This window comes from Beta vulgaris, chromosome 2 (genome assembly GCF_026745355.1).
Source record: "Beta vulgaris subsp. vulgaris cultivar EL10 chromosome 2, EL10.2, whole genome shotgun sequence".
NCBI lineage: Eukaryota > Viridiplantae > Streptophyta > Magnoliopsida > Caryophyllales > Amaranthaceae > Beta > Beta vulgaris.
Genome location: NC_079203.1, coordinates 9,338,281 through 9,410,369, shown reverse-complemented (window position 1 = coordinate 9,410,369; position 72,089 = coordinate 9,338,281). Strand labels below are relative to the sequence as shown.

The 72,089-nt window shown below is 36.0% G+C and overlaps 3 protein-coding genes and 2 long non-coding RNA genes across 11 annotated transcripts; 1 reads left to right on the top strand and 4 right to left on the bottom strand.

Moving 5' to 3' along the window:
• Positions 1-23,092: 23,092 nt before the first annotated feature.
• On the bottom strand, positions 23,093-25,621 carry LOC125494644 (uncharacterized). Its single transcript, XR_007270953.1, has 2 exons — positions 25,344-25,621; positions 23,093-23,534 (listed from the first exon to the last, which is right to left on the bottom strand). It is a non-coding gene; the product is annotated as an uncharacterized LOC125494644 (long non-coding RNA).
• A 6,344-nt stretch (positions 25,622-31,965) lies between these two features.
• On the bottom strand, positions 31,966-32,862 carry LOC130590560 (uncharacterized). Its single transcript, XM_057393072.1, has 5 exons — positions 32,810-32,862; positions 32,540-32,719; positions 32,342-32,452; positions 32,190-32,256; positions 31,966-32,102 (listed from the first exon to the last, which is right to left on the bottom strand). The coding sequence occupies exons 1-5, from the start codon at positions 32,827-32,829 to the stop codon at positions 31,989-31,991; spliced, it is 492 nt and encodes a 163-aa protein (XP_057249055.1). The 5' UTR covers positions 32,830-32,862; the 3' UTR covers positions 31,966-31,988.
• A 10,761-nt stretch (positions 32,863-43,623) lies between these two features.
• On the bottom strand, positions 43,624-49,211 carry LOC104887422 (uncharacterized). Of its 7 annotated transcripts, none has more exons than XR_008967932.1 (4): positions 44,472-49,105; positions 44,211-44,314; positions 43,993-44,114; positions 43,624-43,864 (listed from the first exon to the last, which is right to left on the bottom strand). It is a non-coding gene; the product is annotated as an uncharacterized LOC104887422 (long non-coding RNA). The 7 variants fall into 7 exon arrangements; XR_008967931.1 differs by having other exon boundaries at positions 44,020-44,114; positions 44,472-49,104; XR_008967930.1 differs by having other exon boundaries at positions 43,993-44,314; positions 44,472-49,110.
• Positions 49,212-60,511: 11,300 nt separating this feature from the next.
• LOC104887423 (AAA-ATPase ASD, mitochondrial) lies at positions 60,512-62,529 on the bottom strand. Its single transcript, XM_010672046.4, is given in 3 exon segments — positions 60,512-61,955; positions 61,958-61,978; positions 61,981-62,529. Coding segments are annotated over 3 exon segments (1,395 nt in total). The 5' UTR covers positions 62,165-62,529; the 3' UTR covers positions 60,512-60,765.
• Positions 62,530-69,503: 6,974 nt separating this feature from the next.
• LOC104887461 (uncharacterized) lies at positions 69,504-69,986 on the top strand. Its single transcript, XM_010672091.1, has one exon. The coding sequence runs from the start codon at positions 69,504-69,506 to the stop codon at positions 69,984-69,986; it is 483 nt and encodes a 160-aa protein (XP_010670393.1).
• Positions 69,987-72,089: the final 2,103 nt, after the last annotated feature.

Here is a 72,089-nt window from a genome sequence, read left to right as displayed (position 1 = left end):
AATAAAGACTATTTGGTTGCGCCAAAAAAAAAAATAAAGACTATTTGGTTTCTCTTGGTAGTGCAAATAATAAAGACTAAATAGTAGTACTACATGTAAATGATAAATCTATATAGCACCTTTATGTAATAGTTATGAAATATATGGGACCCTCATTCATCTTATTGTAATGCACTAAAAGAGAGAGCCTATTATTGTCAATAATGTCTATACGAGCTCAGCATCTGATAACAGCACACCATCAATAAACAATTTTTGTTGATAAGCTTACAAGCTAAGGTCGGAAACTCGGAATTTCACTAGGTAATGGTTCTTGGGCTGGGAAATGGGATCTTTTACGTTATTCTATTACCCCATTAGGGTTCGGGACTGACTCATAAAAGCAAGACTAAGGCTATATTCAGTTCACTTTATTTTTACTTATTTCAGATCAGATCAGATCATATCAGATCAGATTAAATCAAATCAGACCAGAAAAAATAAGTTCAGATCATATCATATCAGATCAGATCAGATAAGTTCAGATCAGATCATGCTTATATTTAAAAACTCATTATTACTATTAATACTATTATTTGCTTGTACATTTGTTCAAAAGGATTATTATTGTTGTTGTTGTACTTATTAATTATTAATATTGGTAATTATTAAATTTCGTTATTATCATTATAAATGTCATTGTTATCATTATTTTAAGTTATTTTGTTGTTATTAAATAATAGAAAATTAAAAGCCACATGTTAAGAACATAAGATTGGCGCAAAAATAAGAAATATATAAAATATGATAGCTCAAATTCATGACAACGAAACTACTAAGTTCATTTTACATTTCAAAATAAGCTAGTGCGAGATACAAATTATAAATTTAGATCCAGTATACCTCTTCCTACTGAATTCCAAATCTCTCTAGCTACTTGGAGAGAGAGAATTTTTGCTGAAAGAACTTTAAAAAATAAATGAAAATATCAATATTCACGGAGCAAATGAGGGGGCTAGGGGAGGCTGCGTGGTGTGCAATGTAAAAGAGAAATTAGTAGTAGTACTTAGGTAAAGTTTCATAGTTGTTTGTATATCTTGTTTTATTTTATATGAAAAAAATGAGTTGTGTCTGCCGACTTCTCAAGTGTGAAGCATTTTTTTCAAGGAAAAGTGTTAAATATTTTAGAAGTGCTCTTATAAATTAATGACTTGGATTATAGAATTATTTTTAGTATTAATAATTATTATTATGATTATAATTATTGTTGTTGTTATTATAATAATGATAATAATATTTATTATTATTAATAATAAAAGTTGTGTAAAGGTGTGATAGAAATAAAATGATAATAATAGTAATACTAATAAGATCTTATAATGTATTGCATGATAATGAATTACAAAGTAATAATATAATAGTAAGAACATATTTTATAAAAAATAAGATCTGTAAATCAGATCAGAGCAGATAAAAAAAAATAAGTTCAGATCAGAAAAAATAAGTTCAGTTCAGATCATCATAAAAAAATAAGTTCAGATCAGAAAATTTCAAGTGAACTAAACATAGCCTAAGTGGTGGTTTGGTTGATATAAAAAACATAGTAAATAGAAATTCTTATGAATTGAAAATTTGGTGATTTGTTTGGTTGGCAACAAAATAGCAAACTGAAGGAATTAGAAATTCTTACGAATTTTGAGTTCCTACAAAATGGAGTAAGTTACTTACCTAGGTCCCCCTAGGTAAGTAGAAATTCCCATGAAAATTTAATTTCTCATTGTCAACCAAACAATTTAACCAATTTTCCATGAATCTGATTAAGTAATTTATTTCCTATGAATTGCAATTTCATGAGAATTTTGATTAACTATATAAACCAAACGACCGCTTATATTGCTCCCATCTTGATCTCTTTTCATGATGGGGTTGTATGGTCTTCTTTTATTTTAATGTTTGGGTGGTGCCTCATACGTACTAGAGAGAAAAGATCGGAAGTGTGGTAGTTCAGTGTAGTATCTTTTTAAATTCTAGGATTTTGTCCAAATCCGTATTTCAACAATAAGTTGGAGAATTTCATTTCTTGTTATGGCAGTGGACCTTAAGGCAGGGGCAAAATCCAGAAATTTATGGTTGCGAGAGCCAGAGAGCATTTACTTTTGTATAAAATAAAAAGAGGAAACGGAAAATAAAAAAAAAGATGAGTAGAATTTTTATTGTCAAGAGGACTCAACCTCCTAACCACACAAACTTTTCACACAAGCTAAGCCAACAATCTTCTTCACTTCTATCAATGCCTCATTTGATATATAAACTAGTATTTCGGCCCACGCGGTGCCCCGGGTTGGTGTTGTTTTCCGATATGCATTTTTTCCATTCCCATTAAAATATATTAAGGAAAACTCAATATTTAAAAGGTACAAATAGAATAATGTGGACACTTAAAGCATGAATAAAAGTTGGTTGAGATGGTAATTGTGCCTGATATAATATCATCAGGAGGTCACAAGTTCAAATCTTGTGTCAAGTAAATTTTACTTTTGTTAATTGACATGACAATTTTAATAGAGTAACAAAAGTGCCACGCGTGTATACATTATCACGCACGCCTTTTAATATATTTGTATAGCCCTAATCAAAATAATATTTTCTCTAAAATATGAGAATCTTTATAGTAGACCTGGGTGTACCATGAGCATGGTACACCCAGGGACATTTTCGTAATTTATTGCAACTTAAGTACACACAGCCCAAACTTTTGAGCCCCAAACTTTTGAGGCCAGGTAGATATTAAATTTCTCTGATTTCTCTCTCCTCTTTTTCTTTACGTTTCTCTCTCCTCTTTTTCTTTACATTTCTCTCTCCTCTGTCACTATGTCTCTTGAGCAAGTAAAACAAGCCTAATGAGCAGGAAATTTTGTGAAAAGTTTAGCACAATGAGAAAACAACTATACTTGAGCAAAACATACTTGAACAATATATTTCTGCATATTTTTGAAATGATAAAACAATGTATAGTTTTTAAATGAGTAGTTGTTATGTTTTTCATGAACAATTCAATGTTCATGATCAATATTCATTATGTTATTAATGATCAAATAATGATATAACAAAGAATGATAATGAACATGCTTATTCTACATTCAAAGAGTATAAGCAATTGGTATGAGCAGTAAATTTTTGCTCATTGTTGTATGAAATGAACAAAAAATTTCGGTTTTTGGATTAATGAGCATTAAATTTATGCTCATTGTGGTTTAAAATTGTAGTAAATAATCAACTGCTATTAAATGAACAATCAATTTTTTGCTGCAATTAATAAGCAGTAACCTGGGAATAGGTATTATATGAACAACAAAATTTCTCTCTCCTCAACAACTATCATTATAATAACATGCAAATCAAATTATCAATATAGGACGAAAAGAGAGAAAATTACAATCTCATATTCATCAAATCCTATAACTTGCAACCTGTGAAACAATTTCGAATCATTTTGATTTCCAAATTTCAGATTTGGAAGTTTTAATTTCATGATTCCGGCGAGAAAGAAGAGCGAGAAATAAACGCCATAGTTTTCGCCGGAAGAAGACGACGCCTTATCGACGGAAATGAGCAGCAACAAAAGTAGCGACAGCATCGCCGGAAAAAATGGCAACGAAGCACACAGAAGAAGAGAATACGCAGAAGAGGAAGAGGAGAGAGAGGTTGGGTTGTTTCCTCTGTAGTTTTTTCTGTTTCTAAGCATTGGAAGGAAGAAGGAGAAAGAACAAATATTACTCAAAATTACCAGCGTGTCCTTAGAGTTCCAATAAATTACGAAAATACCTGGGTGTACCATGAGCATGGTACACCCGGGTGCAATGTTATCAGGATCGGGATCCTACTTTGGATCGTAGGGGTTGGTAGAATCGAATCGGTGGGATCGGATCGTAGGATCGTAAGATCCTATAATTCGATAAAATAGAGATAATTATACTAAAATATGGTGGGAACCTCATGTTAAAAATTTACACATATTAATAATAAATTTTTTATTTAGCAAATGATGATAGTTTTTCAATACTATAAGATTGAAGTAACATGCGACCAAAATCTAATAGGAGAAATATAATATGTGAAATTACTTTATGATTTTTATACGGTAGAATCGGATCGTAGAGTCGTAGGATCGTAGAATCGTGTTAAGATCCTACCATGTGATTTTTTTGTTGGGCAGGATCGAAAGATCCTACAAAATTAAGATCCTACGTAGGATCGGGATCGGTGAGGTCCTCCAGGATCGTAAAATCGTAGAATCGTAAGGTCCGGATCGGGATTTTAACAACAATGCCCGGGTGTACCATGAGTGGACTCCTAAAATATTTCAAGAGTTAAATACATGAAAATCCATTTTTGTAACTTTTAGTATTTATTGTTTTAATCTTAATGTGACAAATTTTATTTCATATTTTAGAGAGTTTTGTTTAACTGAAAATTTATTTAGAAAAATCGGCTCACTTTTGCTTGAATTATAAAGGATAAAAATCGCTTTTCAAAATGTAAAATGTGTTTGCGAAAAACCATTTTTTTCGAGGTGAAAAAACATAGCAAATTGCAGATGTAACTAATAAAATATTTTCCTTATTCTTCCTCCTTTGTTCCTTGCATCCATTCTATTCCTTCTATTTCATTATTACTTTTTTTCTCAAACTTTTCGTACAAGATACTAAACAAAGAAAAACTAATTTAAAATTATGTCTCTCCTTAAAATCAAACATGTTTTGTCATGAAAACAATTATCCATTGTAAATATTTTAAATAACACTTTAATGATTTTACCCTTTCTCTTTTACCATATTCATGCAGCCCTTGAAAGGAACCCCAACTTGGCTTCTTTTGCATACATCATTGATCTACGTCTACAAAAAAAAAAAAAAAAAAAAAAAAAAAGTTACATCCCATCTCGTGTCTCATCTTGTATATCCAATTTCCCCCCTTCTAAAACATCATCAAATTTGCTAATATATGAAAAAAAAAAAAAGAAGAAGGGAGGACTAGTACACAAAATGAAACACAAGATGGGATGTAAGATTTCAACTTCAATCCAAGGAGCCTAAAAAAAAAAAGTTAGAAAAAGGAGGAAATGACAAATAATTAGAGACGAAAGGAAATATCAACTTTACCATAAAAAATGTATACAACCTTTGGGAGAACGCATGAAAGCGATAAAGAAGCAGATACATGTCTTCAATCACAGGAGAATGACACTAGTCGCAGGTTGCGGAACACATGTATAGCAATGTGCGTCAACCTGTAGCGAGTGTCATCTCTCCTGCGATTGGAGACCTCAGCTTCTCTCATAGTTTTTTGAGATGCATTTTTTCTTGCAACATAATGACCTCCTCAGCGCAATATTTATACAGCAAACCTAGTACTTATATAATTATATTACTTGTTTGTTTTCATCATGTAATTCTAGAAAGTATACAAGTGAATAGTGATGCTATACGACAATTAGTGTGAGAACGGTCTAAGTGACTTTTATGTCAAACTACTTGGAAGAAAGAAAAGTCTAAGTTCCACACTTGGAATTCTTCTTTGAATATTTGTTGGGGGATTAATTTATAAGTTTGGGGAGCATGTGGGAGAATTGGTCCATGTGCACTCCTTGATTTGACGAGAGGAATTGAAAAGATGACTCGTTTCGGATTAAATATCTTTGTTTTGGTACGATTCTGAGAGAATAATTTGTACTAGGGGATGATTAAAGCCAAAAGTAACCAAAAAAAAAAAAATAAGGGAGGAAGTTTTATGCATCTTAATCTCGCCATTTGTTTACTGCTATATTATTTGGAAATTTGACAATCATGTCTCTAGTATGTGAACCTTAAATAAGCGTGTCAAATTTAGACATGATGTACGAAAATTTCATGACAAGCGCTTGTTCCGTATCACTAGATGGGAGAGACTGAGTTGACTGAGGGTCATTGATGGAACAAGGTAGCGGAAGGAAAACTTTTAACTGGCTCAAATTTGCCTCGTTATTTTGTAAAAAGTGAGTCTTTTCTACCCTCCTACCATAGCTCGTTCTGAATACAACGATATATAATATCTAGGATTTTATGTCAAAAACGATTTTATAAACGTGAAATTAATGAGAAACCTCCTTATATAATTTTTTTTGCGAGAACATACCTCAAACAAAGAAAATTTTGCGAGAATAAACCATATACCTTATTCCGATTATTGATCCAAGGTTCCGGCATTCACCGTTAACATTTACGTGTTTCAAAAATCTCAAAGGAAAATTCTTCATATGCAAATATTATGATAAAAACCTGTTTCGTACGTGTTTCGTGGTTGTTCCATATTCATTTAACGATATCGTATGATATAAAACTGTTCTTTATATAGGTTCGATTTATATGTACATCACTTGTCACCTGATACACCTATCAGTCAGACGACATATAATTTATTGGTGGAACTACTTTAAGCTAAGATACATAATTGCTAGAATTGCCTTGATTCACTCAACGCAAACAATCTGTTGGACTGGAATTATGCATGACATTCTAGTTTTCTATCATTATTTTAAGCCTTGCATGTTAAACCAACCATGTCATAATGCACCAACCACCCAGTTTAGGGAAACAAAAATGAACTACTATGTATACTATGATATTTCTTAGCTTAGTGGGTTTATCATTTATGTTACTCGGACTTGTTATGTTACATTATATGTCCTTTTTTTCGGTTAAAGGAAGCAATATATTAAACTACCAAAATATACAATCATCCCAACCATGCCTTTTAATCTAGGAAAGTGCCTTTGTGATGGTTGTGAGTTCTGCCTTGTTAGCATCATTACTCGTCACGGTCCCACATATACATTCGATCCAGTGCCCTGTAATACTTTTACAAACAGCGCCCAATCCTGCACAACAAGTATTTTGGCAAAACGATGCATCTGCAACAATGGTGAATTGGTGGTTTTGATAGGATTCAAACACTATTAGAATAAAAGTTAATTGTAGCGGTCATTAAGTGGCCTATTGTTGCAGTTTTAGTTGCGCCGCAATTAAGGGCGCAACAATAGGTAATTACCTATTACTGTGTTTTTAACCGCAGCAATAGAACAACCTATTTCTGCGATTCCTACCCAAAACTGTAGCAACATGTCAGTTTTTAATATAAAAAATGAAGCCTATTGTTGCAGTTTTGGGTAGGACCCGCAACAATGGGTAGGTAAAAAGGATTTTTTTTTTAAAAAAAAATTATGGCAATTATAAATCAACTCCAACCATACAACGATTGACTTTAACAAGGTTTCCCTCTAATTTATCAGCTTGATTCCTAATTTCATTAAAGTCACCAATTACCAACCAAGGTAGATTAATATTGACAAACATATCTCTTAATTCACTCCAAGCACTAGTGGAAAAAATGTTATATGTCACAGCATAATCGTTGCGGTCCCTAAGAGAACCGAATTGGTAAATGCTCAAAAATTTTGGTCGGAAATTGGACAACACAAACCGCTGCGGTTCTTAGTGAACCGGATTAGTTAACTAAAACTGATTCGGTTTTCTGTTAACTGATCCCGTTCACAAGACCGGAACAGTAAATGTTTGGCCAATGTAATAGCCCTGTTTTTAAGAGCATTTATCTAAAGGCTAATTATAATTATTAAGTTAATTATGTTTTGAAAATCTTATTTTATTTGAGTTATGGGGTATGAAATTTATTTGTCGTATTGTAAAAATAATTATTTACTTAATTTTACGAAATTATTATTAGTAATTCATATATTGAGTTTTATGTGAACCAATTTAGTTGTATTTCGCCCAAAATAGAAATCCAAAGTCCAACCCCACCCTTACCCTTGTCGGTTTAGTTTGGCTTATCCCAAACTCAAACCCCTTAAAACTGATTTCTTCTCTCACCCGTGAAAAACCCCAAACCCCAAAAGAAAATCAAACTTTTTCTCTCCTCTCTCGGTGGAACCCGACCCCCTTTCACCCTCGCTTGTCGTCGATGCGGTGCGCGCGGTGCTGCTCGCGAGCCACCGCGGCCCTGTGTTTCTCTCTCTTCCCTTGAAACTCTCTCTCTCCTCGTCGCTCCTCTGTTCTCTTTGTATTCGCTGAAGCTACCGTGGTGTTCGTGTTTTCTCTCTCCTCTGTTCTCTTCGTCTTTGCTACTGCTGTTGTTGTGAGTTGTTGTTCGACGAATAGTCGTCGCCTCGTCGGAATCTTGTCGCGCTGCTATGGTTCGTGGTCGGTGGTGTTGCCCTTGTTCGTTTTTGTTGTGTTGTTGATTTCTCTCTTCCCTCTGCCGTCTGTTCTTCTTCGCTGCTCTTGTGAGCAGAGGTACTAACTCTTTCAACCTCTTCGTGAATTGAGATTATCCTAATTACAGTGATATATGATTAGTGTATTATGTATGGATTAATGGTTGATTGTGGTATTGTTGGATGTTTCCAATTGTTGGTAAAAACCCAAATTGTTGTCACCCTTTGGGTAAAGAGATAATTTTGATTGAAAGTTTGTAGCTTTGAAACTTAATTCTAGTTATGAGTAATTGACTCGGTTTAATAAATTGTTAGTTTAATGTGATTATTGGTTAAAGTATGACTAATAAGTTAATTGGTAAGTGATTGGTTAGTGGGTTTGTTAATTGAGTTAGCTTGGGGAAGATTGTTGTTGTGAAGTCTTAAATTCATTGAAACTGTAAGTATAATTATTTGGAGTTCTCTTTGTCATTATATCGTTAAGGGTTGATGGAATTCAATTGACAATTTGGAATAGTGATCTTGCTAGTGCCTTGTAAAGAATACTTAGGTTAATTGGAAATTGTTACCCTGCAATTACGTATGAAAGGAGTAAGAGTAGCCTAATCCCTTGTATTCTCTATAGAAGATAGATCTCATTTAACGCATCAAAATAAGATTTCTAAATAAGGTATATAGTGAAGTATAATTAGCGGTTTATACTTATTAAGATACGTTAATATGTGAATTTCGATCACAAGTCGAATGTAACTTTATGATGTCTTTAAAGTGGTCTCAATTACATTACTAGATGTTAATTAGATTGGAAATAGTTAGACTTGTTGTATATAATCTAAATACAGAATTACAATGGAAGAATGTAGTAGTATAGCTAGTATGAAGTATGATTATGTTCCTTGTTTCTAGGATTAAAATACTACAAACTAAATATTGAGATAATAATGATTTCAGTGTATGAAGGTCAAGGTGTGTTAAATTGTTTGTTAAACATTTAAGTTGGAATCTTGTTTCTTTTTAGTTCTAAGTGAACATTGCTATTATTTACAAGTGACGCAGATATCGGACAAATCACTGTAGTATTATGTTATAATAAGTGGATTAATTTGGTAAGTTGTAATTACGTTCTAATTATAACTTGGATGTTTCCTAGAATTGTTGGAGTATTGTTTTAAGAATAGTTTAATGAGACAAATGTCTATTGTAAGGTTTATTTTGAATAATTAGTTTCTAAGAAGAGTTTATATTGTAAGCGGTAGTGTTTACTGAGGCTATGTGGAATAATAGTTTGAATAGATTGTTTAAAGGGTTACTTTAATAACCTCACATGAAGTCAAAGAAAGGATTAACTAATACTATAATGATGTGAAGAGTAGGAAAGTTAGATCATATTGGATGATTAGTAAGATGTGTTTGATAAAGTATTTCATTAGTGATAAATAATAATAAAGTGATGTTGAGTGGTTAGAACTGAGAGGACTAAGTTGGTTTATGAGATTACTTAAGTAAGTGCAAGTTTGTGCATTACTTTAAAGTAGTTTGAGTTACAGAATTAAATGACTTCTAATTAGAAGGGAGGTTGACTCGCCATACTAAGTAAGAATATGATCCACTAATGGTTGTTATTGGAATCGAACTTACGAGAATACTATTAGGTCTAATCGACCTTTATTTCATGAATCTCGAGTTGTGGAATCTATGCTAACTCTCCTTTGTTAATACTAAGAGAGAGGTTTATTGTAATTGTTAATGGTGTTTGATAACGGTTATTATCATTATTGAGATGAGTCTACATAGATGTCGGTGAAGTGAAAAAGAATATGAACTATCTATATGCAAAAGTATGTGATGTGTGGAATCTGGTTAGTAACTCTCGCTAGTTATTCTAGCTGAGAGACCTATTGTCACTCTGGTTGGGTATTTCACAGAATATGATTGGTTACTTGTGTGGTAAGTATGTTTTGTAATTGTAATTGAGTTGAATCGAAATGCATTATATTGGCCTCGAAATACTTAAGCGATTATAACTCTCTAAGAAGAAGCCTTAGCTTGTTGTTCAATGATTGTCAAGGATTATTATAACTATGTAATAGTTCTAAGAATGGCGATTGAGTCATGAACGATAATAAAAAGGAATCTGAAAAGGGGAAAGTAGCCTCGTCTGAGTCGACGGATGAGGTGACATGAACAGTGCCCCATGGACTGTGAACCTTGGGGGGGCCCCACAGGGAAACTTGCCCATTGCTCTGTGGGGCGATAATCGGGCGATATATCAGGTAATGTGAAACCTGTGGATGACTGATGAAATCAGCGGAAAAATGTACTCCGGACTAGTCGCGGTTATTGGCCAAAAGTAAAGCGATATGGTGTGACGACCCACTGTCGGAGTGTAAGCTTTGTCTCCTCCGCCGCGTTCTCTTTCCCCTAGTTAAAAGGAATGTTATCTCATAGTATGAAAGTTATATCGATAATGGATTCCCGATAAGGAATCGTATCGTGGTAAGTTGTTTCGATATTGGATTCCCGATAAGGAATCATATCTTGTTATGTGGATTCCTGATAAGGATATGATTCCGATAAGGAATCGTTATGATAGGGAAAGTTATTATGTTATTTGTTGCCTCATAAAGGTTGTGTAGGACAGTTTAAGGATTGATTAATAGAGTATGAAAGCACAAGTTTGGATTCAGATAAGAAATCGATTAAAGGAAATAAAGTATATAGTTTATATCAAAGTTGGTGACCTCAAACTCCTATTGTGGAATCATGGTAAGTTGAAAAGTCGACTAGATAAGAATATAGAAACATGTCAGTGTTGAGATTCACCTTATCGTGTTTGTTACCATGTGATTGATGATATAATATGAAACGTGGAATTGGAAATGTAATATGTATGTTCAATAAGAATATTGCTGCTAAGCACGCTATGATTGGTATGATTGTTGAACTTATGTGGATTGCGTGAAAGTTGTTTTCAAGTAAAAGCCACCAAAGCATGTGTTAAGCTTATTTACGGGTTTAGTACTCAGCTTTGCTGATGTGTATATGTTGTTTTGTCATTTCTGTGGCCTGTCACTTGGTGGGTGGCAGTATCTTAAATGTTTCAGGTTGAAGCCGTGAGTTATTCTTTTGCAAGCTGAAGCGGATACGAGATGGTGCAGTATTATATTTGTTATTGAAGTGAGGACGCTCCACTTGTAATAGTTAAATCGTTTATTTTCTATAATGTATTTTCTTTATTTAAGAACCGATAGCTAGTGCTCCTGATTCTCTGTTTGTTGTTGCTCCGCGAAAGCGTTGAGGTTGTTGAGCTTTGGGATTTGGAAATATTTTATAAATTGAAATTGTTACAGGTTCATAATATTTCTCGCTTTAGCGTTATCCTATTTTCAAAGGAAACTCTGCCGGATTTTCTGTAGAAATTTATGAGAATAAAGTCTGAGAATCAGAGCATAGTTGCAATAGTTAATCAATTTGAATAGAATTGGAAATTGAGCTCCACACTCTCCGATGTAGTTCGGTGAGTGTGATGGTAATAGTTCGGGTTATCTCGACCAGAGTCTCTTTCGCTGTGCTTAATCCTCTCTAAGCTGGTCGGGAGAATTCGGGCTGTTACAGCCAAGCTCTCTAATTGCTCGGCCCAGCACGCTAATTCCTCAGCCCAGCATGTTTGGTGGATAGAACGCTCAAACTCTCCTCTCCTCTCCTTTCTCATCTCCCTAATCCCCCAAACCCTAAACACTCCAATCCCCCTCTCCTCCTGCGCTCCAATACACCCCCCAAACCCTAAACACTCTAGCCCCTTCTCTTCTCTTTTCTCCCTAATCCCTTCTCCTTTCTCCTTGTTCCAACAACGGACCACCACTGTCCTTTCTTCATTGTATCAACATTCCAACCCTAAACTACCGCCGTCCTTTCTTTGCCGCGTTAACATTCAACGAACCACCCCTGTCGCCTCAATATTCAGCGAACCACCACCGCTTTCACTACCTTCGCACGGCGATGCGAAGAGATAACGACGAATGAGGAAGAGACGAAGATGATGAATGACGAAGCCAAGATGATGAAGACGAATGACGAAGCCATGATGATTGAATTTCGCATGTAATTTAGGGTTTAGATTTGTTATTTTGTTCGATTTATTTTGGTTTTTTTTAATTTTTCAATTTCAATTTTAATGGAAACATAGATATAGGGTTCATTTTTCGTTATTGTTCAAGATTTTTTTAATTTTATGTATAGTTGAGTAATTTAATTTTCATTTTAATTTCGTTATTATGTATAGCTCTAGTGTTGGTTTCATATTTTCGCTTGAGTGTTAGTTTTTAGTTTAATTAGTTTGTATAATCATTTCATATAATATTTTGCTTCCAATTTTTTCGTCTTCAATCAATTTATATAATATTAGCTATTCTTTAATTTAGTTTGCCTGAAATTTTTGTAATTTAGTTTGTATAATCAGTTCGTATGGTTGAGTGTTGGTTTTGATTCATCCCCTTCTTGTGGCTCTGTGGGCTTTTTATTTATTTCAGGAGTCCCAAAAATGATGCAGTTTTGCAAGAAAACTGCATCAGTTAGTGACAACTGATCCGTTTCGGACTGGATCGGTTGATCCTTCCTAACCTCTGCTAGGCCATCCGATGCGGACCAAAATCGCAGCGGTAAGGCCGATTTTGAACGAATCGGATTGGCTTTTTTCCACTAGTGAAGTTACTTTCCTACATCTAAACTTTGTACTTGCATATATGCCTGACATAATAAAGGAGAAACTAGGAGACAATACTTGAATGACACCATGCAAGGTATGGATATCCTTTTCAATGGGTGTGAAGTTCATCTTGGAAGAATCCCATAACAACAAAAGTGCACCCGAAAAACCACATGGCTCCGAGTAATTCCACTCGTCATAGGGCAAGGAAGAGACTATGGATTGTGTATTCAAATTAGAGGTTGTAGTTTCTGTGAGGAGGAGTAGAGCGGGTTTATGTTAATAACTGATGCTAAGAATGTTGCTTTTGAAACTTGGACGCGAGATGCCCCTAGTGTTCCACATTATAATGTTCATCATACCAGGAATGGCTTGGCCTTGATGTAGATGCCCTCCAATCTCCTTTTTTTCCAGTGATTTCACCTTTCTTTAACTTGCTCTTGTTTAAGGTATTTAGGGTCCATCACCATGGAGTCAACGTTATTTCTGACATTTGGTACCCTCCCTCCTCTTGTTTGTTCGCCTTCATCTTGATCTTCAGTTCAGTAGTCTGTCCTTTCACCCTGAGTAGGAAGAAGGAGTTCGACAAAATGTTGGAGACAATCTTTGTAGGAGGTCAATGAATATATTTGCCGAAATCGAGATAATACCGGTTGATGATTCATGAAGTACATAATATCGTCCTACGTGTGAATTTGAAGTTGTTGTTTCGTAGACATCGAAAACAAGACTCAAATGCTTTTGTTGTGACTGGAAAGGATCCTCACACAATATACAATTGACATAGGTATTTATGAACGACAATTATACAATGACTTTAAACTAGAGGTAATCAAGTCTAGCTTGGCCCGCAAACAAAACCTGATCTGGCCTGTTAAAAACTAGGGTTTGGGAAAAAAAACTCCCTTCCAAATTTAGAGTTAATCCGGACACAAATTTTGGAAAGAAAAATCCGCCAAGGCTTTGTGCATATTTTTAGGCCAGAAAATTACTTTTAGTCTAAATTAGCATTAGGCCCCAAAAAATTTCGTCCCGAATCTTTGCATCCAACAAAAACTGATATATAATTAATTAAGTGTAATGTTTTTGTGCAATTAAAATAATTGACGTAAGAAAAAATCAATATTGACTTATAGTTATGTAATTGAACATAATACCCTAGGGCTGGCAATCAGGTCGGGTTGGGTCGATTTCAGGTTGACCTGATTTATATTTTAGGTCACTTACCCCTAGCCTAAATCCGACCTAATTCTAATTTCAGGTCGAAAATCATAACCCAAACCTGATCTTACTGATTTCCGATTGACCCAAAATCAACCCAAAATGACCTGAAATGAAATTCAACGATACACGCTAAGTTATGAAAGTATGGATTATTAACCTGAAATGAAATTTAGGTGATCCAAGAAATGTACTTTGCCCAATACTGAATAAGAAAAGATAAGTGAAATAAGTTATGAAAGTTTAGGTTATTGACCTGCATGGGCCGGGTTGGGCTTGTTCACGGGCTCGGCTTGCGGGCTTGGGAAATGGCGGGCCAAGCAGGGCCCGAGCCCGTGAGTGGCGGGCCGAGACGGGCTTGAAATTTCCAAATTTTGTCCACGGGTCCGCCGGCCTGACCTGTGATTTATGTTTTTTTTTTTTACAGTTTTAGTCCAAAAAACAAAGGAAAGGAACGTTCGGCCCCTGAGTCGGCCCACGTAGGCTCGTGCCGGTGCGGGCCTAAAATAAAATCGTCCTACGGGTCAATTTGAAGTTGTTGTTCCGCAGACTTTGAAACCAAGACTCGAATGGTTTTGTTGTGATAGGAAAGGATCCTCACACAATTATACAATTGACATAGGTATATACTCCCTCCGTTTCCTAAAGATCTTCCCTCTTTCCGTTTAAGGATGTTTCCAAAAGATCTTCCCTCTTTTGCTTTATTCCTTATTTGGCAAAACAAATTTCCCTATTTACCCTCTCATGTCACTATCATATGGTCCACCATTACATTATTAATTCAATTTTACTCCCTTTCTCTCTCCTACTCTAACCCCCTTTTATTTGTTTATTTATCTTAACCTCTTTCTCTCTCCTACTTTACTCACACCATGCACCACACAACTTGATTTTTCTTGGTATTTGTAGGAACAGTAAGTGGGAAGATCTTTAGAAAACGGAGGGAGTATGAACGATAATTATACAATAAATTTAAACTAGAGGTAATCATGTCTAGCTTGGCCCGCGAACAAAACCTGATCTGGCCTGTTAAAAACTAGGGTTTGGAACAAAATTTCCCTTCCAAATTTGGAGTTAGGCCCAACAAAAATTTTGGAAAGAAAAATCCGCCAAGCCTTTGTGTATGTTTTTAGGCCAGAAAATTACTTTTAGGGCCTGTTCTCCCCAACTTATTTTCAGTTCAGTTCAGCTCCAATCAGTTCAGTTCAGTTCAACTCCAATCAGTTCAGTTCAGCTCCATTATTTTATAAACATTTTGTTAAATATTATTATTATGTTGGTATACTTTATTTTATGAATTACTCTTATTATTATTATTATTATTATTATTATTATTATTATTATTATTATTATTATTATTATTATTATTATTTATTTATTTATTTATTTATTTTTATATCATTACTATTAAGTATTTATTATTATTATTATTATTATAGTTGTTGTTGTTCATGTTTCTATATATTATTTTATTTATTATAGCTTTACTCATTATTATTACTATTATTATTAGGAGGAACATGGTTTACGTCAAATCACACATGAACCCACGTTTTTAGCCCATAAACCAATCAAATCGCGTCAAGACGGTTTATGATGTAATTTTCGCGATCCAACCCAATCATTATTTTTATTACTAAATATTATTATATTATTAAATCTAATTATTAAAATAGTAATATTAATTTACGTCTTAGATATTATTGTTATTATATATCAACATCAAGTATTAATATATTAATACAAATACTATAAAATAATTATTATTAACTATCATTATTATAATTAATTATTATTATTAATTATTATTAGAATATTATTTATTTATAACTATCATTTAAAAATATCCAAAATACTATTATTATTCATTATTATTACTTATCATTATAATTATTATTTGATATTCATATTATTATTGTTTAAATATTATTTATATATTTATTACATTCAATTTAATTCAATTCAATTCAGTTCAGTGCAGTTCAGTTCAGCTCCAATCGGTTCAGTTCAGCTGTTTTATGCCGAAGAGAACATACCCTTAGTCTAAATTAGGATTAGGCCCCAAAAAATTTCGTCCCGAATCTTTGCATCCCAACAAAAACTTTTATATAATTAATTAAGCGTAATGTTTTTGTGCAATTACAATAATTGACGTAAGAAAAAATCAATATTGACTTACAGTTATGTAATTGAACATAACACCTTAAGCTGGCAATCAGGCCGGGTTGGGTCAATTTCAGGTTCACCTGATTTATATTTCAGGTCACTGACCCCTAACCCAAAACCGGACCTGATTCTAATTTCAGGTCGAAAATCATAACCCAATCCTGATCTTACCGATTTCGGGTTGACCCGAAATCAACCCAAAATGACCTGAAATGAAATTCAACCATACATGCTAAGTTATGAAAGTATGGGTTATTGACCTGAAATGAAATTTAGGTGATCCAAGAAATGGGCTTGGCCCAATACAAATAAGAATAACAAAAGATAAGTGATATAAGTTGTGAAAGTCTGAGTTAATTTCAAGTTGACCCGACTAGAAAGTAATTCGACTTCAAATCAACTTATTCAGGATATTTTCAGGTTCAAAAAGTCAACCCAAACCTAACCCATTATATTTTCAGGTCGGGTTGGGTCGATCCATTTTCTATTTCAGGTTAAAATCTCAACCCAAATCCAAAATTTTCAAATCGAATTATCGAGTTGGCTCAACTATTGTCAGTCCTATAACACCAAAAAAAAAAAAAAAGTTTTGGCTCAAGATGATATGTATTCTTTCGGATATTAGGTGATAATGATGCGATGAGGTATTAGGGATGATGATGCGATGAGGTATTAGGGATGATGATGCGATGATGTATTAGGTGATGATGATTGATAGTATAAGTATAAAAATGAATTTTTTCCTTAAATAATGCAAAAGTGGGTTTTAATTCCCAAAATATGCCCAAAAAAACTAAAATTCCCTGCATACCGTCCACGTAGGACGGCACGCGCGAATTTTTTTTTTTAGTAAAACCGCTACTTGCAGTAGCGGTTTATAAGTGCCGAGAAATTTTTTTTTTTCAACTTAGGTAAAACCGCTACTCGGAGTAGCGGTTTACAAAAAAAAAAAAAAAAAAAAAAAAAAAAAATTTTCTCGCGTGCCGTCCTACGTGGACGGTACGCAGGGAATTTTAATTTTTTTGGGCATATTTTGGGAATTAAAACCCACTTTTGCATTATTTAAGGAAAAAATTCGTATAAAAATAGATGATACTGCTTTGACTTCTAATTCATAAAAGTAAGAGGCTTATATCCATGACATAAAGGAAATTTATATCAATAAAATTAATACTACCAAAAAAGTGTAAAGTTATAAATCATTCACTTATAGGTGAGTGATTGTCAATTTCTTTTCAGAGTGGCCTAGCAAATTATATTATTATAGTTGGACAATCTAGCCAGCAAGATAAAAGTTATTTAATTTAAATGGCCTACCAATACTATTTTAACATTTAGGTGACCTAACAAAATTTTAGTGCAATCAAATTTGCTAGAGTACAATGGTTTTGTTTGTATTAAACACAAAAAAAATTTCAGCAAAGCAACAAAGATGTATGTAATTGATTCAAGTTCTAAGTTTTCCTAACGAAAATAGAAAAAAAGAACATGTTTAGAAAATCTAGGAGCACGGAAAATTGTTATTCGAACAAAATAGAAATATGAACTTATTGATTTTCCAAACATGATACTTGGATCAAAGTGGTGCAACAAGCTTTTTCTCTCATTTGGGTGGTCTATACTCAAGCAAGAGAAAAATCACTTGAATGACCTAATAAAACAATTTATGTCACTTAGATATCCTAAAAATCTTGGTTATAAAGTGAACGTGGAAAAAGAAAACACAGGACTTATATGAAACATGGGAGTAATTAACATGAGCCGTTTCAAGCAAATTTAATCGTTTGATGTTGATAATTTATATTTTTAGTACATAATTAAATTAAAGGAATATCGAAAAAAGACTCAATCTTTTAGTTTCCTGGTTGGCAAACTTTGAACCAGATGTTCAATATTCCTTTCAATAGGTGTTTGTTTATTGTGTCACAAAACGGCGGATCTTCCTATCCCTGCTCATGTACAAAGGAATGAATTAATTAAGGACCATTAAGAAAATCTAGCTAGGAACATAGTATATCAAAAGACAAACTGAGCCAGCTATAATCTACCTAGGATCAATACAAAGAAAGTCACATTGTGAGTGTGTAGTAAGAAAAGTTGTACACTACACCTTATACACACAAGTGAATTTCTAGTTCTAACATGGAAGGGACGAATAACATTTATACGTGGCAAATATCTAAAAAAACGAAGAAAGTTGTTTTCATGGAAAAAAGAAAGGGAAAATTTAAGCTTAGTGTTGTGTAGTGACATACTAATATTTTAGGATAAATGATAAATGTTCTATACTTCTATTGTACAAAATTACTGAAATTATACAACAAACCGCTGTGAAAGACAAGTTAAGTAAAATTATACACACAACTATTACACCATGCATGTCATAATGATGAAACTGATATTCATATTTCTTAATCGATCCTTGTGTAAAGTGCACGAAGTGATCGAGGTACATATAATTTTTTTACAGTTATTTCACCAAATACCTCCGACAAATCAATAAATTCACAATATACCCTCAATGTTTCAACAATTCACTATATACCCCTGACTTTTCATTTTTGTGCATCAAATACCTTTTTTTAACTGTCGTTACCATTTTTGCCACAATTAACTCCTAACCCTAAAATCTAAACCTAATCCCTAACCCTAATCTAATTACTAACCCTAAAATCTAAACCCTAACCCTTAATCTTAAGCCCAACCCAGCCCAACCCAGCCCCCTCCCCCTCCACCATCCCTCCACCATCCCCCCACCCACCCTCCCTCTGCCGCAACCTCCAGCCTTCCCCCCGCTGCAGCCCCCAACCCCTCCCTCTCCCTCCGTCGCAACTCCCATCCCCTCCCCCTCCTCCCTTCGCAACCTCCCACTCCCTCCCCCTCCCTCTGCCGCAACCCCACCCTCCCCCTCCCTCTCCCGCAACCCGCGAAGTATTTTCGAACACCAAACCCCCACCCCTCCCCTCCCTCTCCCCCTCCCTCTGTCCTCTGTTTTCGAACACTAAACGCGACGAATTTCCAACGAAGTTTTCTCTCTCCTCTGCTTGCCGGAGCTGGCGTCACAGTCACATTTTTCTTTCCCTCCTTCGTCGCGTTTTTCTCTTTGTCTCTCCGGTGTTCGAAGGGGAGGGTGGGGGTTTGGTGTTCGAAAGGAAGGGTGAGGGGTGGGCGCTGTTCGAAGAGGAAGGGTGGGGATTGGTGTTCGAAAGGGAAGGTGAGGGGTGGTCGGCGAACAGACAAGCAAGGGGTGGGGAGGCCGGCGGTGACGGAGGCGCATGGAGTGGGGAAGGCCGGCAGTGGGGGAGGCCGGCGGTGGAGGGGGGGGAAGGGTAAGGGCTGGGGAAGGCCGGCGGTGGGGGAGGGGGAAGGGTAGGGGCTGGGGTGGGGCTGCCGAAGAGTTAGGGTTAGGGTTAGGGTATGGGCTTTGGGGAAGGATTAGAGTAAGGATTAGGGTTGAATTAGGATTAGGGTTAGGTTAGATTAGGGTTAGGGTTTAATGATGGCAAAATCGTAAATAAAGCTAATTGTGACTTAACGGAAGTTAGGAAAAGGGTATCTGGTGCACGTTTTCGAAAACTCAAAGGTATACGGTGCATTTCTGAAACATTGAGGGTATATGGTGAATTTCTTAATTTGTCGGGGGTATTTGGTGAAAAAACCGATTTTTTTATCCATTTTTTATGTACTTCATTTGTCTCTTTCAGATGCAACATGGAGGAGACACGTAGTGGTGTCAGAAACAGATCTGATCGCTGGGTCAACCTGATTCTGACCTGACTTGAACCTGGTTCGACCTGTGAGGGTCAGTCTCCAGACCTGACCAAAACCTGACCTGGGATTACCCAGACCTGACCGGCACCTGACAAAATTATATCCTGACCTGTTCAGACAGACCTGCTTTCAAACCCGAACCCGACCGTAATCAACAAGATATTATTAAAATTCAATTATTTTTTATATCTACAAAATCATTTAAATATGTTAATTTATAAATTTGCCTACATTTAATAATTAATTAAATAAAAAATTAAATTACATTTAATTTGACTATTTGAGGGTTACGCTTTCAATATCATATATTGGTTTATATTTTTATTTTCATTTATTTTTGAATTATTTATGTACATTACTCTCTTGTTTTAATTTGACATTTAAATTATGACAAAAGCTAATCTAACAGACAACATTACTTAATATCTGGAGAATGGTGGGAGCAATATGGGCATTCTAATACTAGTATTGCAAAAAGTAGCCATAAGAATCTTAAGCTAAGTTTGCAATTCTTCAGCATTCGAGAAACAATGGAATACGTTACATTAAATACATTCTGAGAAGAGGAATGAAGTTGACAAAGAATCAGGAACATCTCCCATGCTTCAAATTCAACAGCAACCATTAACAAAAACATTACTCACAACAAAAAAAAAAAAAAATTGATGTCTCTATTATACCAAATTGATTCATCATAAAACTATAACAATCTGAATCAAGTGAATGTAGTTAAAAGTAAGGAACAAAAAAATGTTCATAAATTGAAATAAATTAAGAATATATAAACTAATTCATCAAAGAGAAACATGACTGAAATGAGTAATTACAAAAATAATTCAAGGAAAAATTCACAGCATTATACATTTGATAGATCTAACAAAAACAACTACAAAAATAAAAATCGAAAATCATTCAAGAATTATAATGAAATTAGAGATCCAAAACCCTAACTTGACCGGAGCTTCGACTTCGAAAAATCGTAGCTTAACGACGGCGAAGACGAGAGGGTGTTGGTGCGACTGACGACAACGAACTACGAACGAAGATCGACGACCGACGACAACGAACAACGACGACAACGAACGACGACGACGAGCGAAGAGCGTCGATTCAGCGAGGATGATGAGAGAGATGAGAGAGAAAGAGCATCGAAAAAGGGAGGAAGGGTGGTGCCGTGGTGGTGGCGTCCGAATTCCGGCAAGGACAGAGAAAGGAAGGAAGGAGCAGCGACTTTTTTTTTTTTTTTTTGAGGAGATGAAAGAGCAGCGGCTGAACATAGAGAAATAGGATTTTTAGGTTTGGAGGAGAGATGGGAGAAGGTAATAGGGTAGGAGACGATCTAACGATTCATTTTGTTTTATGACATGTATCCAACGGTTAATATTCATGATCCGTGTGCTTTGTGTTATTTTCTTGAGTGCCCTTGATTATGATGATCTAACGGTTTAGATTTTGCCCATTAGATGATTTTGGATTTTGCCTTAAGAAAACAAATAATCCTACTAAATTATTATTTATAACAACTAATCTCCATATTTCACATTCCTAAACCTCAAATCTCATACCTTATAACCCCATTTTTCAAATAATAATATAATACTTATTATTATTATTGTTAGTTATGCTATTAGAACATATTAAGAGTCTATACTCATTAATAATCAATCGCGTATTAGTTAGAATGATTCCTATATTATTATATCGTACTAGAGTATTTAAGTCTACTGATAAAATAGTTTGTTTATAGTCACTATATACAAAGTTAAGACATATAGCTCAAGTAAATGTTTTTTATTTCAAAATGCATTTCTTATAAAGACGATTAACTCAAATATTGTATTGTTATCTTAATTAGCCTATCAACTACCATTGACACATTCGTTTAGTATAATATGTAATTTGAATCATTCAAGTAGATTTCTTTGTTTATGAAACACATTACACTCGAGGACGATTATCATAATGATTACCCACTTACATTGACTAATCTATACACTAATCCATTTGTATTACTTTGTATTTATACTAATGTATACTAGCTAGAAATGTAATACATTGATCTATACACTATCTATACATTGGCATATAGTCGAAATGCAATACATTAATCTATGTACTAATTTAGTTTAGCCTAGTGATTACCCCCTACATTAGCTTCCGTCACGTTATACTCGTATTAGCTTGTGTTGATCGACTTTTCATCATTATCACCAATTATGATCACATTATACTCGTATTGTTTTTTGGTCAATGATATGAGATTTAAGAAATGATAATGCTTATGGACAAGGGAATAACCGAGTAACTGTCTAAGTGTTAAATTACTATATGGTTGTGCAACTTATGAATCCGGCCTCGTTGTAATCACTTAGGCCTCACATAACCGTCATTGTAAACACATGAATGTATGATTGTCATTTGTTATAGTATTATAACATATTAAGAGTCGTTATACTAATTTATAATCAATGTAGTATTAGATTGGTTATACAATTATTTTGACATCAATCTTATATTAAAATGATTCAACATATTAGTATTTATATTGTTATTTTTAGTAATTCTGTTCTTATTTGTATTCCTATTGCTATTGTTAGCCTTGTTACTATTACTGTTATTATTTGTATTTTTATCTATTATCATTGTCCCTTTATGTTTATTAGTATTATTATTCTCATTACCATCATAGCTATTTACAAACTTATATATCAATCATAATGCTTATAGTAATAGATCATTAATATAAAGTTTGAAATTAATCGTCTACTCGTTATTATTATCGTTGGTTATAGTATATAATATTAAAACATATGAAGAGTCGTTCTAGTCCTTTACTCATTAAAGTGGTTTTACGCAGTTGATTATTCGAAATAAGAGTTGACTAAGATAATACACTAAACATCACGGTAATCAATATAATGTTTTTATTGGTTTTTCGTTGTCATCCATATATTTATCGCACACACACGTATGTATATATATGTCGATCTTAAATTATTACTTTTATTAATATGATTCGTTTACAAAATACATAACAAAATCAAGATGGCGCGATTAGGAGTTATCCGAAGTTGAATGGACGTTCAATAGCGAATGGACCCGATGTTTCACAATGATCGAACTAAGGTCACTACTAATTCAACCCGAGTATATTTGACTTAACACAACCGTACATGAAACTTAAATACGACCGACGCAAACCGGGAAAAAACATATAAACGGGTGATCATATCCAGGATTGGATCGGTTCGTAAATGGAACGCTCAGACCTGTTCGGCACCCGGGAATCCAATGATTCAAATGTGTTCGACCCAGTTGAACAAAACCTGACCAATCATGACCTGGAACACTGACAATCAGAATCCTGACCTATCCGGGTATGACCTAGTTCGCCATGGGTATACCCAGAACCTGTTTGACAACCTGTTTTGACACCACTAGAGACACGTGAGTTGATGTAAGAAGAGAGATACAATTATACAAAGAGTTGAAAAAGGAGATTCATGTATGTAATAAGGCGAGAGATAGAGAAATAATGAAAGTCTTAAGTCTTGCATTTGATAGAGAATAGATAAAATATATACTATTATACTTCAATTAATTTTCGTGAGTAAATGAGTAGATCTAATCTACACTATCTATACAAATATACTAAAAGACATGCGTGACAATATATATATATGCCACGTGGTACCTCTGCTATTCCACCAGAATTGTCTAATATGTACATATGTCATGTCAATTAACAAAAGTAAAATTAGCTTGCAACAAGACTTGAACTCGAGACCTCTTGATATTATATATGACACAAATACCATCTCAACAACCTTTTAATCATGCTTTACGTATCCACATTATTATAATTTTACGTTTTAAATGTTGAGTTTTCCTTATTATATTTTAATGGAAATGAAAAAAAAAAATACATATCATGTTCGGAAAATGGTATCAATTCGGGGCAATGTTCGAGCCTAAATACTAGTATAAAATTAGAAGCTGGAAGGTTTATTTCCCTCGCGAAATTTCCAACTACATGAGTTCATTTTCCTAATATTTATCCAAATCTAATAAATGATTGCAGTGCACATATTACTTATTAGACATTGATTAACTAGTAGTTAGATTTTATACAATTTAATTAGAAGTTAGATATATTTTTATTAACAAACTAAATCAAGCATTACTCTAATATTGTCTAGTTATTAACTGAAAAAATGTAAAAAGTACACAATTCAAACTCAACAAACCGATAGTTGAAAACAAAATACAACCAACAAACAATTCCCATAGATTAGTCAAAACCATACTTCTAATTGGAGCATTTGGGTAAAAGGAGAGATCAACTAAGCCAAACTTCTAATAGGAGAGTATGGCTTAGAGAGAACTAAAAGAGAGGATCGAGCACAAAAGACTATATTTCGAAAAAGCTAGAAATAGGAGGTTTTTGGAAGAGATGTTCAAGAATTTAGTGATGAAACGATTGTATTGAGCTTAAATTGATCAAATTTACCACCATTTACCAAGCTTTGAAAAAATAACCAATAAATTATTCGAATATACACATTCTTATTTGTCACTTTGATTTAACATACAAATTATCATCAAAAGAAAAAACAAATCATCTAACACTTTTAGACAAATAGCTAATATAACCAGTTTGCTAGCTTGTTCAACCCATTAATCCAAAAAATTAGATCACGGAATACCTAACAACTAATTTCTAATATTATCTTATTATAATGTTAGGTTAGCGCCTCACAAAAGATAAAATCTCCTTAAAAATATATTAAAAACTTTATGGTTTTCTACTCGTCCTATTTGTTATTTTTTCTTGAATTTACGTAAAAATTGACGCAAGTAATTTCAATTTTTACCCATTTTCTCAAAATAATCTTAAGATATGCGTAATATCATAGACCCAAAATATATTCTTAAAAGGGGAGATAAGCAACTGTTTAATTATTTTGGAATATTTTGAAATAGATTTCATTCTTTTTTTTCACAAACTTTATTCCTTCTTGTAACTCCTTTTGTTTGGGTAGGATCCTGTAACCCTTTTACCATCTCCATTCCGAAAAGTAACACCAATTTTGGCTTGTTTTGCATAATACATTACGGATGTGCATGTGCGCCCATATACATAACTGAATAGTGAATGCATACTCTATATTAAAAGAGGAGGGTGTAACAAAGAATAATTGGAGTCAAAATAAGGGAATATATCAACTTTACCTCAAACGATATGCACAACCTTGACTCCTTGAGTAAACGAAGGAAAGCGATAAAGAAGCAATAAACACAGGTCTCCACTCACAGGAGAATGACACTAGTTGCAGGTTGCGGCATACGTAAACTGCAATGCACATCAACCTGTCGCCAGTGCCATCTCTCCTGCGAGTGCAGGCATCAGCTTCTCTTACATCGTATTCGTAGTTCTTTTTAAGGTGCATCGTATTGTTTTCATGCACTGATGAACTCAATATATATAACAACTGCAATCAAATGAAACCTATTTTATTCATCATTTGCACGTTAAAAGTACTAGAAAATGATGGTATATAATGATGGTCTCACTGTGAAAGTATTCAAATGACAGCTCATATGTTCAAATTATTTGGACCAAAGAAAAGTCTAAGTTTCACACTTGGCTTTATTTTCTTGGATATTAGACTATTAGTCGAAGCATATGGGATGGGATAATGGGATAGTGAGAGACTTTGTCTACCTATAGTCATTGATTTGACTTGGCCGAGGATAAAATTTATGACCAGTGGCAATTTAATAGTAGCTGTCGCTTTTGCGGCTGCTGCTTAACAATATACTCATAAATTTCAAAGGATGGAACTCATGGAAGCCAAAAGTAACTGACTATCTTATTATAAATTATAATGATATTATGGGAATTAGAGGGTAACATAAAGGTTGTAATTCGTAAATATTGAGATTATCTTATTTGGTTAATGATGAGATTATGAGAATAAATTCAGCATAGATAACAAAATTACTTAAATGCGCTGAATAATCCTCCTTTTGTAATTGTTGGAAGCATAGATAACAAAATTGCTCAAATGCACACGTAAGTTCTCATGTTGGAAAAAGATGAGAGAAAGTAGCAAATTATAAGATGGAGAAGCCACTCCTATTAATAATGTCAATTGATTTTAGGATGGAACCTCATATCATCATATGGGCTTATGTGTGATGTCTCTCTCTTCCGTCATGGGCCTATTTGTGCAGGCCTTATGATGTATATATCATGTATAGCCGATGAAATACCACGTACCCGTTGATCGGACCCGAAATACCCAACCCGAGACCCGTGTGTTCACCAGAATATGACAACCCAAAATAATTCGAACAAAATATACTCGACAAAAGTGACCCAACTCGACCCAAAAGTAATAATAAAACATTTTTCACAAACATTAATTTACATGTTCTATTTATTTGCTAGAAAAGAACGCCGACTATACCCGAATTAATCGGACCCAAACCAACTCGAACCGACACGTTCTTGGCCCGAATCATCAAACCCGCACGACCCAAATTTCATGGACCCACGATGGACCTATATGTACCCGAACGGACTTGTCGTGAATACATGTTGATCTGAATATGACCCGACTTGAAATGACTCGACCTGCGTTACCCGTTTGCCACCGCTATTATCATGGTATTAGAGGTCCGATTGTTGGTCCATTTAGGGTATTTGTCAAGCAACTGTATAAGGGGTCTCCATTGGACGTTCATTTCCAATGAGGACTATATTGTGTACCTCACCAATGTGCTCTAATTCTAAGGACACTCACATGTGAGAGGGAGTGTTGAACCCCCCTATTATACACATGTGTATTGTCCTACGTTAGCTACTTCTACCATGACCAATTTATTTTAGAATGAAACCTCCTTTCGACTTTTAAGTAGATCGAATTACCTCCTTATTAGGTTGTCAGACCCAATTTCAATACTATCAAATTTTTAATATTTGGAGAAGTGTTTTACCTTTGTTGTTCTTATTTTGTAATGAATGAGGTAACATGCAGGAAAAGAGAATTAGATGGAAATTGCAAAGAAAGAAAAGGAGAGTCGTTTGACAGAACTTTGACATAGATCTTTATCTGTTAATGATTTTGTATGGGGGCTGACTAAGTTCTATACCGGTCCTCAAGAACTGGTAAAGACCGTCATGGTCGATGTATTTGCTAAAGGACCGTTGACTACGTCATACCGATTTTATCAAGCTATACCTTGATGGTACTCCTAACCTGGGCTATTCTCATATGGGCGTGGGCCTGATCCAGTTACTATCTACTGTGCCTATGGACCCGAGGATAAGTATTTGAATAGGATACAATTGTATCCAACCAATAAGAGCAGAGTCCTAACTTAACAAGAACATTTTTGGCTCCTATAAATACCCCATTGATCTGAGTCATAAGGCGCGTACACATATATTATTATACTCTACTTGAGATATACCGGTTATTACCCAAAACTGACTTAGGCATCGGAGGGGCGTTCCTCGGATCAACCCTTGAGGTTAGCTAACGTGCTCTATTTTTTGCATGACTCTAAACCGACTTATACATCTGAAGGATATTGGTTCACTCCCCAATATTTATCCCATACCGAAACAATTGGCGCTAGAAGGAGGGGCGACCAATACCTTTAAGTCTTAAGCCATAATTTACCACTCTCATGGATCCTAAGCAGACTTTTGGAAGCCGGAAATAGATGATAACTATGTCCCACTGGGAAAAGCACTGCCGGATTTCTCAACTCCGCAATCGGTGGTGGGATCTTCCAAGCCGCTTGCTGAGAAGGGGAAGAATGTTAATGAGGCCCCTCAACCAAGTATCTTTGAAGCGCTCCAGCACATGTTTACTCATGAACAACTTAGGAGTGCAGCGGAGGTCTTCTAAGCCATGGCGAGCCAGACAACACTAACCGGTCATGCCGGCAAGCGTCCCCTGAGTAGGCCCCATAGCCCAGTGAGAAAGATGCGTTCTCTGGCAACGAGCCGCTAGGGTGACCAAGGCCGGAATGACCAGAATCAGGTGAAAATTCCTGAACCCCTACGGAGCAACTGGAGGAAGAGATGAAGAGGAGGATCACTTCACAGAGATCCATCAATTGACTCAGCCCAGAAGAGAGAGCGACTATCGCGAAGGACACCGGTGTCTCTTCGTAATTCTCTTTTCTCAATGGCTATACTCCAAGAGCCTTTGGAGAAAATCAAGATGCCGACATGTAAGTATGACGGTACGACGGATCCTAAAGATCATATCTCGGCTTACGAAGGACAAATGTTGTTGTACACTAATACCGACTTGGTATGGTGTAAAGTATTTCCTTCTACATTGTCTGGACTAGCTCAGACATGGTTTGAAAGCATACCGCCGACAACTTTTTTTGACTTTCGCCAGCTCAATTCCATGTTTGTGACACACTTCGTCAGCAAGAAGCGCAGGGAGAAAACTACCGGTGAGCTGATGTCCATCAAGCAGGGAGAATCAGAGATCTTGATGGATCACATAGGACGCTTCAATTCAGAAGTCGTCACTATTCCTAGCCTGCAACAAAAGGTAGCAGTCTTAGCTCTGATGATGGGGTTAAGAGAGAATGGCTTTAGAAGTTACCTAGGCTGTAAAAAGCTGACTAGCCTGATAGAAATCCTGGGGAAGGTGAATGACTTCATCTACGGAGAAGAATTTAACATGGTAACAGCCGCAAAACGAACGGAAGGAGACGGAAAGGAGAAAGATAAACCGGAAGGATAAGAAGCTGGACAATTTCGGAAGAAAAGAGGAAAGTAATTCGGTAAAGAAGGGTCAGGATGGGCAATCTGACCTTTATTGCAATTGTACACCTTTGACAATGTTCCGGGGGGAGGTCTACGAGATCCACAAGAAAGATGACAAGTGGCAGAGGCCCACGAAGATGTTTTACAAGGGCCGAGATAAGTCGAAGTGGTGTGACTTTCACAGGGATTACGGTCACGTCACAGACGACTATAAAGATTTAAGAGACGGCATCGAAGACTTGGTACGCAGAGGCTACTTCAAGCAGTACCAAGCAAGAATAGATCGAAAGTCCCCTCAATAGAAGGTGATGACTATAGAGGAAAGTCGATAAAAGAGCGGATCAATGAGATTCATGTCATCTCAGGAGGATCGGCGCATGGAGGAAGTATACACAATGCCAAGGCTAGCCTGAAATAGGTTAGGCACCATGTAAACTACAATAATATCGGACAATGGCCGGCACCCCCAAGCATGCCGCCGGTGGAATTTACGTCAAGGGATGCTAAGAGAATCATTTATACTCATGATGATCCCTTGGCAGTATCTCAACAGATTTCAACAACGATGGTTCATCGCATACTGGTGGATAGCGGCAGCACGCCTACATCCTCTACATGGACAAATTTGAGAAAATGGATCTAGGGACATCATGCCTGAAACCGATCTCGTACCCTGCAAACGGGTTTACTAGGGCATCAGTTGTCCTGGAGGGTATCATTAAGTTACCGGTCAAAATCGGTGAGGGGTCCCAGTCCAGGGACCTGATGGTTAAGTTTCTGGTAGTCGACGTCCCGGTCGCGTAATGACGACCATTAATCCACAACGCATAGGCGGTGGTGTCAAAAATGAATGGGAGAAGCTGTGCAAAACCAAGATAGCTGGTGGTCTGGATTTGAGGGAAACTTTAAAATGGAATATTGCTGCTATATGTAAATTAGCTTGGTGTGTTACTTAGAAAAAAGATAACTTAGGGGTGAAATGGGTTAGTGGCATTTATATTGGCTCAGCACAGTGGGAGTCCTATAATGCACCTAATAAGCTAGTTGGGGGTGGAAGTATGTGTGCTTGGCTAAGAATGAAATGAATGCTACCATTCTTAACATACAATGGATGCATGACAGGAAGTATAACAGTAAAAAATAATATAAGGCACTGCAAGGTGTAGAGGCTCATAGCCATTGGAGTAAGTATGTATGGTGCAGATACTCACAACCAAAGCACAAAATGATTCTATGGCTTGCTCTTCAGGAAAGACTGAAAACAAGACAAAGGCTTAAGAATATGAATATATGTACAGATGACACTTGCACTCTATGCCAGCAACATATTGAAACTATACAACACCTGATGTTTGAGTGTGAGTTTAGTGCTCAATGTATCACTAGAGTGATGAATTGGCTCAATGTCAGCTGGGGTGGAAGAAGCTTACTGCAGCTGTGCAGGTGGCTCAACACTAGTGGAAAAAAGCAGTAGGGCTGCGCTGAAAATGGTATGTAGGGCTGCGCTTTTAGAGGGCAGCCCTTTCCATCGCAGCCCTTCATTATTCAAGTAGGGCTGCGCTAGAAAAGCGCAGCCCTTCAGACGAAGGGCTGCGCTTTTTTCAAAAAGGCGCAGCCCTTCTAGCAAGAAGGGCTGCCCTTTTTGAAAAAAGCGCAGCCCTTCTAGAAGAAGGGCTGCGCCTCCTTCACAAGGCACCCTTCTTGCTTTAGAAGGCAGCCCTTCTAGCAAGAAGGGCTGCGCTAGTGAAGGCTAGCGCAGCCCTTCTTGCTGAAGAGGCTGCGCTATTTAAACTAGCGCACCCTTCACTTATATATTTTTTTTTATTGCTTGCACACAGCCTGCACATACCAGCAGCACAGCCTGCACCCACACACCAGCCCCACCCCACCCATAACCTCTCTTGGACAAGAAAAAAATGCAAATTGCAATACGATAATATATGACAAGTGGAGAAAGGTAATAATTAACTTCAAATATATTAAATAATGTAAAAAGTGTACATAGGTGATAGAAACTAGCTAGTACATTGTTGGAGCGAAAATCTCATCCTATGCAATCATCGGTAATGTGGACGCCAACTTATCCCAACTTCGTCAATTTCTTCTTTGGTGAAGTTCCTCAAACGTGGTATGGAACTAGCATAAACCTTGCAAAACAACCAAGGAATAAACATATACAAAAAGTCAATCATTTTACCGTAGTTAGTACTTCTAAAAATGACATATATCTTCCCGAAATGGAATCAAAATCAAATGCAAGCCTAAAAGTCTACACACAGTTATAATATATCTCATATAATCATGTTCAAAGAGAATTTGGGTTAAATCACTTCATAATACATTTTGGGAGCGAAAAGGCCAAAATAGCCAAAATAGGCCGGAAATGGCCTTTTCGTTCCCGAAATGCACCAACAAGAAATTAAAGCCTAAGAATATCTAATACTAGTTATAATATGCCTCATATAATCATGTTCAAAGAGAATTTGGGTTAAATCACTTCATAATACATTTTGGGAGCGAAAAGCCAAAATAGGCCAAAATAGGCCGGAAATGGCCTTTTCGTTCCCGAAATGCAACCAACAAGAAATTAAAGCCTAAGAATCTACATACTAGTTATATATATGCCTCATATAATCATGTTCAAAGAGAATTTGAGGTTAAATCACTTCATAAATACATTTTGGGAGCGAAAAGGCCAAAATAGGCCAAAATAGGCCGGAAATGGCCTTTTCGTTCCCGAAATGCAACCAACAAGAAATTAAAGCCTAAGAATCTACATACTAGTTATAATATGCCTCATATAATCATGTTCAAAGAGAATTTGAGGTTAAATCACTTCATAACTACATTTTGGGAGCGAAAAGGCCAAAATAGCCAAAATAGGCCGGAATTGGCCTTTTCGTTCCCGAAATGCAACCAACAACAAATTAAAGCCTAAGAATCTACATACTAGTTATAATATGCCTCATATAATCATGTTCAAAGAGAATTTGAGGTTAAATCACATCATAACTACATTTTGGGAGCAAAAAGGCTAAAATAGGCCGGAAATACAACAAACAACAATTGGAAACCTAAAAGTTACATACCTTTCGAAGATCAACAACATCTTTGCAATAGTTGACGATATCGAGCATGAACCTCATGACGTAATACCCACACGCAAGTCCACCTTCTTGTACCGGACACTAAAATTCACCAAAGATGCAATAAATGACATGTTATATGTGTATTATGTGTTTGTATAAAAGGATGCAAAAAATATTACATGTTACCTCGACTAAATACCAAACAGGAGCTTTTCCTTGTCGAAGTCCAGATGAAGTAATCTTCTTCATCACACTACATCAATACACATTATTATAAGATTAGATGTACATTTAATATTTAATAAGCTAAGTGTGCATATATAGTTTCATTAGGCTACCTATTTAACAATGATTTGACTAGTAAGGACCGTATTGTTCCTTTACGCAAAGAATCAAAGTGGTAGACTTCGTTACTTGACACACATATTGCAATGAGTGTCCAATGGTTCCTACAACAATAAAAATAATGTTATTGTTATCGTAGAACAACTAATAGGTCAATTTAATTAATTAAAAAGTCAGTTTAAGAAGCATACGATTCAATGTAAGGAAGAAGAACGATCTTATATCCAAGACGAGAACATGCGTTCAAAGAATCCTTGAGATATACTTTCACCTCTTTTTCGTTTTGTACGCAACTGTCATCTCGTACAAAGCTTGGACATAACCAACCAAAGATTGGCTGACTAGATCGCCTCACATCATTGTATAATAGCCTGAGAATTCATATTGATAAAAATAAAACTTACTTATTATGGAAGTTATTATTAGTTGGATTGAATACTACTTAATTAATAAAGTATTACCTCATGAATGTTTGTATCATGGAAACATTCAACTCTTCCCCAAGTAAGAATTCTTTAATATCATCCTTAAAATGAAGGTCGATGTTTCCTCATCAATGTAGTGGAATTGGTGGTGCGACAACTTAATCTCAATCATTGCTCATCGGCTGCATCCTAATGCACTCATGTAGCCAGAAGCACGGTTTAGTAAGGCGTTGCACCACCTCCATATCCGTAATGAGTGGATACTTTGCTGAAGAATTCGTTCCCACTTGGGCACGTCGGCCTCCCTGAGGTGAAGCTACCTTCTTTCCCTTCCTGTCGGCCTTCCCCGAACCCTAGTAATTAGTTAAATTAAAAGATATTACTGACAATCATATATAGGAACTATAAAAGAAAACTATGTATATAACTTATGTTAGAGATTGTACCTGATATGCTAACCGCACCAATGCACGCGGCCATAGAATATAACTGCCAATGGAATCAGACAATAACTGTAGACCAACTGCTGCATTCGGCAGCGGAAGAGGAAATGCTTCGAAACCGGCACAATGTCTTCAACGCTGACCACATAGTGAATATCAGCTACTGGCTGGTTGTGCAATAGTGGCCGGTCCCTAGGGGGCTGTACAGATCCATAAGCCACGATAATGAATCTACCATGACCATCTCCTTGATTACATAGCTCACATGGTGTCTCTTCCTTTAAAAAAAAACTCTATTCAAGGTTAGTCTATGAAACAACATATTTAAGAACAATAGTGTTGTGATATTAAACAATTACCGTTAACTCCGGTTGTGGACGAGGCTGCGTAGGAACAGGCTGCGTAGGAACAGGCTGCATAGGAACATTGCCCTGCGTGAAAGCACCAAAAGTCGGTAAGCCCATCTGCGCCAAAATGGCGTTGAAATTCTGAGTCATCTCCGCTCTGAGCTCCTCCCGAAGTTCGGCTTTCATAGCCTCCACATCTATGGAAGGTGATGAATTGACACTGGAGGTAGTGGATCTGGACGTAGAGGTGTATTGATCACCATACACCTTTCTCACCCCGAGGCGGACACCTCCTACGCCCCTCACACGTCCATACTGGTCCCGTCCTAGAGTCTCGTGTAAGGCATCAACTTGTCCTCTAGGAGTGAACTCACCAGCTGCCTCCTTTTCCTTCAAGCCAATCTGCATAAATGATAAGAGAGAAATACTCGTGAGCGCAGAAGTTATATTATTATGTAAACCTTATCAATAACTTATAATATGTACTTACAATGGCATTAGCTATCTGTTTTGTTCCGGGATCAGGTATGATCTCTGTCCCTTTGCATCAACCCCATGCATGGAACACCACCAATCGAGCACTCTATCTGGTTGCCGCTGTGCAACTGTCGTCGTAGAGCTAGTGCCCGATTGCGTCGTGGTCGACGCAATCGTGGGGTAATGGTCATACATCCACGATTCTCTCGCCTGACCATACGAATGAGCACCCAGATGGTGGTAGTGCTTCCTAGATTTTGCATTCGCGCTATTTTCTCACGAATTGCCTGAAACACACAAATATAAACAAAGGTTAGATATGGTGTTATATAATATTGGATCTGAAGTATTAAATCTTAGCTAGTAAAAAATTCTTACAACAACTTCTGGGGTAGTTGTTTTTTGTGCAACAAATGCATGCCACTGCTCAGCTGTGATATGCCTCCATATCTGATATGGAAGCTTGGAGGGATCCTCGAATGATGTGTCATGTGAAGCCTCAGAAGAAGGTGTTGCTTCCCCGTCGTAGATTTTCTTCTTCTTTGTTCCCCCGACTTTTCTCCGCTTCGTGATCCACCCCGACACTAGCTTGGCCTTGAAGTCTCGGAACCTTTGGGCAACTGCGGATAGAAACAATTCTTCTTCGCTTCATCGTTTGGAATATGGAATTGATTCTACAAAGAACGCATTTCACAAATTAGTCAATATTACATAGTATATTTAACCAAAGTGTTAAAATTCTAAATAATTATACGCGAATCTTACCATAGTATCTTCCCAAATCATCTTCTTCAAAGACTCGGGGACCTCTTTCCATGAGTGGAGAATGGAGAGCTTATGCATGCAAATCCCAATTTGCATGGCATACTTTTGACGCCATTTTCCACAAGGTTGCCCCAATGATCGTACTCCAAAGTCATTAGGGTGGGTTTCCCTAGTGACTTTGTAGGTCCCCTTCCTTTCCTCTTTTTCGTCTGCAAGTTCTTACTTGCAATTGACTTTTCTTCACGGCGAGCCATAACCATTTGCCGTTGTTCCTTTTTGTGATCGAAACACTCATCCTCGGTAGTGTGTTCCGCACTCGTATCCGTATGCACATCCTCCATGTCCCTGAAATGGTAAAAAAACATACGAATTAATTAAAAAAAAATTGCAAATTAAAAATGTAACTAGTAGTGGGGTAAGTGGGCGGTGGGGGGGGGGGGAAGGGGGCTGCAGGGGGGGAAGGGGGGGCAGGGGGGTGGGGGGTGCAGGGGGGAGAGGGGGGGGGAAGGGGGGGAGGGGGGGGAGGGGGAGAGGGGGGGCGCAGGGGGAAGGGGGCAGGGGGTGTAGGGGGGTCTGCGGGGGGAAAGGGGGGCAGGGGGTGGGGGGCAGCAGGGGGAAGGGGGGGCAGGGGGGTGTGGGGGGTCTGCAGGGGGGAAGAGGGGGCAGGGGGTGGGGGGGTCTGCAGGGGGGGAAGGGGGGCAGGGGGGGTGGGGGGTCTGCAGAGGGGGGAAAGGGGGCAGGGGGGGGGGCACAGGGGGGGGGGGGCAGGGGGTGTGGGGGCTGCAGGGGGAAGGGGGGCGGGGGGTGTGGGGGTCTGCAGGGGCAAGGGGGGGGGCAGGGGGGTGGTGGGGGGTCTGCAGGGGGGAAGGGGGGGCAGGGGGGTGGGGGGGGGTCTGCAGGGGGGAAAGGGGGGCTGGGGGGTGTGGGGGGCAGGGGGGGGGGGGGCAGGGGGTGTGGGGGGGTCTGCAGGGGGAAAGGGGGCAGGGGGTGGGGGGGTCTGCAGGGGGAAGAGGGGTGCAGCAGGTGGGGGAGGGGGGTGCAGCAGGGTGGGGGAAGGGGGGGCAGCATGGTGGGGAGGAGGGTGGGCAAGGGGGGGGGGGTGGGCATGGGGGGGGTGGGGGCGGCATGGGTAGCGAAAAGGCCAAAATAGGCCGAAATAGGCCGGAAATGGCCTTTTCGTTCCCGAAATGCAACCAACAAGAAATTAAAGCCTAAAAATCTACATACTAGTTACATTATACACATATAATCATGTTCAAAAAGAATTTGAGGTGAAATCACTTCATAAGTACATTTTGGGAGCGAAAAGACCAAAATAGGCCAAAATAGGCCGGAAATGGCCTTTTCGTTCCCGAAATGCAACGAACAAGAAATTAAAGCTTAAAAATCTACATACTAGTTACATTATACATCATATAATCATGTTCAAAAAGAATTTGAGGTTAAATCACTTCATAAGTACATTTTGGGAGCGAAAAAGGCCAAAATAGGCCGGAAATGGCCTTTTCGTTCCCAAAATGCAACCAACAAGAAATTAAAGCCTAAAACTCTACATACTAGTTACATTATACATCATATAATCATGTTCAAAAAGAATTTGAGGTTAAATCACTTCATAAGTACATTTTGGGAGCGAAAAGGCCAAAATAGGCCGAAATAGGCCGGAAATGGCCTTTTCGTTCCCAAAATGCAACCAACAAGAAATTAAAGCCTAAAAATCTACATACTAGTTTCATTATACATCATATAATCATGTTTAAAAAGAATTTGAGGTTAAATCACTTCATAAGTACATTTTGGGAGCGAAAAGGCCAAAATAGGCCAAAATAGGCCGGAAATGGCCTTTTCGTTCCCAAAATGCAACCAACAAGAAATTAAAGCCTAAAAATCTACATACTAGTTACATTATACATCATATAATCATGTTCAAAAAGAATTTGAGGTTAAATCACTTCATAAGTACATTTTGGGAGCGAAAAGGCCAAAATAGGCCAAAATAGGCCGGAAATGGCCTTTTCGTTCCCAAAATGCAACCAACAAGAAATTAAAGATTAAAAATCTACATACTAGTTACATTATACATCATATAATCATGTTCAAAAAGAATTTGAGGTTAAATCACTTCATAAGTACATTTTGGAGCGAAAAGGCCAAAATAGGCCAAAATAGGCCGGAAATGGCCTTTTCGTTCCCAAAATGCAACCAACAAGAAATTAAAGCCTAAAAATCTACATACTAGTTACATTATACATCATATAATCATGTTCAAAAAGAATTTGAGGTTAAATCACTTCATAAGTACATTTTGGGAGCGAAAAGGCCAAAATAGGCCAAAATAGGCCGGAAATGGCCTTTTCGTTCCCAAAATGCAACCAACAAGAAATTAAAGCTTAAAAATCTACATACTAGTTACATTATACATCATATAATCATGTTCAAAAAGAATTTGAGGTTAAATCACTTCATAAGTACATTTTGGGAGCGAAAAGGCCAAAATAGGCCAAAATAGGCCGGAAATGGCCTTTTCGTTCCCAAAATGCAACCAACAAGAAATTAAAGCCTAAAAATCTACATACTAGTTACATTATACATCATATAATCATGTTCAAAAAGAATTTGAGGTTAAATCACTTCATAAGTACATTTTGGGAGCGAAAAGGCCAAAATAGGCCAAAATAGGCCGGAAATGGCCTTTTCGTTCCCAAAATGCAACCAACAAGAAATTGAAGCCTAAAAATTGGAGAAATTACACACACCTGAGTTTATGTCTCATGATTCATTGAGCTTCCGCCTTTTCTTAGGATCCTCAAGTACATGTATCCCTTCCGTGTGATCTACACGCATATAATTCTCCGACATATTTACATCATCTTCCACACGAATTTCAGGATAGGTAAAGGGGGGAGGTCCTCAAATGCATCATATTCTTCCTCATTATCAACATCACCAATACCGAGGATACTCCTTTTACCAGGTACAACAATTGACCACTTATGATCAGCAGGATCAGTTACAAAAAATACTTGCTTCACTTGTGATGCAATTACAAATGGCTCCTCAGTTTCACGTAAACGACTAAGGTCAACAAGGGTGAAACCGCAAGGATCATCGTTTCTTACACAACGGCGATTATTGTCAACCCACGTGCAACACAAGAGGCAAATATTAAATGTATAGTAGTCCAGCTCCCAGATTTCTTGTATTCGCCCATAGTAGTTGCTTTCAGCATGTACAGGCGACTTATCTTTCGAGCTTGCATATTGTGTAGACGACGCCACAAGTGAAACACCACTATTTTGTTGCGATCTTGACTTGAGATCTTGACGTTCAGTCCAAAAAGTATACCCATTAATATCATAACCCTCATAAGAGCGTACAGCTTCACGAGGACCAAATGCTAACCACTTGACTGTTTCAGAAACACTTTCATCCAAATCATTGAGTACTCGTTTATGAAACCAATCAATGAAAGTCTTGTTATGCATTTGCGTCAATGCCCTCACTCCTTTTCCAGGATTGCTAACACGTAATTCCTCCATATGTTCACTTAAATAAGGATGGACATCTGGTACGTGATGCAATACAAATAAGTGAGCTTGTTTACGCTTTTCTACGGAAGGTGTGATCAATTTTGAACCAATTGTACCCTTGCCCTCAAGTCTGCCTCGTGTCGGGATGTCGAAGTCCAACAGGATCAACACTAGCAAAATACTCAGCCACAAAATTACTGATCTCTTCACCCACAATCCTTGAATTATACTACCTTCTGGTTGTGCAGGATTACGAACTTTATCTTTCAAAGTTCCCATATATCTCTCAAAAGGATAGCACCACCTCAAAAACACTGGACTACACAGCTTAATTTCTCGAACTAGATGGACAATGAGATGGACCATAATGTCAAAGAATGCAGGGGGGAAATACATCTCAAATTTGCATAGAGTTTCAACTACTCTAGTCTGCAAGGAATCGAGGGTCGACGGGTCTAGGACTTTGCTGCAGATTGAATGAAAAAATGAACACAGTTCTGTAATGGTGTGCCTCACATGCTTTGGAAGTATCCCACGAATTGCAATCGGTAAGAATACTTGCATCATGACATGACAATCGTGCGATTTCATACTCGATAACTTCAACTCACCATTTAAGGTAACAAAGCGCTTCATATTCGATGAGTAGCCAGTAGGGACCTTAATGCCATACAATGACTCGCAAAAAATCCGTTTCTCTGCACGCGACATCGTGTAGCAAGCTGGTGGCAAATAATTCCTCTCAGAATCCTCCACCTTTTTACTTTTCTGTGTTTCATCATCATCAACCCTTTCCTCCCCTCTTTTCTTCTTTCTTCCGTCCCTTTTCTGAGCCCACAACTCTGGTCGAATCCCCTCTTGTTCCAAGTAAAGTCGTGACGCCTTAACATCTTTTGTCTTACCCGAAATATTCATAAGTGTCGCGATAATAGCTTCACAAACATTCTTCTCTATGTGCATGACATCCAAACAATGTCTGACCTTTAGATCTTTCCAATATGGGAGTTTCCAAAAAATGGACTGTTTTTTCCATAATCCTGTAGGTCTATCCAAACATTCTTCGTGTGCGCATATACACATGTTTGCAGCCCTTAAGGTGTGTAGATTTCATGTCATCTAAACAAATCGGGCAAGGTTGTTTTCCTTTAGTCTTATACCCAGATAAGTTCCCATAAGCTGGATAATCGTTCATAGTACAAAAAAGCATGGCACGCAAAGTGAACATCTCATTAGCATACGCATCAAATACTAACACTCCTTCGTTCCACATCTTCTGTAAATCTTCAACAAGCGGCTGAAGGTATACATCTATGTCATTTCCAGGTTGTTTGGGCCCCGATATAAGAAGCGACAACATCATGTACTTACGTTTCATGCACAACCAAGGAGGCAAGTTATAAACCACTAAAACTACTGGCCATGTGCTATGCTGCGAGCTGAGATTGCCAAAAGGGTTCATGCCATCCGTACATAATCCAAGCCTCAGATTCCTATCCTCATTACCAAATGACTTATGCACCCTGTCGATAGTTTTCCACTCAGGCGAATCAGCCGGATGCTTGAGCAGACCGTCTTTCTTCCTACGATCTGCATGCCACCTCAAATTCTTCGCATCTCCTTTCATTGAGAACATGCGCTTAAATCTAGGTATTATGGGTAGATACCACAACACCTTGGCTGGTGGTCCTTCACTACCTCCAGCTCCTTCACGCTTGTACCTCGACGATCCACAACGTGGACACTCATGTAAATGCTCATACTCATTACGATCGAGCACACAATCGTTAGGACAAGCATGTATCCGCTCGTACTCTAAACCCAAAGGACACATCAACTTCTTCGCATAATAGTACGACTTTGGCAGTTCATTTCCTTCAGGGAGCATCTCAGCTAAAACTTCCAACAACGATGTGAAACTAGAGTCCGTCCAACCAGCGTTCGACTTAATGTTGAACAGTGTTACCACTGCAGAAAGTTTGGTGTACTTTGTACAACCTGGATACAACGGCTTTTCAGCAGCCTTAGACATAGACTCAAAAATACGAGGTCGTCTACACGACTGATCTTCAACCTCGTGTATCATCTCGTCTACCCGATCCCTATCATCATCTCCAAATTCATCATCCAAATTCTCATCCCCTAACTCATCATCATCCTTCTTTTTTCTTCTTCACATACATCATTCTTTAATCCAGAGCTTCCCATATACCTCCCCTGCTCACCATGCCAAATCCATACATGGTATTGAGGCCTAAACCCACGGCGAAATACATGCTCCCTAACCACATGTATACTACTAACCTTGCTCACATTTCTACAATCCAAACAAGGACAATAAAAGTCGACTGCTCCAGAGGATGTTTGATATTCTAATGCACTTCTACAGAATTCCGAGTGCATTCACAAACTCAATCGATTCACGACTACCATACATCCAAGTACGATCCATCTCATTCAAGAAGACCACCTCTAATAATTAAACACAACATTCATTATAATGCATCAATCATTATTAAAGTACACATACACTCACATATTCAAATCACACACGTATACAACAAGCTAAGATAGTCACATGTTCAATTGTATGCATGCAGTCAAAGGTCCTTATCACTCCAACCTAACCCATCCTTGGACGTCTAATCTCACTAGTGAATATATGCCAACTTTCCAATTCTAAGGAAAATCCGGCAGCATTTCCCTACAGTTCTCCAAGTACACAATGTAGATAATTGCTTATCTACATATGTACCCAGAGAACAATGTAGCGAAACGATAAGCCAAGATTTTCCTCAGAATTGAAAAGAAGACACACATTCACCACCTAAGTGAGATCAAACGTCCAAGAACAGTCCCAAACCGGGGACTATTCAAGACTTACCCCTAATGAGTAAGTCTTGAACGGGTATCTAGGCATATATGATGATGATTCAAACAACTACTTATATATTTTCATATATATAGCTAAATCACATTGCGTTTTCATACAATCTCATATCAACAAATAATATATACATTATAAAAAATACATATACATTCAATAAATTATCAACTTTGTCTACATGTTAAAGTAGTTACCTCTTAACACCAACGACGAGCAATGAAGAGAAAAGAGATACTTGGAACTTTACTTGCCTTCCTTAGCCTCTTCTTCCTACAATTGACAAAACCCACATTGCACATTAACCATTTAATTCAATTAACAAAAACAAAAGTAACTTAAAAACAAAATTAATCCATACCTAATTAACCACTCAAATGGTGGAGAAGAGAAGAAAATAAAAGAGAAGAGAAGAGGGTGGTGCGCAAAGGGGTGGTGCGCAAGGGGTGGTACGCAAAGGGGGTGGTGGTGCGCGAAATGTGGAGCGCGAAGGGGGTGGTGGTGCGCGAAGGGGGTGGTGTTGCGCGAAATGTGGTGCGCGAAGTGGGTGGTGGTGCGCGAAAGGGGTGGTGGTGCGTGAAATGTTGTGCGCGAAGGGGTGGTGGTGCTCGAATTAGGGCAGCAAAGTGGTGGTGGTGGTGGTGGTGCAACACTCGAAGAAGTGAAGAGAGAGAATGAAAGTGGGAATATCGCACTTGGTAGTAAGAAGTGAAGAGAGAGAATGAAAGTGGGAAAATGAAAGTGAAGGCGCGCATGCAAAGTGAAAATCGAAAAAAAAAAATTGATAGTAGGGCTGCGCTAGTTTCAAAAAGGCGCAGCCCTTCCTAGAGAAGGGCTGCGCGTTTCAAAAACGCGCAGCCCTTCCAGTACAGAAGGGCTGCGCGTTTTAAAAACGCGCAGCCCTTCTGTAATTAGGGCTGCGCTTTTTATAAAAAGCGCAGCCCTTCATAAAAAAGGGCTGCGCTTTTTTTAAAAAGCGCAGCCCTTCATTTGTAGGGATGCGCTTTTTGAAAATGCGCAGCCCTACTTGCGCAGCCCTTCTGCTTTTTTCCTCTAGTGCAAAGACAGATATAGAGGCTCGAGATTCAAAAGGATGGTGATTATGGCTGCCATTGCTGCTACTGTGTACATGTTCTGGAAGAATCGCAACTCAGCTTATTGTGATCAAGTGATTATGACAGTTGATAGAACAGTTAATGACATTCAATATATGATCAAACATAGAATTGTACAAATCTTGAGCATGAAAGTTAAAGATAGTGACAAACACTGGATTGAAGGATTGTAATTGTTGGGTGTGTCCAGTTGTTTTGTGGTTGCGGGGTTGTTAATCCCTAGCTAGCTTCCTTTAGGTTGTTATGTTTTTTGGGCTTTAATATCATTACTTTCTTACCAAAAAAAAAAATTGAAATTTTTGTTGACAGCAGTTAGATAGATGGAACAATGAAATTTTTGTCATTGCCTATGTTATTGTGCCAACTGAGAGCATTGCTTCATGGAGCTACTTCTTCAGCAATCTGAAATTGGTTTTACAGCAAGAAAGGTGCAAGAGCACTGACTAGACCTTCATCAGTGATAGTGGAGGGTAACATTCTTAACTTATTGTGTTAATTTCATTAGATAGTTTGACTGGTTTTGTTGGAAGATTTAACTTGTTTTCTTATTTGCAGGGTGTTGAGTCAGCACTGCTAGATGTTTTTTCTCAAGCAACAAGGAGAATTTGTTTCCAACACCTCTACAACAACTGCAAAAGGATTATGTTGACAACAGTTACCGTGGATGGCAACAATGAAATTTTTGTCATTGCATATGTTATCGTGCCAATTGAAAGCATTACTTCATGGAGCTACTTCTTCAGCAATCTGAAATTGGTTTTCCAACAAGAAGGGTGCAAGAGGACTGACTAGATTGCATCAATAATATAGGATGAGGGTAACATCCTTAACTTATTGTGTTAATTTTATTAGATTGTTTGACTGATTTTGTTGGAAGATTTAACTTGTTTTCTTATTTGCAGAGTGTTGAGTCAGCACTGCTAGATAGGAAACAAGGAGAATTTGTTGCCAACACCTCTATAGCAACTGCAAGAATGAAGGCTTCACTGAGATAACCTTCCACAATCGTTTTTGGACTGCAACTGATGCTTACAACCACTATGTGTACACTAAGGCTATGGAGAAGATAGGCAAGTACCACTAGTGGGAAAAAGTCCATCTGATGCGATTTTGGTCCGCATCAGGTGGGATCACAGCAGATCCCATTTATTTACTGATGCGGTCCAAAACCGCATCAGTTAATCTATTAACTGTTGCGGTTTTGGGTTAAAACCGCAGCGGTTGACCACCCAAAAAACCAAATTTTTTTTTTTTGCATTTTTTCATTATTAATCAATACAAAATCAATAATATATATCAATAATTATTTTATTAAGCATATTATGCTCAATTGAAGCATAAACATAAATAATTAGATACATGAGAATATTAACTATATTTTTGCGAGACAGAACAAATCTTCCAGATAACAAAAAGAAGCGGAACTTTGCTTTGCTACTAAAATGTTGGTAGCTGAGTTGGTTGATGACTTGATGCTGCACTAATCTCAGCCCTATACTCAATTCCTCATATGTTTGAGTGTTGCACTACTCTCTGCAATAATTAATAACAAAATTAACAAAAATACTTAAGCGAAAGATTGTATATATACTGTCACTAATCTTTGTAATGAATACTTAAAAGGGTTTAAAAGACATAATCTTCCTCTTGGAAAGACATACTATCAAGAATCACCAAATGCACTCAACCTAAATGGAAAATATTATCTGTAAACAGATGACTTGCGTCCAATAATGTTGAGCTCTGTACTCTTGACCACAGCAAGACAATATACACGCTCACTCTGCATTTAGAAGGATGGAAATTGCACTTAAGTAGTGGCAGATAAGTCAATCACTGAGTTCGTGTACAGCTTACAAAGTAGAAATTAGCTTGACACCTGTGTTGAAATCACAATGATATATAGGATCATCAACGGTAACATGGCTATCCCCTTGCATAGAAAGACCGACAGTAGGTATTAAACTGGTATTTGCATCAGGTCTGCAGATTATGGAGGAAATAACCAAATGTCAGAAGCTAAAAGATTTTATGGAATGTTTAGATTAACTTGAAGTAATCTAGAATCAAACCTCATATCATAGCAAATGTGAGATACATGCACATACACAATAGAGCAGATTCCAGTCATAAAACTCACCCAAATGTAACAAATGCTTCAACTGATTCCGGATGGCGATCTTCTGTTGTCAAATGCATAACATCCTCCACTAAGGGTGCGTTCTATTCAATTTATTGGCCCTGAACTTATTGGACCTTATCTGAACTGAACTTATTGAACCTGAACTGAACTTATTGGAACTTATTAAACCTGATTGGACTTGATTCAACTTATTGGACCTGATTGAACCTGATTGAAACTTATTAGACCTTATTGGAACTTATTGACCTTATTGAAACTTATTAGACCTTATTGGCCCTGATTGAAACTTATTAGACCTTATTGGACCTAATTGAAACTTATTTGACCTTATTAGACAAAAAAATTGACTATTAGTAATATAAATATTACCCCTAACGTAAATATTACCCCTCAAAAATTATTAGTAATAATTAATAAAATCCATCCTTTAAAAAAATAATTATTATTAATTATCTCTTATGATAATTAATTTAACAAAAAAAAATTACTATTTATATATTTAACATGTTATCTCTAGTTATTTAAAGACGAATTGCAAAATATTATAATTATAATTATAATTATTATTGTTAACCTTAATTATTTGACCATGATTATAATATTATTTAATAGCAATATGAATAATCAAATAATAGACAATAATACAAGTATAATACTATACATTGTGGTACTTTAATAAAAAATTCTAATAATTACATAATCAGCTAATAGTAATATGAATAATATCCCCTCAAAAAAAAAGTAATATGAATAATAAGATAATAGACATAATGCAAATAAATAATAAAATAATAGACATAATACAAATAAATAATAAAATAATAGACACTAATACAAGTATAATACTATATAATCATTGTGGTACTTTGATTAAAATTCTAATAATAACATAATCAGCTAATAGTGATATGAAATTATGAATAACAAAATAATGGACAATAAAACAAATGTTTATTAAACATTGACTATTTGGACCTTATTGGACCTTATTAGACCTGACTGGAACTTATTGGACTTTATTAGACCTGATTAGAACTTATTGCACCTGATTGGAACCTATTGCACTTGATTGAAACTTATTGCCCTTATTAGACCTTATTGCAACTTATCTTTACTTATCTGAACTTATTCGACCTGAAACTTAATTTTTTAAGTTGAACAGAACGCACCCTAATATTGATTACCATGAGCATCGCAGCTGGGATACCCTCACATATTATATCATAGAAAACTCTATACCACTACTTCGATTTATGGCTCTATCAAGGGGATATCAAAAGTTAGCAACTATTATTACCATAGCTTTCCTTTTAATGTCATCCTAGAAGAAACCAATACTTGTGGATTGTATATAGAGGGACACTCGTATTCTTTGCCAACCGCCTATGTCATCAATGTATTGCACAACCTGTAACCTTATCCTATTAAACAAATGCTTACATCACTTTATGTAACTATTAACTATACATTGACTTTAAGCATACTAATATAAAATACAAAAAGAAACATAATACTATAATATTTCCAGCAGTTATATAAATGTTAGTTTTATTTAAAAAGGACTAGAATGCCATTAAAGGATATATATACCCACAGGTCACAAGAGCTTTCGATCGTTTGAGTTTCGATGTTGCCTTTTGCTACCCGAAATCTCTTTGTTCAAATAATAATTGTAGCACCAAAAAAACATCAACACGCTTGCTAGCAAGTATGTGATCAAGTCCTAACAAAGAAGGAAAACCTAGCCTCCCCTCTCCTTTTCTCTCTCTAAAACCCTAGCCTCCCTTACCCCTTCTTCATTAATTAGGGGGCTGCCATGGATATTTTCATCCATGATAAGCCCCTTTTTCCCTTTTATTTTCAGTTTTTAGTTCATTTTCTTGTTTTGTTTAATAAATTAGTATCTCTTTATGAGATTTTCTCAAACCCTTTTATGGGGTTTTTAGTTTCTGTTTTGGAAATCTCCTTCGCCCCTATGGAAGTTGTGAGTATGGTTCTTTTGTTTTTAGGTATGAGAAATTATTCTCATTGGTTGAAGTTCGAGATTCAACATGAAGAATTAGGGTTTCACAACTTCTGTAAAATTATGGAAGACTATTGGAGTACATTCATCCTAAAATTTCCGCATCTGCAGATCGTATGCCGAACCAGAGCAAACTCACAGATTGCATTGCTTCAGATGAAGATTTTTTATTAAGGCAAAATTAAATCAAATCTGCGATGTTTACATTTCTAGGGTGATATGTATTTCTATTAGAATTTTATGTTTTTCAGAAATGATTTGTAAGTGTCGTTTGGCGAAATATTAATGAAATCCCTTTTCTTTCAAAAAAAAAGTATGTGATCAAAAACAACGAGTTCCATACTCAACCTTAGTAGCTAATCTTTTCCTTCAAGCTCGTTGCTTCAGTTGCATTGAATAAGTAATGAGACTCCTTAACTGATTCTCTTTTCTTAAACATCGGGAAAACCTTAAGTAAACCTCTATTGGCTTTCATCTTTTGGTCTTCCTTAGAAGCTATTAAATTCACCCTTTTATGCATCCATATCCACTGTAACTCTGAAAGTCCACCCCTACTTAAGAAAATCCATAAGGGTCATAAGGCCCTCTAACCGAATTGATAGAGTATAATGTGGTATAACCCAATGTTCACTTATCTATCACTCCATCAATGAAGTGAGACGGAACTCTAGAATCAAACCAAACTAAAAAAGTTTAAATAAAATAGTATTCACATGTCATCAATGTATTGCACAACCTGTAATACATCACTTCATGTAACTATTAACTATACATTAAACCTAAGCATACTGATATGAAAATAGGGAAAAAAAAAAAGAAAGAAGATAATGCTAAAATATTTCAGGCAGCTATATAAATGTTATTATTTAAAAAGGACTAATATGCCATTAAAGGGTATATGTATATAAATATAGATAGAGCTTTTGTATGAGTTTCGGTGTTCTCTTGTTGCCACTCGAAATCTCTTTGTTCAAATAATATTTGTAGCTCGAAAGAAATCATCACTGCGCCTGCTAGCAAGTATCTGATCAAAAGCAAGAAGTTGCATACTCAACCTTAGTAACTAATCTTTTCCTTTCAGCTCGTTGCTTCAGTTGCACAGAATAAGTACTGAGACTCAGTAAATGGTCTAAAATAGCTAAAATCATTCCTCAAAGCATATAATATACCAATTCCTGAACTGTCTATCAATCATATTCGTCTCGAAACCTCGATTGTTCCAACAACTAATTGTTTTATAAATCCACAACAAGAAATCTAATTCAAAGAATATGGCTATGAACCGAATGATTCCAAAACAAGTAATATAAATCAGCAATTGACTTGAAATTGGAACCTCGAAAACCCCAAAATGCTACATCTCAACAGCTAAAATATGCACAAATAAGGCAAGCAACAACATTGTCAAAAAAAAAAAAGGCAAGCAACAAAATGATGCAGTAGGAATTTTATATATTGGCAAGAACTCAAGAAGCAATAAAGTTCCATACAAGAAAAAAAAAATCAATTGGCAGCAGCGATGCAAGAAAGACTAGAATTCATGAGTCCCAAACACTACATCAAATTTCCATATTACCAATCAAATCTAGAAGTGAAAATGATTAACAGTAGCAAAACTTAAGTATAGTTTACTCCCTTTGTAAAGCAACAAGGTTAGGAACAAAGACACCCAAAACCAAACCAAAGGCTTGACTTAGCAACATCTCTCCACATGATCAATTCTCAAGCCAGATGATCTAGATGATCCAATGTGACTTCTTCTCTATCGTTTTACTCTATTTACAAATCCAATTCAAAAAAGCATTAGATTTGATAAAATTTGATTACAAAAGAAAAGGAAAACAAATTCTGAAAGAAACAAAAAAGAAGTAATTACTTGAAAGAGTAGGAAAGGGAGCTAAAGTAAGCTTCTGTTTTTTTTTTTTTTTTTTTTTTTTTTTTTACTTTCTCACTATTTTTTTAAATTCTGGGCTTTAACCAAATTCAAAATATCTAATTGCTTCAACCACCCAAATCAGAAAATCTAATTGCTTCAACCAATATCAGATGATCTAATTGCTCTAAACAAAATTAAGAAATCTAATTGTTTCAACCGAAACAATAAAATAGAGCTAGAATTGATTTTTACGAGTTTCATACTTTTCAAGCTGAAGTGATTTGGCTCAAAGTAACCAGTCTATACTGATATATATATTTTTCCAAATTTACAACCTCGCAATTTCGAAAACGAGTTCAACTCCAAAAAGAAATCAACAACAATTACGAAAAAGAAAAAAACATTCTACAAAAATCATATTCGTTACGAAATTCATGACATAAGTACAAAATTAATTATGGAGAGAGAAAATACCTGACGGCGACAACGATATTGTTCGTGGCTGGGAGAGGATACTCGAATCAATTGTGTGAGGATACTCGAATTGACTTCGTGGCTGGGAGAGCACGACCATATCTTGTGGCGATTCGTGGCGGTTCGTTGCTGTTCGTGGTATTCGTGGCGGTTTCCGATATCTTGTGGCAATTCGCTGCTGTTCGTTTTCGAGAAAGAGTGACGGCGATATGTTAGCTGGGATTCGTGATAGTGTACTAAATTGGGCCACGAAATTTTTTTTATTTAAAAATAACTAAAATCTGATCCGGTCAAGTGAAACGGATTAGATTAAAAAAAATCTGCATCAGATTCTAAAATTTGATGCGGTCCATAAAGGACCGCATTAAATTGTCTTCCAATCTTTCCCTCCCATTTTTAATGTCCATTTTCGGGTGCGGTTTTATAAAAACCGCATCTGTTACTAACTGACATATAAGGTTTCTTCCATTAGTGTATGATTCCAAAGTTGTTGAGTATTTGAAGAAGTGTGCAGAGCAATGTAGCAGAGTATTCTTTGACAGTGTCACAACAACACAAATTTTTTGGAATCTTTCAATGCCTGCACTAAGCCTTACAAGAACTTACCTGTACTGACCCTGCTTGAAGGTAATGGTTAATTTGTTTGCCTTTTCTTGCTCTTAAATCTTGCACTTAATTAATGATATGCTTGTCCTTTTGGTTTTATTTCATAATTAAGAACATGGTGCATCAAGAAGACTAGAGCAAGGTTTGATAAAGCCATGGACATGGGTCCAACTAATCTCACAGACTATGCAAAGAGGATTTTGGAAACAAGGAGTGATGAATCAAGGTTTTGTTATGCCACAATATGTGGAGGTGGTGAGTATGATGTTTGGGATGACAATATCAACTTCCCTATTACACATACAACCTCTAAATGTAGGTGTGGGAAATGGTAAGGCTCAGGCATCCCTTGTAAACATGCTTTAATAAAGGTGATATTCAATCAAAGGCTTAAGCCTGCTAAATTTTTTTCCCCATTTTTCAAGGGGACAACATACAAGCTCACATATGGGAATCATATCCACCCTATGCCTGACCCCACTTAGTGGCCTGAGTTTAACCTCCATCACATTACACCCCCGATATCAAGAGACCACGTGGCAGACCTACCAAGCAAAGAATGAGAGTGCCTAATGAAGCTAAGAAAGGGAATAGGCACGTCTCAAATAGGTACAAAAAATGCAAGGAAGTGGGCCACAACTCCAGGATTTGTGGCACCAAGAGAAAGGCAAATGTAGCTTTTACAAGTCAAGCACCACCTAAGAGGGCCAAGAAAACTTCAAAGGCAGATGGAGCTTACACCAGTCAAGCACCAACTAAGAGAGCCAAGAAGTGATTACTGTTCTTTAGCATAGTTTTTTGGGGTCAGAATTGACATTATAACTTTTTGTATAGCACTCATTACACATGCAAACATTTGGGGTTATCTTTTGTACATGTTAGAATTTGACATTACACATGTTAGAATTTTTTGTGCATTAACTTGCGAATTGGATTACAATACTAGAGGCAAAACTACTTTTGTAAAGAAAATAAGGAGGAGTTATCTTTTTGAACTACCCATTACAACTTTGTGCTTCACTTGAAGATTACAAATATAAACACCACAAACATGATTAGCCCTATTTTAATTGTTATTGTCATTAATTTTTGTTGTTGCTTAAGTTTCTTCCTAAGTTTCTTCACTTCTTCTCTCAACTGTCTACTTGTTGCACTGTTTTCTTCTTCATATAAGCTTCCTCCATTCTGTCCTAACATAAGTCTGCTTCCCCTGCTCATATATTCTTAATTCTGCTCAAATGTCCCTTTGCACCATTTGAAGTTGTTGCAATCATCACAATTATATTATTGTAACACCCCAAAATTTTCGCGCGTTAATTATTATTATTTGAGTGTGAAATTATATTTTACTAATATAATTTCGGTAAGTATAAATATATATATATTTCTAACTACTTTTAAGTTCATTATCTGTTTCTATTTGAGATGGGAGAACTGTTAGTTACTCCCCACTGATTGTAGAAGTTGTTGATTTATTATGCAGATGGTTATGCTGTTTAGGATCGTCACGGTTTGGACCGGGGTTGTGCGTTATAACCATGTGAGCATGAAAGTGGTGCTAGTCATAGTGGACGAGCACTTTGAGGCAGGAATTAGGACTAGTTACTTAGTTGGTCTTAAGTAGCTATCCCTTTTGTTTTGTCGCATGTTTTTGAGCTACGGATTTTTAATTGTCTCTTGGTTTGGATATTCTCTATTTTGAGGTTTCTTTTTTGGAAATCATATGATGTTTTGAGACTTGTCGGAATGAGGGTATGGGACCTCATTTTCCCTTTTTATATATATGATTTTGGAGATTGAATATTGTCTTTGAAGGATTTTACTTATTATAGTTTCATATTCTACTCCTTAGAGTAGCATCTCCGTCTATTAGTATTTCCGCTGCCGCTATTTGCACTATTTCTTTTATTTTAGTCTCTACTATCCTTTGCGTTGGACGGGATGTTACAAGTATAGCCTGCTTGGATTTGTTGTTGTCTCAAAACTTCGAATGCTAAATCTTCTATTACAACTACAGTAATAGTTAGGGACCTTAACATATTGAAATTCATGAGAAGAGGAGGAGCTTTTAGTATGTGAACTCATTGCTAAAAAAGGGGGATGTTAAACAGTAAAAAAAACCAACAGTATTTATAAGCTAAAACCCAACGGCTAGTTTTTAAAATCTGAAAAATTAGCCGTTGTGCATGAAAAGGTATTTGGTGCAATAAGTTTACTAGAAAGGGTATATGGTGCATTAAGTTTCGAACTCACGTCAAGTTAGCGGCCGTTAACAAAAAGGGTAAATGGTGCACAAAAATGAAAACTCAGGGGTATATGGTGAATTTTTGAAACATTGAGGGTATATTGTGAATATTTAAATTTGTTAGGGGTATTTGGTGAAAAACCTTTTTTTTTTTAAAACTAAGTTTTAATACTTTGTTTTACTTAAACTATATCCCCAAAATATATTACATACCTTGATAAGATATCTAGGCACAATTATTCCTTAGGGTCTGTTGTCCCCAACTTATTTTCAGTTCAGTTCACTAGTAGAATAAATGCTATTTGCTGCGCTGATATTGCTGCTGTTTTACCTATACGCAGCAATATAACACGCAAAAAGAAAAAAAAATTAAAAATTACAATATTGCTGCAGTTAACCACCCAAAACCGCAGCAATATTGTATAACAGTTACCAATATAAAAATTTGTGGGGCCCTGTACAGCTAATATTGCTGCGGTTTCCACGTAGGACCGCAGCAATATATTAAAAAAATATTTTAATTCAGTTCATTTAAGTTCAGTTTAGTTCAATTCAATTCAGTTCAATTCAGTTCAGTTCATCTCTGGACAAAACTTTTACTCTCACATATCACTATTCATTTCAGTTCATTATTGCAGTTCAGTTCAATTCAATTCAATTCAGTTCGATTTAGTTCAGTTAAGTTCAGTTCAGTTGTTTTATGCCGGAGATAACAGACCCTTAATCTATAATTATTGGATATCTCAAATTTTATATAATTGTCCAAAATCTTAAAAATCCGGTTAGATATTCACGTTCTTAACGTAACTAGGTTTTGGACCCGTGCATAATGCACGGGAACTTTAATACAATAAAAATGTTTATATATCCGCTACATTGAAAACATATAAACGATTATTTACGTCTACTTGATCAAAAACTTTGTGTTTAAGAGAAATACACATTTATATTAATTATAAAGTTGTTTAACAGATACATGATATTCATATGTTTTGGAAGACTTCTTTTTAGAGCAAAATAAAATGTTTTAAGAAGCTACTTCATCCGTTTGTAGTCTAATATAACAATGAGATTTTTACACTATTCATTCACTATCATACCCTTTCACTATATATTGTTATTTTTATGTAAAGACAAATATAGTCATGTGGGGTATTGTTAGATTCGTCTTGATATATACTTTCAAAATATCAAATGTGTATAATTTTACTAAATAGTAAATAAAGATATCAATAGTAAAAATTAGCATTGGCAAGCGTGAAAACCCAATTGCTGCAGTAGAAAAAGAACGGAGGAAGTATAATATAGTTAGAAGCAATTATATCATCATAAGTAAAGCCAACAACACCTTAGGAGTAAGATTGGAATTCCAGATTTTCTTCCACACTTCCGATACAATAGAATCGCCAACAACTGTATGGGAATTCTTAAAAAAATTAATAAAGTGATGGTCTTATTTAGTAGAACATACCAATTTTGGTGTAGCCCCATAGAAAGCCATCATAATCTAAGGGTTGAGATGGTAAAGGTTAAGGATCTCAACCGCCTCAACAGGGAGAAAATTTGCACGAACTTGGTTTTCATCCCAGTAACCAGTGGGGGGTCAATCGTCTCAGAAACTCTCTCTACATTACATCTTCATTTTTTCCTCGAAATGGCCTTAAAGTATTAGACTTCCCATTATCTTTCTGATATAGGAGTACTATTAGGCAATTTTTACCAATGACTGAGAAATGGCTACATAAAATTGGCCATGACTGAGAACTGGTCAGGAGATACAAACCCACCATGCGATAGGGATTGTCCTTGACTTTTGACACACGACCAACAAAATTGCCTTTTTTGAAACCTCAGAGGAAATTTGTTCCATCTGACGGAATGAGTACCATACGGGGTATAAATACCTTATTCCACGTTGCTACCTAAAATGACCACAATTTCGATGATATATTGTATCATACTTTATTCCCCATTTCATCTGGTGGAATGAGTATCATACAGGGTTTCCCCACTCTACTTTTTTCCTAAATACCTTATTCCCCGTTGCTACTTGAAATGATCACAATTTCGATGATATATTGTATCATACCTTATTTCCCATTCCATCTGACGGAATGAGTATATAGGGTTTCTCAATTTACTTTTCACCTCCCAAAGACTACCTCAAGTGACTTCAATGGTCCACAATTAACCCTTATTCATTAATTTCTTCCTAAAACCAATTTTCGAATATATTAACGAACTAAAGTTTTAATATTCATTAAGACTAATTTAGAAAATGTAAACAAATATAAATACGCACTACTTGTATAATATATTGTGTTTTATAGGTTCTTTATAAGATGTACATTTCAATATTATCTTCTACATCAAAGAAAAAAAAAACCAAAACAAAGTTAAATAAATTAACAACTTTTCCAATTCAATAACTTTATTTGATTTTTTCAAAACAGTTTCACTCTATTATAAACCAATTAAACTTGAATACTTATAAATCCCCTTTTTTTTACATATAAGCTTGACAATTAACTCATCTTGTTGATTCACCTTCTAAATTAGTGTCGCAATGCTCATTAGATATCTCTCTTTCCAGTCTAATATCGTCCACACGATTTATGGTTTAAAAATTGTAACATTACTTTTATATAAAATTGTAAGATAATTATTTTACTTGTAGTTTCCTAAAATGACCACAATTTTGATGATATATTTTATCTTACATCATTCCCCATTTCATCTAACTGAATGAGTATTATACAATATTAATTATATAAGAAAATCATGGCGCTGCTTAACTTTAATGATGAATAAGTGAGAAATATCTATTTTAGCAAGGAAACTATATTTAATCATGCATATAAGAAATAATTGATATCCTATAATGTCAACTACTTCATGATTCACTCATACTTTCATATATAATTTGAGTTTAGGATGTTAAATTTATGAACAGTTATATTAGTTTTTTTTTTGCAAGAATAATTAGTTAAAGAATATTGGATTATATTAAGAAAAATAATTACTATTCTTAGTTTCTTAATACACGCAACATATTTCTTTTTGGGATATTTCATAAAACTTGCAAAATAATTCGCAAACTATTATAAAAATTAAAGAAAGCTTTATTTTATAATTTAAGCACATGTGTCATGTTTTCACTCTCTCTCCTACTCTTTTATTTTATAATTTTTATAGAATGGGCCAAATTCAAAGTGTGTGAATTTTCTTTAAAAATGATATTAGTATCAAGCGTAAGTTCATAAGTGTATGTACTTATATCGTTTGTTTCATTTGAATGTAAGAATGTGGGAAAATATTTGAGTGACCCTAGTCCCTAAGCCTAAGGTTGTCAACCTTCTTAGTCGCAATAATAGAATAATATATTAATATATATCCAATAAATTGGAGAGAGAATTGCCATAGATTAATGTTTTAATGTACTCTTGACCTTAACTTTGTAGTGAGAAGAATATCCATTTTTATCTTTAAACAACTTATCTTGTCTGGCATTTTCTTAATTCTCCCTTAAGTTGTTTGAAAAACACTTAATTATTATATCTAAATTTGTTTAATCTTATCTAAAATTTCCAAACTTATATTATCATAGTTATGTCAAAATTAGTTAAAGTAGACAGATGCTTATATATTGGTTTTCATTTTTTTTTACCTAATTCAATTTCTTGAACATATATATAGATGAACTCTTATTTTACCTCTCTCACTTTAACTTTGTTTTTTTAAAAAAAATACTTTTAGTATGTATTGGTCATGGATATGATTTTTTTATGATTATCATATTAGCTTACCTAAACCACTTTGGGACTAAAAATTGAATATTTGAGTTGTTATTGTTTTTGTTATATGTAATCTCTAGTCATAATCATGGTGTGTTATATTTTTTTCAACAAAATCATCTTTTTATTTCTTGTTTGGTAATAAAATAAACTTGCATTACTATTATTATTACATTTGCATATTTTCTTGAAGGGGCTAGCATCTCATGATAATGGTGTGGTATTCATTACCAAAAGTGAATAATATTAAAAAAAAAACTTATTAGACCAATGTACCCATTGGCTTGAAATTAGGTAATTTTTAAATTAATTATATTATATAAGTTTGATAGGTGTGATGAAAAACTTAAAGTTGTTATACCAACGCACCCATTGGCTTGTACTTAGCTAATATTTGTTTTATATTTGAAATTTCATATTTTGACTTTTTGAGTATCTTGTATTAGTGAAAAACTTAAAGTTGTTATATCAATTCATCTTTTTCATTGTATATTTTCTCTCTCCTCTAAATTGGTATTTAGCTTGAAAATAATTCCATAACTGGTTTTTGTGAAAATAATAAGAATAACCGCTAAGATAATATATGATTTTCGTTTTAAAAAAAAAGATAATATTTGATTTGTTTCCTTAATTGATAATTGTTTGATTGATTCCTTTAGTTATTGTAGTTGATATTATTTCCTTCATTGTTACACAATCGGAGGAATTAATTGATTATTGTTAAAATTATTTTTAGCAATGCCACGTGGCATAAGCAAGCATTAGGTCGAAAAGTTGAGGGTGAAGGAGAACAGAGGAAGGTTGAGGTCTTGCCACATAGGCTAATTTTTTCTTGCTTTAATATTATATATGATTCCGAATGACTTATATGAATTCATAATTCACATAGCTCAACACATAATAATATAAAATATTCACATTTCTCACAAAAGCTCACATAAGAAGCTTATTCACAAAAAAGTTATTTTATCAAAGTCATAACAAATTACATACTAATTAGTACGTTAATAACTCTTATTTATCAAAATAACCATGGCTTATAATATAAAGCTATTACATCTACTTTGTTCAAACCTGATGGACCGTGAGAGTTTATAACCTTTTATGGTAGTTTAAGTAGAGCTAATGGTACTCAGTGCCAACTGGTAGGGGAGCCCATGGCCTTATGACTGATTCAATTTAATTGAACATAATGGACTGGATGTTTCTATGGCCTTCTTGATTGATTCAAATTTATTTGAACGTAATAGAACATCGGGTATGATTGTCAAGGGATTGCCTCCTTCTGTCAAATGTCGTACTCATAGGCATTCTAGAGCGTTCATTGGAATCCCAAGGTGATGGCCAGGATGGTTGAACAATGTATATGTTCACAATCATTTTAAAAACATGTGATTTGTTTTAAGGAAAATAAATTGTATGACCAATTATGTTGTATGTTGTTCAAGGGTTAATTCATGGATAACGCTGAGTATCTCAAGCTCTAAAGGTGATATATGTGTTATCAGGTCTCTTCTCTCTCATGCAAGTTTAATCCAGTGGACACTTGTACGTGAGGTGACACCTCATCTAACTAACGTGTTAGTTCATTCCTCGAAAACTAACTTATAAGTATCAACCCTTCCTTAGAGCTAATTAAATGAGCCTGGCCAGGTACCCGACCCGAATTTTTTTTAATCGGTCTTGGGCAGAATTTTTTGGCTCGACTTCGGGCACGACCCAAATTTTTTGACTTCGGGACGGGGTTTGGGCAAGCCGAAACTGATTTTGGCCCAAAAAGCCCGCTATTTTGGCCAGAAATAGCGGGCTTTGGGCATAAAATTTGACCCAACCCGACCAATGAGATACAGTGGAACGCACACCACTTGGATTTGACCCGACGGGGTGCTGCCTTCTCGTTCATGAACGACCATTTGACAGTGTTACCTAAAGAATGTAAGGTGCTAACGATAGCTGGCGCGTTGACAGTGAAACATATTCAGTAAGCTTGGGTGGCAAGGCGGGGTCACTCTTCCAGTTGTTGATGGGTCCCAAAATGACAGACGCTATGGACTTGTTGCAGACGATCATAAGGCTTTGGACGCCGTGAACTTTGTTTGGTCGTTACCGTCTTTCTACTGTCGTCGTTGTTGAATGCTTTCCTTGACTGCATGTCTTCCTCCAGTCGGATCTGGGCCAGGGCTTTAGCCTAGGCATCCTCGAACGTCTTCAATCGCTGTCTTGACGTCATAGTTTGGAATCGACAATTTTTCCTTGTTAAACCTATTGACAAATTCTTTCAAGGATTCATCATATTTTTGCACAGTTTTATGCAAATCACTAGCTTGTTTTTCCATTTTACGACTACTAGAAAATTGTAAGTTAAAAGTATTAATTAATTGAGCAAAGGAGGAGATAGTGTCGTTGCCAAGGTGGATAAACCACTGCAGAGCTGGTCCGGTCAATGTCGATCTGAAGCCTTTGCACACACGCTTCACGCATGCTTCGAGGAATTGAGATGGTGATCATACGTTGTTTGTATTGAGCAACGTGGTCATTTGGATCTGTGGTACCGTTGTACAACTTCATGGTTGGGACGGTGAATCACTTCGACACCTCAATCATGGCGATGGGATCAGCAAAAGGTGAATCTACATAGTTGTTTAGCGTCACTTTTTCCACTGGGCGAGGGACACCAATAATTCTAGTGATCATGTTTTCTACTTGTTGAAGGCACTGTTGGACAGGGTCGTTCGCGGCAGCGGTTGAGCATGGCCTCCTTGGAGATGGATACCATCGTCGCTGTTGCCGTCATCATCTCCGTTTGAATCTCAGCCGCTCGCATGGACGTTGTTGTGGTTCAATGGAGTCTCGAACGCTTCTCTGTCCAGATCAGGCATTTTGGGGACACCTCCGACGTTACGCCGTTTGGCTCCTTTGGACAGTTAAGCATACTTCAGGCTTTGATTCTCCATGCACGACGCGACGTAGCTTTCCTTCAGTGTGGCCATAGCTGCCTTGACGTGGTTGAGTTCGTCGATGACTTCTTGAGTAGTTACCCATTATCCTGCCATCACAAACACGAAAAGAGGAAAAGGCACAGACGAACTAGTCGAGAAAGAGTTAGCGTTAGCAAACGTATAAAGATCTTGCTGAGGGTCCCACAATGGGGGCCAAATTTGTTATGCCGATTTTGTACCAAATACGCAAAAGGAATTGGGGAGCCAACAATACGAGCAATATACTTAAATAAATACGATATAAACAGTGATCAATATGAATGCAAATAAAAGAATAAGACGACAAACAATTGTTGACGCGGAATACCCAACTGATGGGAAAAACCGCGGCAGATTCTCTTGATCACCAATCTACTATAATGTTGGCGTCGTCAATACGAGTTCCACAGTACAAGAGAAGTGAGTACGCTTATGAGTAATACAATGGAGAACAATGAGGGAAAAAGAAGAATGATCAATAATGAATACAGTGTGTCCCCCCCTTTTATACATCAAGTGCTACTTATATATTTAACCCTAAAAATCTACTAGACCCGTTGCCACTGTTCCACCAAGATAGGTCATGCGCTTGATACTCTCAATTGTTCCCTTATTTCTCGCAACCAACCACTTGTGTGTATTTGATACAAGTTGCATTCTTATCACTTGATAACCACCAACGCATATCTTCTATTTTAAAAAATAATCAACTTGCCGCCAATAGTGGAAAGTCTTGGCCAACAGGAACCTTCTCAAAATAAGTCAAACTATCACTTTTCTTACCTATAATAATTCATTTTAGGTTTATAATATATAGAAAATTAACCGTTCCTATTAATTTGAGAAGGTTTCCCCTAAAGTTAAGATTATTCTAAAATAATCAAAAGTTGAAATTAGTATAAGGCTGATGAAATTTCAGATTATTCATGTTACATTTTCCTAAAAATAATTAAAAAAATATAATAAGATCCTTTAGAAGACCCATTTGGCAATCCAGCGTCCTAAGAATTAAGATGTGGAAAAAAAATTCCACACGTTTGAAAATAACATTTCAGCCCACATTTCATTTGGTGAACCGACCCAAAACAATGTAAAAACAAGGAAAGATGATCACTCAATCAGCTCATAGCCTAAAACCCTAAACAACTCTCTGCTCAAATACTCACATGTCACATCTATGCCTTTAAAAATTGAATAATTTCCGAACCAAAGTTCTGTAATTAGATCGTAAATTACACTGTCCTACAAATAACCGGGATATGGACGTAGAAACACATAGAGTTATTTCTACAGATGGCTTAGTCCTTATATCAATCCTCCAGTTAATTTGACAGCAATCCTAATTATCAGAAAATATGGGACTCATAAGTCATAACGATAAAGCTATCCTAGATAAGTGGTGTACATGATTCAACCCGAACTCGAGTCGGGATAGCTCAACAACTTGCTAACACTTAATCGAATTTGGACCAAGTTGAGTTCACTCTGAGTAATTCACGAGTTGTGTCATCTTGTTAGCACACTAGAAGTACATAGACATTGGATTTAGGCATTTTGCTTCTGACTACTACTACATGATAATTGTTTTTCGAATTTATGCAATTTTCCTAGTTAAGCTTCAGTTAGCACAATTCTAACTTATTGCGTTTTAACCAAGTCAATCTCGAATAGTTCGTGAGCTATGTATGTCAGAGATATAGATGCAAAGATGAATTTTCTTTAACACCGGTTCAAATTTCTTAATCTACTTTTCTTTCAGCATCTTATTCATTCAAAACACCAAATCCGAATTTTTGCTAGGCTTACAGCTTTACACATATACACTTTAATTGGAATGCAGAACCAGTTCTTTTTTTTTTCTTCTAGCAATTCTTATGAATTAAGTGGAATGACTGGAATATTAGGCAGAAATGAAGGATATTTAAGCAACTTAAATTTATGCTAAACAGGCTTGAAACAAGAATTGTTCTGATTTACGAATAGTGCCAGTAATTGCATTTGCTTCCTAAAATTATTGAACTTACCCCCAAATGCTATAATGTGATTTCTACAGGAATAAAACTAATCTGACCAAAAACATCAAAGCCAGTCAAAATGTCTTCTTAATTTTCATATTATTACAAAAGACAATCATACAATTCAGATTTCTTATTGTGAATAAGAACAGGCTTTCTTGTCAACTGACAGTAGCTCTGTCCTGCTAGTTCTTGTAATTTCAAGTTATTGTTGTGCATCTTGAATTGCCTCTCTGCCTTTATTTTTATGTTTCCTACTATGTGAATATTTTGACAACCTTCAACGGCTCCCTGCAGCTTGTTCTGCTTCCTGCTTGACTAGCTCTAAGGCATGGATAAGATCCTGTAGACTTGATGTCGCATTCGCCGAAGATGTTTTAGGCATCAAATTTTCTGCAACATCAGCAGGAGTCATCTTAACCTCACCCAGCAGTTTCTCAACCGTTGGAAACAGAGGATGTGAATCTATATACATGTAATTCTTGGCTAAAATCTTGAAAGCTTCATACCCACAGTATGACAGTTCAACATGCTTATCCATTCTTCCCCTCCGAATCAATGCAGCATCGAGTTTATCCACATGATTAGTCGTGAACACGATCAGTCTTTCGCCTCCACAAGCTGACCATAACCCATCAATGAAATTTAACAGCCCTGACAGGGTAACCTTGCTCTGACTGGCCTCCTGATCTTCTTTGGCTAATGTATCTATTGCGTTCTTCTGATCATCATCTGCAGTACTATCCTCCTTTTTATCTGGCTTCTTTTTCCGTTGTCCTGTTAAATCCCTCGAGCAGTCGATATCCTCGATAACAATAATCGACTTGCTCGAGGTCTCGATGAGCAGCCTCCTCAATTCGGTGTTATCCTTCACAGCAGTCAACTCAAGATCATAAATGTCATACTTCAAGAGGTTCGCCATTGCTGCTATCATAGTCGATTTCCCAGTTCCTGGCGGTCCATACAGAAGGTACCCTCGCTTCCATGCCCTCCCAATCCTTGCATAAAACTCTTGCCCTTTACTAAACGTGATCAAATCTTCAACAATTTCCTCCTTTTTCTTTGACTCCATTGCCAACGTCTCGAATGTCGAAGGATGTTCAAACACAACATGACTCCATTGAGCTCCATTGTTTGTGTAAAGCTTCCGTTGTCTGTTCTTGAGTTTGATTGCTCTACCCTCTTTCAATACATAATTAAGGTATTCTCCAATTATGAGATCTCTATTTTTCTTATGAAAAGTCAACTTATAAAACCTCTTCTCATCTGAAATAGGACGAAATGATATTGTTGGTGTTTTGCTAACATTTTTACCATATGCCCACCAAACTTTAACTCTTTTATATTCATCAGCTACCTCTTCATGTTCATCCATGGTAAGTGCTAAAGATTGATTGTTTTGCAGCATATCAGCTTTCAATTTTTTAGCTTGCTTACTTGAATTGGAGCTTAGATAGTTTTCGATTGCCTATACGCCTCGCTTCGCATGAATCCTCTCCTGTTGTTTCATAGAAAGTGATTTGGATGTAAGGGTAGACCAAGGTGATAATTCTTTGAGAGTATTTTTCTAAATGAGTACGAAGATGATTAGGAAAAAATTGTTGAAAAATTGCCCAGAAAAACATTAGGCTTGCAATTAGTGAACCAAAGTTAGCTAAAATGTCTTTAGCTCCACCCATGTTGTGTAGTTCAATCTTCAGAGCTTGTAATTTGATGTTGCAAAATAGCCTCAAAAATATTGCTGGGTTTTGTTTTGGTTTTGTGATCTTTTGTTGCGGAGAATTTAGGATGGTTCACATGTGAAACATGTAAAGTGAGCAGGAGTAATTATTGACCGATCGTACTAAATCTCTTACAAGTTTAAAATCACTTTGGTAGAAGACAAATTTGCACAAAATTCTGAATTGGGATGAAAAAAATATGAGGATAAAAGTTACACATCGACTACCTATTTGGTAGCCACTGGAAGCATCCACCACAAGGCCACCACGTCAGGCCGACTGCAACAACTCGGCAACCCAAAACAGTAAATTTTTCAAAAAAAACCCCAATTCCGTTTACATTATTTAATTTAATAGTCAATTTCTTATTAATTGCTTTATGTTTGGTACCTATTGAAAGAAGGACTAGATATAAGGTCAAATGAAAAGCACGTTGTGCATGTGCTATTTGTCTTTTTCTTCTAATCATTTACTACCTCCGATTTTTATTTATTTATCTGTATTTCTTTCTAAGATGTCCCTTATTAATTTATCCAGTTATTTTGTTTTTATTGTCGAAATGAGACCATTAACTTTTCATCACACATAAATTCAACTTTAACATAAAATAATAGTTTCTCTTTCCTTCTATGTCATAGAGCAATATTTCTCTTAAAACTTTGTTAAAAAAATAGGTAAACTAATAATGATTGAAGGGAGTACAACAATTTTCTTATACTAATCCTTAGGAGGATTTGTTAGCACAATTGTGACCATGTGTTGTAGGGTTTCTTCCATATATATAGTGCATTGTAGTGTTGTAAAAGGACACCACAAAGTGAATGAAGAAAAACCTAACTTGGCTTAATTTCTCTTTGCTTTCTTTCTTATTAGTGCTTATGTGTGTACATGAGTTTTCATGGTATCTGAGCTACATGCTCACGAAACGCCTAAATATTTATTCTTTCACTTTCTTTTCTTACATAGAACATCACTTGATAAAGTTCTCACATTTGTGAAATAGTTTTTAGATCTATAATCATGGGTAGAGATGAAATTATTCGAATAAAAACCAATATCCAATCCAAACCAAATTAGTAATTTATATTGAGCTCGAACTATGATGATCAAATTGAATTTGGATTGAGATTCTTTTTTTCTAAATTTGGATTCTCGGACCGGTTTGAATTGAGGATGATTGGATCCAATATCCAAAATAACCAAATAGTGAATAAGTCCTATATTATATATATGTATATTTGAGATTGGGCAGCTTAAGTGTTTTCGACAAAATTTATGAGTTTGTATGTACTATTAGTTGTTAAAAACTGAATTTTTATAAGATTTTGTTATTACTTTTATTATCAAACACTTTATTTTGATGTTCGTTCTTTAACTCATCAAAAGAATAAAGTTTAAAATTTTGAATTTGATCCAATCTGATGTTTGAAACTTCGGATTGGTTGGTTTGGACTCAAAATCCGTTAGGTTTGGATTTGGATTGAAAAATTGAAATCCAAATTTTGTTCCAATTGAATTTGATTAGACCTAAATTTAGACCGTACACCAAACTTCACCCCTAATAATGGGCACCATAATAAATTCTCAAAGTTCTTTGTTTGTACATCATGTTGATGCTCACAACTTCCAAATAATAGAGAAACTCCAAGGATCTTCCGGCTTCAGCTCATGGAAGAGATCCTGTTAGAAATAGTAATCTAGAAAAATCTAGTGTAAAGATCAAGATGAATTCTAGGGTTATCTAAACAAATATCTATTGTAATTCAAGCATATTATAGAAAAATCTAGGAATGAAGAATCTAGAATAATCTAGCATTAGATATTATTAGATCATAGAGTATGGAGTCATATTTTGTACTTTCTCCCACATTCATAAGCAAGAGTTCTCTTATGGAACCTTGCATATCACATATCATATGTATCTCCCCAAGTGTGTAACATATTATTCCAATCAATGAAAATTCATAAATTACAAAATTGGTCTATTAACCTTCCGCATGCGCCTGTCAAAAATTTCTATCATGGTATCAGAGCCAGAAGATTCCGTCTCCTCCAAGTTTTCACCAAATCCACATTATGTAACTATATACTTCCTAAATTATGTCTATTTCAAAATTACTCCATGTTTCATTTTCAAAAATGAAATTCCACTTTTCACATGCACATACACATGGTGGCTAATATGCCAACCAAATTAAGTTGATGGCTCAACAAAGCCACAACATTACAAGCATATGGGTGGCAAATATACGCTAGCCCTATGCATACCAGGGTGACATATACAAAATATTGTCAACCAGATACATCAGGGGCAAGGAAGTAGACACGATCGCGTGGCGGGCAAAAGACCCGAGTTTTTATGGGCATTAGACCCTAACACAAGGCCAAAGCAAAATACAGGCAATAGACCCGACGGTAGTGCATGGGATGGGCAAAGACCCAAAATGCAAATTGAGGCAAGAAGACCTTGTGTGTCGAATCAACAATCAAGATACCGACAAAAAATTAAAGCAACGTAATAAGGATCATGGAGTTCATCAACAATAATTCAAGCAAACAAACACAATGGTATAACACAAGAGAAATAAAAGTGGAGGAGTAAACATACATCAAGGGACATTTACAAGGATTCAAGAGCACAAAACAAGTGCACATAATTGGAGCATTACAATTAGAAAGGAGATCAAGAAGATACAAGAATGGGGGAGATGAACAAGAGAATTTCAAGTATGCATTTTAGATTTTTCAAAATTAAGGAGGAGTGTTAGAAATAGTAATCTAGAAAAATCTAGTGTAAAGATCAAGATGAATTCTAGAGTTATCTAAACAAATATCTATTGTAATTCAAGCATTTTATAGAAAAATCTAGGAATGAAGAATCTAGAATAATCTAGCATTAGATATTATTAGATCATATAAGATTAGTGTAGAATATTGTAGATTAAGATATACCACTCCTATAAATGTGTTAGCATTGTACGTAGGAGTATGGAGTCATATTATGTACTTTCTCCCACATTCATAAGCAAGAGTTCTCTTATGGAACCTTGCATATCACAAATCATATGTATCTCGCCCAAGTTCGTAACATATTATTCTAATAAATGAAAATTCATACATTACAAAATTGGTCCATTAACCTTCTGCATGCGCCTGTCAAAAATTTATATCAAATCCATGGAGATTATGCGCTCTAGGAACAAAGAGGAAGCTTGGCTTTGTGATTGGCAACATGAAGAAACATAGTAGTGATAATATTAAAGATGAAGTATGGGGTACTTGCAACAATATGATAATCTTCATGGAGCTTAGGATCTATTTTTGAATCTATCAAAAAATCAACTTTTTATGTTGATAATGCTTACCCAATTTGGATTCTGCTTGAAAAATGGTTCACTCATAAGTGAATCCAGAAAATACAAAGCCAACAAAGAGTTGTATTAAACTAAGCAGCAAAACAAGTTTGTAAGTGAGCATTATACCCAAATGAAAGCAATGTGGGAAGAGTTCTCTCAACTCACTTCCTACAATGCCTGAAATGTGTATAGAAATCACTCGCTTTTTCATAGCTTTAGAAAAGCACAAAGAAGAGCAAAAGCTCTTTTCAGTTCTTGAATGGACTTGAGGAAAGATATAGTTTTCAAAGGAGCCAAATTTTAGAAATTCTTGAATCTTCATACTATCATAGCAACTTCTTCGTCATCTGTCTGTGACTCTTCTTGATCATCTATTTTAAGAGCCAGAGCCTTCGGTATCATTGCATTTGGTTCATGAGTTCCTAGATGCAATTCATGGGCATCAAGGAACCTGCCAACTGCTCTACATTGAATGTAGTCAAATCTTTGGTTTCTAATAAAGCAGTTATTTTAGCCATCCACTTCTTATCTTGGGGAAGACTCCTTAGAATCTTTCGATCTTGTTCCACTAGAGTAATGATTTTCCAAGAGACCCAAGTTCATTTATGATGTTAGAGAAGCGAGTAAACATTTCTTGAATAGGCTCTTTTTGTTTCATTTGAAACAATTCATACTTATGCATGAGCATGTCGATCTTTGATCTTTTCACCTCGTTTGTTCCTTCATGCATAACTTGAAGGAGTTCCTACAGTTGCTTTGCAGTCGTGTACCTTATGATTATGTTGTGTTCATGAGGATTAAGGCCACAGTGGAGTAGATTTTTAGCTAAGTTGTTCATCTCCATTTTGTCGAAATCTTCTTTATCAAATTTTTCTAGGGGTTTTGGGATCAGCTCCCCTTTATCATTTTTTCTTAGTAACTTCGAAGTCTTCATCTCAATTACTCTCCATACTTGATAGTTTTATGCTTTTATGAAATTCTCCACACGATTTTTCCAGTATGAATATTGCTTTCCATTGAACATGGGAGGACGTTGAGTAGAATATCCTTCATCAAGTTTTTCACCTGTAGCGTTCATGGTGCCAGGTACTAGCTCCTCAGGGTTAACTGATTTTTGGAGGTACTAGACTCTAATACCAATTGCTGTTCTAGTATGAACACTAAGCCAACTATAATAGTGGGGTAAATTGTAGTTGAGGGAATTTTCAAATTTATAAAGCGGAATAGAAATAACTTTAATATTTAAGTGAAAAAACACACATGAAATTTTACAAGCAAAACTTCCTACGCCTAATTGGAAGAAAAACCTTGACCTTAAGGGATTTTAATCGCAATTTTTTTTTATGAAATAGGCCAAAAGAATATCTCTTTACAACTTACCAAGGACCTTCTCTGTTCCTCTAGGAACTTGTTCACAGTCACTCAGTTCCCCCTGAACTGATGACACTCACTTTGACTTCACTAGATTAAGTCTTCTCTTTTCTCTCATTCTTTTTCTCCTTTTATCTCATGGATATTCTCTAAATTTTTTCTCTCACCCAAACACCTATAATATTACAAGGAATAGTGGAAGAAGAATAATACAGAATAACTTCAGAAAAATAATTGTCTTTTAGAGCTAGAAAGTTATATGCTTTTCTTATTCAACAAATCTTCTTCTTTTATAGCTGTTGAAGTCGACCGTTTTCTTCCGGAATTTTACTGCTCCATGATCTCCTGAATTCATGCTTGCACTAGTGGAAAAAACCTCATATGTCACTTAGTATCTGGTGCGGTTTTTGTAAAACCACATCCGAAAATCAACAAAAAAAAAAAAAAATGAGAGGGAAATTTGACAAATAAAATCTGATGCGGTTGTTAGGACCGCACCAGATTTTTTTTATTTTTTCTAAAATAAAAAATGAAACTCCAGCCCAATTCACCAAAGCCCAGTCCGTTTCCCTTATAACCCCAAACACTAAAAATGCCTCCACACTCTCTGTCATCAGCGCCTACCCCCCTAACCCTAAAACGCCTCTCCACTCACATCTCCACTCTCTAACCCTAACACCCCTCTCTCTATCTCTCCCATGCACTCAGCGCCTCTCCACTATCTAACCCTAAAACGCGTCCCCCTCTATCTCATCAGCGCCTACCCCCTCTCATCAACTCCCTCATAAAAATTCGTCAACTTCTTTGAATCAAACGTTGAATGAAATCGATTCTTTTTTAGATATCAAAATCGAAATCGACCGTCGTTTTCATCATCAAATGCATCAAAAATTCGTCAATTTGATCTCCACGCTAGTCTCCATCGCTCGCCCCTCGTCACCACTGTCGCTCGTCAACACCGTCATTTCATCATCAACAACTCATCAAAAATTCGACATCAACAATTTCCAAATCTGAGTTTATTTTTTTTGTTTTGTTATTTTCAGTTTTAGTTTTATTTGATAATTTTCAGTTTTAGTTTTATTTTAGTTTTATTTTCGGTTTTTTTAGATTTATTATATAATTTCATTTTTTTTTTTGTATTTAATTACTGGATTATGTTTTTTTTGTTGATAGTTTATTTGGTAAATAACTTGTATAATGTATTTGTTTCTATTATTGTATAATGAATTTCTAGGTTGGATAATATTTTGGTTGTATTTGTCTCTATCTTTCACATAGAAACTACGTACAACCTATAGTACTATAATGAAAATAAGTACAATAAAGTACTATAGTGCGTGATTAGTGAAAGAAGTACAATAAATTGATTATAAGTTTTCATTTAATTTAAAATTTTAAAAGATTAATACATTTTCAAAGCCTCCATAGTGCTCCAAAGAACACCTAGAACTAGATGCTCTCTTTTTATTTTCTTCATATTTTATATTTGCACACACATTTTATATATTGCTCATTTGAGCAGAATACATGATTCTATTGATTGGGGTTTCATTCATGATATGATGGTTGGTCTTGAATTCCCTGAGCAGTTTATAAGTTGGTTGATGGAATGCGTAACATCCCCTAGCTATTCCTTGTATGTAAATGGGGGCATTCATGGTTTCTTTAAGGGAGCTTCAGGGATTAGACAAGGAGATCCCATATCCCCTCTCATTTTTGTGATTGGCATGGAATACTTGTCAAGATTATTAAAGAAGATTGTTGGCAAGGAGGAATTCTAGTTTCACTACACATGCAATAGACCTCAAGTAAATCATTTTCAAGTTTATGGTTTAGTTGCTAATAATGAGAAAACTGCAATATATTTTGGTAATGTTGATGAAGGGATACAACAGGAGATCATTGATTTACCTAGTTTTAGAAAAGGAGTCCTCCCTGTGAGATATTTAGGGATTCCTTTAAACTCTAGAAAGATAAATAAGCATGATTGTGAAATACTAATTGACAAAATGCTAGTGAAGATTAGATGTTAGAGCTTAAGACATCTATGTTATGCTGGAAAAATTGTGCTTGTGAATGCAGTACTAATGAGCCTTCACTCATATTGGGCTCAAATGGTGTTAATTCCAAAAAGTGTGTTGCATAGAATTACACAAATCTGTAGAGTTTTCCTTTGGAAGGGGAAGGTTTATCTTACTAAACCTCCTATTGTTGCTTGGAAGTGGGTATGCAAAACCAAGAGTCAAGGAGGTCCTGGGATTAGAAATTGTGTAAACTGGAATGTAGCAGCTCTTGGGAAATATGTATGGTTTTTAGTCAACAGACCCGAGATGATGTGAGTCAAATGGGTTCATCATGTGTACCTGAAGGAATAGAGGTTGGTGGGACTATAAGCCACCTAAGGATGTAGGTTGGGACTGGAAGCGGATATGCAATATTAAAGAACAAATGAAGACAGGTTTCACTACTCAATGGCAGAATACTTACTCAACTAAGGAGGGATACAAGTGGCTACAGGGTAATAGTAGAATGTTCCCTAGAAAAGCTGGGTGTGGAATAGATATAATATGCCAAAGCATTCTGTAATTGCATGGATGACTGCTCTTGGCAAATTAAGAGCAAAAGAGCACTTGTCTCGAATTGGAATTGCTATAGACAACTTATGTGTGATGTGTGGTCTACAAGAGGAGAAAATTGAGCATAGTTTCTTCAAATGTATATTTAGTCAACAATGCTATGTGAAGATTTGCAAGTGGCTAGATATTCAAACATCTCCTATGGATCATATTAACAGATGCTGGAGGATATGCAAGAGAAAATTCACAACCAAGAAAAAGAGGAGCATTTGTTTTGCCGCATTAGCTGCCCTTGTCTATCAAATATGGTATGCTAGGAATTGTGCTTACTGGGAGAAAAGCGTTCCATGGCCTGATGTAATTGTTAATGTTGTTATGCATAATGTCTGTAATAGAGTTAGGCAGTTAATTAATGAGAAATGGAGCCAAGATTGGAAAGTGTGGCTTGAGAGTCTAGTAAGACGACTGATTTAGTCCAGTGTCTATAGGTAGGAATGCAGTAGGCTAGTTGTGTAGCAGCTACTGTTTTTAGGTTGTCTGGTGTATTGGTTGCTCTATTATTAGGCAGGCAACTGTGTTGGTGTTTTGTTTGGTAAATGCTTCAATGAAATTACTAACCTTTTACCAAAAAAAATGTTCAAATAAATCTGCTTAGGAGCACATAATTCTAGATACACCCGGAAGCACATATAAATTTGCATTATTTTGGTACCATTGGAAAAACGTAAAAAATACTTTAAAATGAGATTTATTTTATGATATATTTAAAGTGTCTAAAATAAAATCAACAATTTCATTAACAATATTTATCTAGAAATATAATTATTTTATAATTCTTGATATAATGATTTGTTTCATATGAGTTGGATTGTACCTATGTAAACGATGAGGATTGTCAGTTTACAATTAGTTACAATTAGTTTCGTCACGTGAAAACTAGTCACTATATAAATGCGGATATATTTTGGGAGCATATAAAGTCCCTACTTAGAATCATCTGCATATCTTACTATAGTGTATGTTCATATCAGATCCAACAGGCCTTTTAGAAACATTTTCCATTTCCAATTGATGTTAAGCTTGTGCGTAAGAAGGCCGATCCAAATACCATACTTGGATCGCCACATGCCTAATAGAAAAAAACAATTAGAAATCCAAACAATTAAATTATAAGCATGATTAATAGAACAATATTAAAATCAATTATATCTTGGTCTCCCCAGCTCATAAAACTGCAAGTACATAGGAGATGTGTTGTTGAGCCTCCTCGTGGGACCTCTCTTTCTCCTGCTTGATGCCTTTGTCCTCTTAGCTGACTTTTTCCCCCTTGATGGTGCACCACAATATGCACTGGTGTGACGATGTAAGAAACAAAACAACAAAACCAAATTAGAGAACGAACAAATAAAATACATATTCAATATTCACAATAATAAAATAAGCATGAAACTGAGAGGGGTGGCTAACATAGATCAGTACCACATTACTGTCAAGTAAAACATTCCTATCAGCCTCCACCTCCATATCATAAATCCAATGGTCTAACTCATCTTGAGCATGGTTACTATCCTCCCCGTGGTCAGCCTCTTGTGTAGGGTTGAATGGTGCGTCATCGTACTTGGAGTGATCGCTCGTGCCGTCACTAACCAGATTTGTAGCATATATGTAGAAGTAACAAAGAGTATTAACAAATATAGAACAATGAAAACAAGTTTCAACATATTACAATAACGATATCTATTAAAAACTCATCAATTTATAACTCAAATTAATTACTCGTATTATAAAACATTTCGTACCTTTAATTTTGCTCAATGGGTTGCTCAATAACCGTTATTCCTCCTTGGTTATCCATGCATATTTGAACTATTTTCATTATCAGGCACATCAATCATACCATCATTTGGTATTGAAGAGGGGGGGGGGGTATCATTAAACTTATCATATTCTTGTTCGTCGTTAACATCACTAACTCCTAAAGTTTCCCTTTTACCATTAGAAATAATGAACCACGATTGTCTACAAGATTAAATACATAAAACACGTGTTTTGGCTTGTGATGCAAGGATAAAAGGTTCTTCAGTGTCACGCAGATGACTCATATCAACTAGAGTAAAAAACACTCATTTGTTCTCAAATCACGACTACTATTGTCCAACCACTTGCATTGAAAGAGATGCATAATGAAGTGATCACAATAGTCGAGCTCTCATATTTCCTGAATGATCCCATAATATGATTCCGTAGCATGAATTGGAATTTTATCCTTTACACTCGCATACTCCCTAGATGATGCAACCATAGAAACCCCACAATTTTGTAACATATTTGATGTCTTGTCTTAACATTCAGTATAAAATGTGTATCCATTGATATCATACCCTTCATAAGATTCGAAAATTTCATGTGGACCTTATGTCAACCACTTAATTATATCAGGTACATGATGGTTGTTTGAAGACAATTCACCCATTACATACATAATTATGGAACCAATCAATGAAAGACCTATTATGCTCATTCAACAACGCCCTCTCCCCTTTTGACAGCTTTTTGTGGCGCAATTTACACATATGT

Bases quoted from the DNA above. Each gene is read 5' to 3' on its own strand.
- LOC104887461 (XM_010672091.1), top strand. From the start codon at position 69,504: ATGCCAAAGCATTCTGTAATTGCATGGATGACTGCTCTTGGCAAATTA.
- LOC130590560 (XM_057393072.1), bottom strand. From the start codon at position 32,829: ATGATACAAACATTCATGAG. The intron at 32,720-32,809 runs GTAATACTTTAT...ATGAATTCTCAG, and splicing joins ATGATACAAACATTCATGAG to GCTATTATACAATGATGTGA. The intron at 32,103-32,189 runs GTAACATGTAAT...GGTGAATTTTAG, and splicing joins CTGTTTGGTATTTAGTCGAG to TGTCCGGTACAAGAAGGTGG.